The 71,795-nt window shown below is 42.0% G+C and overlaps 9 protein-coding genes across 9 annotated transcripts; 8 read left to right on the forward strand and 1 right to left on the reverse strand.

Annotated features, from left to right (window-relative positions):
- Positions 1 to 1,041: 1,041 nt before the first annotated feature.
- Positions 1,042 to 1,992, forward strand: LOC308592937 (olfactory receptor 5AR1-like; the record flags this gene model as incomplete). Its single annotated transcript, XM_081205013.1, has 1 exon — positions 1,042 to 1,992. The coding sequence occupies one exon, from the start codon at positions 1,042 to 1,044 to the stop codon at positions 1,990 to 1,992; it is 951 nt and encodes a 316-aa protein (XP_081061139.1).
- A 3,897-nt stretch (positions 1,993 to 5,889) lies between these two features.
- Positions 5,890 to 6,837, forward strand: LOC308572994 (olfactory receptor 5AR1-like; the record flags this gene model as incomplete). The annotated part of the gene is made up of 1 exon (XM_081169624.1): positions 5,890 to 6,837. One exon carries the CDS (start codon positions 5,890 to 5,892, stop codon positions 6,835 to 6,837), a length of 948 nt encoding a protein of 315 aa, XP_081025750.1.
- Positions 6,838 to 12,153: 5,316 nt separating this feature from the next.
- On the forward strand, positions 12,154 to 13,116 carry LOC308572907 (olfactory receptor 5AP2-like; the record flags this gene model as incomplete). The annotated part of the gene is made up of 1 exon (XM_081169430.1): positions 12,154 to 13,116. The coding sequence occupies one exon, from the start codon at positions 12,154 to 12,156 to the stop codon at positions 13,114 to 13,116; it is 963 nt and encodes a 320-aa protein (XP_081025556.1).
- A 6,377-nt stretch (positions 13,117 to 19,493) lies between these two features.
- On the reverse strand, positions 19,494 to 20,444 carry LOC308592941 (olfactory receptor 5M11-like; the record flags this gene model as incomplete). The annotated part of the gene is made up of 1 exon (XM_081205025.1): positions 19,494 to 20,444. The coding sequence occupies one exon, from the start codon at positions 20,442 to 20,444 to the stop codon at positions 19,494 to 19,496; it is 951 nt and encodes a 316-aa protein (XP_081061151.1).
- Positions 20,445 to 26,705: 6,261 nt separating this feature from the next.
- Positions 26,706 to 27,644, forward strand: LOC308573038 (olfactory receptor 5M5-like; the record flags this gene model as incomplete). Its single annotated transcript, XM_081169713.1, has 1 exon — positions 26,706 to 27,644. The coding sequence occupies one exon, from the start codon at positions 26,706 to 26,708 to the stop codon at positions 27,642 to 27,644; it is 939 nt and encodes a 312-aa protein (XP_081025839.1).
- Positions 27,645 to 32,458: 4,814 nt separating this feature from the next.
- On the forward strand, positions 32,459 to 44,830 carry LOC308592948 (olfactory receptor 5M5-like; the record flags this gene model as incomplete). Its single annotated transcript, XM_081205041.1, has 2 exons — positions 32,459 to 33,382; positions 43,892 to 44,830. The coding sequence occupies 2 exons, from the start codon at positions 32,459 to 32,461 to the stop codon at positions 44,828 to 44,830; spliced, it is 1,863 nt and encodes a 620-aa protein (XP_081061167.1).
- Positions 44,831 to 50,691: 5,861 nt separating this feature from the next.
- Positions 50,692 to 56,677, forward strand: LOC308592956 (uncharacterized protein; the record flags this gene model as incomplete). Its single annotated transcript, XM_081205051.1, has 2 exons — positions 50,692 to 51,600; positions 55,691 to 56,677. The coding sequence occupies 2 exons, from the start codon at positions 50,692 to 50,694 to the stop codon at positions 56,675 to 56,677; spliced, it is 1,896 nt and encodes a 631-aa protein (XP_081061177.1).
- Positions 56,678 to 61,967: 5,290 nt separating this feature from the next.
- Positions 61,968 to 62,927, forward strand: LOC308572914 (olfactory receptor 5T17-like; the record flags this gene model as incomplete). Its single annotated transcript, XM_081169455.1, has 1 exon — positions 61,968 to 62,927. One exon carries the CDS (start codon positions 61,968 to 61,970, stop codon positions 62,925 to 62,927), a length of 960 nt encoding a protein of 319 aa, XP_081025581.1.
- Positions 62,928 to 66,766: 3,839 nt separating this feature from the next.
- On the forward strand, positions 66,767 to 67,861 carry LOC308573046 (olfactory receptor 5AR1-like). Its single transcript, XM_081169727.1, has one exon. The coding sequence runs from the start codon at positions 66,795 to 66,797 to the stop codon at positions 67,731 to 67,733; it is 939 nt and encodes a 312-aa protein (XP_081025853.1). The 5' UTR covers positions 66,767 to 66,794; the 3' UTR covers positions 67,734 to 67,861.
- The last annotated feature ends 3,934 nt before the right edge of the window (positions 67,862 to 71,795 follow it).

Genomic DNA, 71,795 nt, shown 5'->3' on the forward strand with positions numbered 1-71,795 from the left:
CTTTACTTAAACCTCTGCTATTGTTTAAATTCTTCCAGTATGATTACTGGAGAATTGATGCTTTTGAATTATGGTGCTGGATGAGACTCTTGAGAGTCCCATGGACTGCAAGAAGATCAAACCTCTCCATTCTTAAGGAAATCAGCCCTGAGTGCTCACTGGAAGGACAGATCGTGAAGCTGAGACTCCAATACTTTGGCCACTTCATGAGAAGAGAAGACACCTCATGGAAAAGCCCCTGATGTTGGGAAAGATGGAGGGCACAAGGAGAAGGGGACGACAGAGGACGAGATGGTTGGATAGTGTTCTCAAAGCTACCAGCATGAGTTTGACCAAACTGCCGGAGGCAGTGGAAGACAGGAGTGCCTGGCGTGCTCTGGTCCATGGGGTCACGAAGAGTCGGACACGACTAAAGGATTAAACAACAACAGCAACAATTGTTTAAATCCACCTCTTCATTCTCTGTTTCCTCTATCCATGCTTTACTCAAATGTCTGCCTTTCTTTAAAACCACCACCTTACCCTTCTCAGTGCCTTTGCCTTCTCATTCCCAGGTCATGGCCATGGCTGGTGTGCAACCTCCATTCTCTTTTGCTCCCATACACCATGATAATTTCATGCAAACCCAGGCTTGTGATGAGGCAGTACAAATCCTCCAGTGGGGGCTGTGTGATGAAAGGAAGGCATGGCCAGTTGGTCCCTGAAGAGTTGAGAGTGGTAAAGAAAATCTGAAATGATGGCACACACTCATTAAAGCCCCTCCTGTCTTTTTTATTTTGATGAATGTACACAAATATAAAATTAACTCTGGAGTGGCCATGCATTTGCCTAATGTAAGTGGAATTTGGTTCATAGTGCAACATGAAAAATATTTTTCCAAATTATAGAAATGAAAATCACATTCTTTTTTAAAAAAAAATAAAATGTTTCCAATGCACACTCTTATATTATCTCAGGTTTTCACTATGATTTTCAATGTTTTCTCTTATCTGTCCTAATTTTAGCCCTCATTACTGATTGATGGTTAACCATACTGGAAGAATGGAAGAGGGGAACAGGACCCAGGTGTCTGAGTTCATTCTCTCAGGATTCACAGATCGTTCTGAAGTGGAGATACCCTTGTTTTTGCTCTTCCTATTAATTTACCTACTGACAGTGATGGGAAATCTGGGTATGATTGTGTTGATCCAGACAGACTCCCTTTTGCAGTCTCCAATGTATTTTTTCCTCAGCAACCTGTCCTTCATTGACATTTGCTACTCCTCTATCATAATTCCCAGGCTGTTGTATGATCTCCTTACAGAGAGGAAGGTGATTTCATACAATGAATGTGCAACCCAGATGTGGTGCTTCACCCTCTATGCTACAACAGAGTGCTACGTTCTGGCTGCTATGGCTTATGACCGTTTTGTTGCCATCTGCAAACCACTGGTTTATCCTATTGCCATGGCCAGAAACATCTGTCTTCAGCTTGTGGCTGGGTGCTACTTGGTGGGGCTTGTGAATGCTATTGTTCACACCTGTGGGACCTTTAGTTTGTCTTTCTGTGGTCCCAATGTAATTAGCTCCTTCTATTGTGACATCCCTCCTTTGTTGCGACTCTCCTGCTCAGACAACTATGTTTCCAAGGTTGTACTCTTCGTCCTTTCCACTTTTGTTGTGGTAGGGAATGCAATTATTGTTCTTGTGTCCTATGCTTATGTCATCTCTGCCATCTTGAGGATGCGGTCATCCACAGGCAGACAGAAGACCTTCTCAACCTGTGCCTCACACCTGACTGCCGTTGTATTGTATTACGGGTCCTTGACCTTCATGTATGTGCAGCCTGGAGGCATTGAGGCAGTGGAGCAAGACAAGATTGTGTCCGTCTTCTACACCATTGTGATCCCCTTGGTGAACCCCATGATCTACAGTCTGAGGAATGAAGAGGTGAAAAGAGCCCTGAAGAAAAGACTAAGCAATAATATCTTACTCCCACAGCAAAAGCAGTGAATATTCATGTGGTTCTTGTTAAAATGTTGTCCTATCTTGCACCTTTGTCTCACACAATATTGGATTTGAGCCAAAATATATCAGAAGTCGTTTTTCTGGAGAGAGAGAAAATATCACTATTTCCCCATTTCAGGCTAGGTACATTCCCAGCTCTGCTGCGACATGCCAGGAATTGAACTATGGCTTCCTACTCCTTTTTGATTTGTCTCCAGAAATACATGAGAAAACTCCTTAAAAGTAGCCCATTGATGGGTCTTGACCCCAGCCCATCTTGCACATATATCTAAATTTGGGTCCCCTATGTGTTGGAAGGTATGTATTGAAAGAGCACATGCAGTGGTCTTGCAAACATGTATATGAATTTTGAGAAGAGTTAATGAAAGAAATTTCTGAAATAATAGGGTAACTGTTGCCTTTAAACCCGTAACTATGACTTTTATCCATTTTTGATTTGTTTAATACAGACTTAATATGTAATTCTGTGAACTGCCCTAAGACCCCTGGGTATAGGGTGGTATATAAATTCAATAAATAAATAATAAATAAATAAACAAGCCACTTACATTTTTTTCCCTAATAGCAGCTGCTCATTTGACAATATCACAGGGCTGGAAGGTGTCCTCAGGTTTTTCTTTAAATATTTGGTTCTATAAAATAATGCTTGTTCCCATTTTTGAGAAATTGACTTATACATTAAGGGTATATCCAGATCTAGGTAAACCTATGGATCTTGCTTCCATTTTGTGGCCATTTGTTACTTACCGTATATAATATGCCAATCATGGGGGTGGCAAGTCTCAATGAAATATGACTCTACAGTGGTACCTCTGGTTACATACGCTTCAGGTTACATACGCTTCAGGTTACAGACTCTGCTAACCCAGAAGTAGTGCTTCAGGTTAACAACTTTGCTTCAGGATGAGAACAGAAATCGTGCTCTGGCGGCGCGACAGCAGCAGGAGGCCCCATTAGCTAAAGTGGTGCTTCAGGTTAAGAACAGTTTCAGGTTAAGTACGGACCTCAGGAATGAATTAAGTACCACTGTATTTGGTATTCCTAACATTTGTTTTGTACCAGTTCTGTATCAGTTTGGTTTTTGTTGTAACATCTAATTCAGTGTGTGGTCTGCATGATTAATCCCTTGACTTGTCAAAGAACAAATGGTAAGGTTCTGGTCATAGACCTTTCTAGAGCTCTATTGGTTTTCTGAAAGATTTAAAGAAGTAGCAGCCCTTGTTTCCATTGGTAGAAACCTGCTGGGAAATAGCCAAATGATTAAGTTAGTTAGGGTATTTAAAAACACAAAGACCCCAGGAAAAATTCTTGTCTTGCCCTCAGATAAAACACCTGTTTATTTGGCCAAAAGCCTACTGAAAGAAATTTACTACAGTTTCAATGTGCTCTTGTACCCATTGAGGAAATTGATTGATTGTAAAGAGTTCTCTTTTGTTTTCTAGTTGGAATGTCAAAACATAGGCAATATACTTGGCGAAGGAATCAAACTTTATTTAGGACATTGGTTTCTGGTAGTCATTGTTTTGGAATCCATTAACTCCATTCTCCAGTCCAATATATACCAGCAGAGAACCCATTTCTCAACTGTCAATCCTTATGTTGCAAATATGTATCAGCAGGCTTTGGGTGGGAAAACCCAAAGGATTGTAGAAGTATCCAAAAGACAACAAACCTGGGTGGCTTGGAGAAGACACAAAAACAGACCAATGAAGAACATGGTCAGTGGCTGGAATACACTGTTCATTATCCTCTCTGCTCTTCTCCTTTGCATCTTGGCACAACTCCACTCCCCCAGCCCTTGCACCTCCCAATTCTTTAAATTAGTGGTGACCAACCTTTTATGCCAGACTGAGCCCAATGGTAAATTTGGGATTTTGAGTGAGTGAGTGAGTGAGTGAGTGAGGTGGGCTCCTGGTGGTAGGGATGGTTCTTGACACAAAATAACTGCCATGAGCGGGTGTAGCTTGAAAAAAATGGGGGAATACTACTGTTCCTATATACGTATGTGGATTTATCCATATTTAATGTTTTCTTTTTCTAGATGTTAACATCCATTTCACTGAACAGGTAGGTGAGGCTGGTGAAGTCAAAGACTTGCAGACAGCCTTCTAATACTACCTTTCCAAGTGTTTGCCTTACACCCCCTTTTCCTTTTTTGCTGTTGCTTTAGTCTGCAAGCCTGGGGTTAAAGACTGTCTTACCACTGATATTTGTAAGCTGCTCACAGAGACTTTTGTCAGTTGAAGAATGGGGTTAAAAAGATCTAAATAAATAAACTTGGATGGTGATAGAGGGTTGTTCTCAGTGTCTAATTTGACTTTTCTCAAGATGTGGCAACAAGATATTTTAATTAGGTCCACAGAGCATTTATATTGTTATGATATCCAAAAGGACGTCCAAAACCAACAATAAAATCCTTGTTTCTCCATTGGAAGTCACACTTCCCCTTGACTCCTTTTAATATTAAGCCTTGACCTGCTAAAACTGAAAGATTAAGCCAGAAACATGGACCATATCAGAGGAGAATCACTGAATGATCTACAAAACTTTTTTATTTCATGCACGTCACTGCTAAAGCCACAAGGTAAGGTGCTAATCATAGACCTTTGTAGAGCACTCTTGGTTTTCTGAGAGCTATAAATTAGTAGCAGCCCCTGATTCCATTGGGAAATAGCCAAAGGATTGAGTTAAGGCTTTTGTTTTAAGCACACCAAGAGGGGCACCAAGAGACAAATTCATATCTTACCATCAGACAAGCACCTGTTTAATTTGGCCAGATATCTATTGAAAGAGACTTATTGCAATTTCAATGCAGTTTGTGTGTCCTTGTTCCCGCTGCAGAAATTTACTGAGTGTAAAGAGTGCTCTTTTGTCTTCTTGCTCAAATAACAAAACAGGCTATCAAACTAGGTAAACTATTTAGTGAATGGACCAGATATTACATATGAAATTGGTCGGTGACATTCATCTTTTGGGGACACTTTCCCTCCATTTCCCACCCCAATCTATACCAGCCCAGAACTCATTCTTCAAGCGTCAATCCTTATGGAGCCAAAACTGTAACACCAGCCATGAGAGAGGTGTCAGCAGACTTTGGGGGAACCGAAAGATTTGTAGATATAGCAAAAAACAAGCAAACCTGGTTAACTTGGGGGAAAATACAAAAACAGACCAATGAAAACTGAGCATGATCAGTGGCCAGAGAACACTGTTTATTCAGGGAAGAGTGGGAAAGAGACAGTGGGAATGGAATGGAGTATCCTGCTCCATACAGTTTCAAAGGGATATAGTCATCCATTAAGAGAGCTATGGCTGAAAGTGGGGCGTACATTGATAAAATACTCTGGGCTGTGAACTTGCTCTCTTCACTGGCTAACCCTGTCTACTCTAACCCATCTTAACTTCCCACTTGCTCACCAGGTGCCTACAGGGCTGCACTGTTTTCAGAGGTGGGAAGGAGAGCAGCAGGAGAACAAAGCCCTTTGTGATCCTCCCCCCTTCTCCTTTGCGCCATGCTTTGTTGGAGCCGCAATCATGTACATGCACACACACACACACACACACACACCACCCTACCTCTCTCCATTTCTTTGTCGCTCACAGAACACACACATGACTTTCTCCCTTATAAAAGCCTAGCCAGGCTTGCAGACAGTTGGAGAAACAATTAGGGCAACCATCTCAACTGCTTCTCCAACACTTTGGTCATTATGTAACAGGAACAAATGTTTTTGAAAAGTATATTTCCAATAATGGAAATCACAATTTAAAATATGGTTTGCAATGTATTACCTCAGCTTTTCACTTTGCTTTCCAATCCTTCCCCTTATCTATCCTAATTTTAGCTGTCATTCCTGACTGAAAGTTAATCATATTGGAGAAATGCAAGAGGTGAACAGAACCCAGGTGTCTGAGTTCATTCTTTTAGGATTCACGGATCATTCTGAAGTGGAGATACCCTTGTTTTTGCTCTTTCTACTAATCTACCTCCTAACAGTGATGGGAAATCTGGGTATGATTGTGTTGATCCAGACAGACTCCCTTTTGCAATCTCCAATGTACTTTTTCCTCAGCAACCTGTCCTTCATTGACATTTGCTACTCCTCCACTATCATTCCCAGGCTGTTGTGGGACCTCCTTACAAATAGGAAGGTGATTTCGTACAATGCATGTGCGACCCAGATGTGGTTCTTCACCCTCTATGCTACAACAGAGTGCTACCTTCTGGCTGCTATGGCTTATGACCGTTTTGTTGCCATCTGCAAACCACTGGTTTATCCTATTGCCATGGCCAGAAATATGTGCCTTCAGCTTGTGGCTGGGAGCTACCTGGTGGGACTTTTTATTGCCATTGTCCACACAAGTGGTGTCTTTAGGCTCTCCTTCTGTGGTGCCAATGAAATCAGTTCCTTCTACTGTGACATCCCTCCTTTGTTGCGGCTTTCCTGCTCAGACAACTATGTTTCCAAGGTTGTACTCTTCGTCCTTTCCACTTTTGTTGTGGTAGGGAATGCAATTATTGTTCTTATCTCCTATGGTTACATCATTTCCACCATCTTGAGGATGCGGTCATCCACAGGCAGACAGAAGACCTTCTCAACCTGTGCCTCACACCTGACTGCCGTTGTACTGTATTACGGGCCCTTGACCTTCATGTATGTGCAGCCTGGAGGCATTGAGGCAGTGGAGCAAGACAAGATTGTGTCCGTCTTCTACACCATTGTGATCCCCATGGTGAACCCCGTCATCTACAGTCTGAGGAACGAGGAGGTGAAAAGAGCCCTGAAGAAAAGACTGAGTAAGAAAATCTTTCACCAGAGGCCACAGTAGCAAACATTCATATGGTGCGGATTATTATGATTTTCCTCGGTCCTGCGCATTTGTCTTTTTTTATTAAATATTTATTAAAAAATTTCCATTTTAAAAAGCCAAAAAGAAAAAAGAAAAAGAAAAATTAAAAACATGTACAGTTTGCAATCCTTATTTTCTATAACATATTTCCCTGACTTCCCCACACCTCCCCTTCTTATATTCCAATTCAAATTATAAATTCAACAAGTTCTTATCCCCAGTTTTTAACCTTTTTATACTTAAGTCATTTTAAAAAACCAATTTCACCTTATAAAAATCCTGCGCATTTGTCTGCCCTCTCACAACCTATCTATGGGTGATACTGGAGCTGAGCCTAAATTTCTGAGATGTGATTTTTCTAGGGCAATTTCTGATATTCTTTTTCTGTTTTGAGTGGTATAAAAGCTTGGTGAAATAAATAAATAAATGACAAATCCAGGTAGGTTTGAGGAACTGGGTGGGTAGGTGTTGTGGTGGTGGTGAGGATGTTGGTCAGGCTGCCATCACAATTAAAAAGGTAAAGGGTACCCCTGCCCATACGGGCCAGTCTTGCCAGACTCTAGGGTTGTGCGCTCATCTCACTCTATAGGCCGGGAGCTAGCGCTGTCCACAGACACTTCCGGGTCACATGGCCAGCGTGACAAGCTGCATCTGCCGAGCCAGCGCAGCACACGGAACGCCGTTTACCTTCCTGCTGGTAAGCGGTCCCTATTTATCTACTTGCACCCGGGGGTGCTTGCGAACTGCTAGGTTGGCAGGCGCTGGGACCGAACGACGGGAGCGCACCCCGCCGCGGGGATTCGAACCGCCGACCATACGATCAGCAAGTCCTAGGTGCTGAGGTTTTACCCACAGCGCCACCTGCGTCCCTATAATTGTCCCCAGCACAATTACTGCTTTCCAAATACTGGGCATTAATGGAGTATTGCTTCTGCTGTTGAGGGTGAAGGGGTGATGCAGCCACAGTAGCAAAAGCATTGAATTGTCTCTGTGCTGAGGCATCAAAGCACTGACTTTCCCATGCCTGAGTCATCTTCTCCCTCTCCCTCTCTGGAACTGGCAGTGACACTTGGCATTGGGAAGGCATGTGAGCAGTGACACCATGCCTGTGCTGCCTCACTGCCTGCTGCAATTGCTATTGCCATTTCCAGTGGCAGCAATTTTAAAATTCATTAAAAAAAGAAAAGAAGCTGTGCTGCTCCCACTGCTAAAGTTGAGCCCCACTTCTGAGATACTGTGATCCCTGCCCCTGACAGTCCCTGCAGAAATTTAGTAAAATAGCCCACCAATGGTGAAATATGGCAGAGAAATTTGAGAGGCTATTTGTGCACAGCCCTATCCTATATATTGCATGCATTTTACTGTCTATACAACACTATCATTCTTCAACATCTGGCAGAATTTCAGAATGCAATTCTGATTTATTTATTCTGATTTATTTATTTTTTTGAATAGCAAATCTTTCCATTTATTGCTCTTTTAGAATTTTGAGTTTGAGGACTGTTTTTGAGGAATTGATGTAAAGCAGGGATGGAAAATGACCAGATATTATTGGACTACAACTCCTATTACCACTGGTCATTGGCCATTCCAACTGTGGCTGTGGCTTGCTACCACCACCACAATGAGAAGGATTGGTTAGCTTTGACTGGAGGCATACCAATCTGGTCAGTGGTGCTGCTATTGCCAGCACCTCCCTCTGCCCCCTTTGACTGTGCACCATAGCTACACACAGGAGTGCTGCCCTGAGCCCCTAGGTTATGAGTGCCCAATGACGCCTGTGATGTAACGTGACGTCATGATGTCACGACTTCATGACTTCATGTTGTGTTGGTGGCACAGTAGTGCTTCTGAGGCCTTTCGGGGTCTCGGAGGTTACATCCGAGGCCTCATGAGACCTCCGATGAGATCTCCAGTTTCTACTGGAGGTCGTGTTCAGATGGTGGCAGGGTCTCAGACATTGGTTCTGAGACCTCGCAGGGTCTCCGAGGTCACATCTGAGGCCTTGCGATACTTACATGGAACAAACACAAGAAACAAACAACTAAGACTGCGGCCAAAATGGAGGGTGGAGGGTGCACTAGCCAACTAAGATAAAACACGGGCAACAAACAATGTTTACTTATTTATTTACCAATTTACTGACTTTAAGGAAGGGAATGATTAATTGGCAAAGGACAGAGAAACGAACAGATAATAGGCTGGATACCAGTAGGTACTGGATGGGAAAACAAGACAAAATAATTAATATAAATAACTACTAATGAATTAACCACTAATGTTAACGAAAGCTAAGTAGGGTACTACTGCAAAGATTCACACATACACACATGCACAAACATCACAATCTGAAGTGGAACACAGAACTGTAAAAAAAAAAACTATCTAAAAAACTTTAGATAAAAAACAAACTTTAGCTCCTTGGATAGAGGACAGAAGGTGGTTCTCAGTGTCATGCTCTATTTACGAACTGTATTCTATTTACTGTTTTGAATTTTCTCAGTATTTGACAACTCAGATTTTAATTAGGTCCACCGAGCTTGTATATTGTTTCGGCATCTCAAAGGACTTCCAAAACTAACTATAAAATCCTTGTTTCTCCATTGGAAGTCAGAGTTCCCCTTGTTTCCTCTTTACATTTAGCCTCAACCATCTCAAACTGAAAGACTAAGCCAGGGACATGGATCATATCAGAGGAGAACCACTGCAGGACCTGCAGATTTATTTATTCTTTTTAACATCATGCGCATAACTGCAAAAGCCAGATTTCTGTGAGGCTGCTTTGCATGATTAACCCCTTGGCTTGGCAGATAACAAGAGGTAAGGTGCTGAGCCTAGACCTTTGTAGATCTCTCTTGATTTTTTTCTGAGAGCTTTACTTGAGTAGCACCCCCTGATTCAGTGGATAGAAACCTGTTGGGAAATAGCCAAATGATTGTTAGGGTGTGTGTGTGCTTTTTAACCATTTCTGCTTGTCCCATAACTAGAAAGCACATGTCAGAGTGGTTTTCCATTTGACCAATGCTTTCTAGGCATGGATCCAAGTGATTTCCCCCTTGCCTCACTCCTTTCCCAGGGAAAACCTGCTCTTTAGCTCTAAATCAGAACAAACAGTAATCAGCAGAAAACCTGATTGCCGTTTCCTCCAGCTGAGCACTAAAGTGGTTTTCCCCAGGGGAAATGCAGTGGGAGAAGAGGAAGTGTATATGGATAAACTCCAAGAGGCGAACCAGGGGACAAATTCCTGTCTTGCTGTCAGACAACACCTGTTTAAATGGCCAAAAGCCCATTGAAGAAAACTGCCATTCCAATGCAACAACCCCAAGGTTTGTAGAAATACAAATAAATTTAAAAACCTAGGTGACTTGGGGAAAACCCAGAAACAGTTCACTGAAGCATGTGGTCCATGGCCAGAGAACATTGTGTGCTCTGAGTGGAGCAGGGAAGAGAGATCCTGGGAATGGAATGGACTATCTTCTACAAACCCCCTACAGCATTGCACTGCTCTCAGAGGTGCAAAGGAGAGTGACAGACCCTCCAATGTCCCTATTTTCCAAATACGTCCTGGATTAGAGAAGTCATCCCAGTTTCTGATTTGATCCTGCAGTGTCCCACTTTTCCTTAGGATGTCCCTATTTTCATTGTAGAAATATTGGATGGTATGGAGTTATCCAACCCCTGAGCTGTCTGAAGGCAATACTGTATAGGGAAGGGGTTGTTTTTTAAAAAAATGTTTAATGTTTTATTATGTTTTTATATATGTTGGAAGAAGCCCAGAGAGGCTAGAGCAACCCAGTAAGATGTGTGGGATATAAATAGTAAAATTATCATTATGGAATGGGACGTCCCTATTTTCATTGGACACATGCTGGAGCGTGGGGAGGAGTCTCTTCTCTCCTTTGCACCTTTGATGTCAGAACTGCAAAGAAGAGGAGGATTACAACATGCTGTGTTATTTGGATCTTGCTAACTGAACCTACTGCAGTAAAAGGAGAGAGCAGTGATAGTACACACAGGCATTTTCCATGGGAGAGGCAGAGAATTTGCTTTTCTTCCCTAGCCCATGTGCGTGTGACTTCCTGATACATATCATGTTGCAGCCAGCAAAAAAGCCTTGAGGAAGGAACCTGATCTACCGAAAGACCTAGCTGAGGAACAAAGCTCACAGGATCATGCACTGGGCTCAGGCTAGCAGATGCATTGCATTCTGATTGCTGTTAACAAGATTGAATGTGCGAGGGGAATCTCACTGAAGGAGGACAGGGAGAGAACAAAGTAGCAAACCACCTTTGGCTAAACAAATGGCAGGAAGGGATGGAGAGGGAATTCAATGTCTCACAAGCAAGGCTGACAATGCCTATCCATGACTCACCTTCTGTTGCTCACACATGCGGCTCAGCTAGATAGGTAAAGAAAAAGTGTTTTACATGCGTTGTATATGTGATATAGCACTGTGACTCCAGATGGTGCTGTGGAGTCCCGTCTTTCCCTACCAGATTTCCCTGTATGAGTTTACAACGCGTTTAACTGAATTGCTTCTTTGATGTGTCTAGATCCAGCCATGCACATACAGACACACATGCCTATGCATACCCCCTTACACCTCTCAGTTGGCCCAAGGGTATTTCTCTGTCTCTCATAGAACTGAACACACCTCTCTCCTCCTTACAAAAGCCTTCCCTGGGTAGCAGACAGGCAGAGAAGCAATCAGGGAAACCATCGCAATCGCTTCTCTAAAACTAGAAGAAGAATCTCTTTAGGGCATTGCAAGCCCACCACTGCCTTCAACAGTACACAGCAGGGCAGCAAAGTGATCCTTGTTTCTCCACTGGAAATTAGACTTCTTGTTTCCTTTTAATTTTTAGTCTCAACCATCTAAAACTGAAAGATTAAGAAGGATCATATCAGAAGAGAATCGCCACAGGAACTGCGGGAGTTTTTTACATCATGGACATACTGTACCTAAAAAGCCAGAAGCCTTTTGGGCTGCTTTGCATGATTAATCCCTTGGATTGGCAAGTAAGAAAAGGTAAGGTGCTGATCATAGACCTTTGCTGAGCTCTATTGGTTTTCAGATAGCTTTTCAAGAGCAGCAGGCACCGTTTCCATTGGTAGAAGCCTATTGGGAAGTAGCCAGAGAGTCCCAAGAACACTAGAGGATCATGTGTTCCCCAGGCCTGTTCTATAGACTTGATATCATGACTGGAAAGGAAAGAAATGGAGGAATTGAAAATCTATTTGGTATTCACTTTTATAAACAAGTTCAGGTCCACAATTTCCCCCGAATATTCTAGGATGAGAAAAATTACACATGGAGAGGAAATGGTCATGGAGAATTACACCACAACGACTGAGTTCATCCTTCGTGGACTGACAGATCAGCCAGAACTGAAGATTCCCCTCTTTGTGATCTTTCTAGGGATCTATGCTGTCAGCATCGTGGGTAATCTAGGAATGATTGTTTTAATAGGAATTGAATCTCGGCTTCACACGCCCATGTATTTTTTCCTTTGCTACCTGTCCTTTGTTGACTTCTGTTACTCCACTGTCATCACTCCCAAGATGCTAGTGAACTTTGTAGCTGATGCTAACATCATTTCATTCCATGGATGTGCAGCGCAGTTCTACTTCTTTGGCTCATTTGCGGGCATCGAAGGTTTCCTTTTGGCAGTAATGGCATATGACAGGTACAATGCCATTTGCAACCCACTCCTCTACAAGGTGATTATGTCATGGAAAGTCTGCAGCTACTTAGTAATTGCCTCGTTTCTAGCTGGATTTATAAATGCAGCAATTCACACTTATTTCACGTTCCACCTGCACTTCTGTGATTCTAACATCATCAACCACTTCTTCTGTGACACACCCCCTCTTCTTGCACTCTCTTGCACTGACATACACATCAACCTGATCATCATTTTTGTCTTTGCCAGTTTTAATGAATTAAGCTGCCTCATCACAATTCTTATTTCCTACATCTATATCCTCTCTGCCATCTTACGGATCAGCTCCTCAGAAGGGAGGCGCAGAGCTTTCTCTACGTGTGCTTCCCACTTACTGGCCGTCACCATATTCTTTGGAACGATCCTGTTCATGTATTTGAGACCCAGCTCCAGCCACTCTATGGACCAGGACAAAATAGTCTCTGTCTTCTACACTGTGGTGATTCCCATGCTGAATCCACTGATCTACAGCCTGAGGAACAGGGAGGTAAAAGATGCTCTGAGAAAAGCTGTGCGTAGGAAAGCCGTGTTTTAACATGTTGCCTACTGGAAGACTATCAATGTGTGTTTTGGGCATGTTGGTAGTCGACTGGCTTTAGCACAATTTTATAAATGTATTGTTAAATGTAAATGTTATCAGTTGATTTTTACCCAGTACTGTTTAGCTCATATTTTCATTATGTTGGGAAGAACAGACTGTTTGGGGTAGAGCTGCAGCTCAGTGGAAGAACATTTGCATTGCCTGCAGAAAGGTCCTCTGGTTCAATCACGAGCATCTCTAGGCTGGGAGAGACCCCAGTCTGAAACCCAGGAGAGTCCCTGCCAGTCAATGTAAACAATATTGATCTAGATTGATCAATGATCTGATTCAGTATAAGGCAGCTCCTTATATCCCTAACTTCATTATAATGGAACCTAATGACTTGTAATTCAGCCAGGTATCCAGATTGCGCAGAAATAACTTATGGAGACCTAGAGTCAACTAAGTTCTACTCAGTGTAGACTCATTGAAATTTATGAACCTAAGTTAGTAATGTGTATTAACTCAGGACTACTCTGAGTAGGACTAGCATTGAATGCCATCCATAGGCTTGGATCCTAATTTCCTTTCTTTCAACAGGAGCTTTCTCTGAGTGAATTTCCATCAGCAGCAACAGAGAAGGTGATTTTCCCCCATGCAGTCACTTCCACCCCTGGAAACCTGCTCAGGAGGGTTCTGGATCCTTCCAGAACAGTATGAGAGGCTTCAATGGGAGGGGGTAATTGGCCAAAAAAAAACCCCAACCCTGCACCTCTTTCTTTTGATCCTTCAGCCAGTCAAAAGCCCTACATGAATGAAAGGAGCCCTTCTGTCTGAATTTAATTCATTTGCTGAATTAAAATATTCTGTATAATTTAGTACAGGAGTAGCCAATGTAGTATCCTCTGGGTGTTGTTGAACAATATTTCCAATTTGCCACAGCCAGCATGATCAATAATCAGGAATAATAGGAGCTGCAGTCTAACAACATTTAGAGGGCACCACGTTGATTAGCCCTGAAGTATATTGGCAAAAGTCTTGTCATCCCCAAAGAAATATCAAATTGAGCTACAAACTATTTAAAGGTTTCATAAATATGATCTATTTTCTCAATTCTAGAAATATAATTAAAATATTTTTGGATAAAGCACCATTGTATTAATTTTTTTCCCACATTATCGATTTCCAGATCTAACATGACCTTCAGTGGAAACTAAATAGTAGCAGAATTCATTTTATAATTATAATTATTTCATAAAATTTATATGCTGCTTGATTGTAGAAAAAGCCTCAAAGTGGTTTACAAAAAGATAAATTTAGCAGAGCAAGATGAATTAAAGATGCAACACAGACTGTATTCACATGTGATGCCACGTTAGGGATGCTCACTGGAAGTTTTCTGGTGTAAAATGGTATTCCACACTGTAGGGCCTTGTGAGGTTTTGGTGAGTTAGTCTTGAGAATGTGGGGACAAGAGGGGAAAATGTAATTCATTTGCATAAAATACCAGGTTTATTCAATAAAATACCTTACACTGAATGTATGACAAATATACATACTGCACAGAAAAAAGTATCATTTTGTACAATGCTACACCATTTTATCATTCTGCTGGTAGGCCTGGAATACATAATGTATTATGAAAACACACAGGGGGTCCTTCCCATTTAGGTTGCTGTTGCAGACATCAGACGGAAGATGGAGCTCCGAGAAAAGGAAGGAAAAGAAGATGTTGTTTTCCATTGTGAATGTAAGCCTGTTCAGGGTGATTCAGAGCTCCTTCTGAGCAATAAATGTCCTTTAAGGAAACCATGATGCTCAACATTTGAATACTTGGCAACTCAAATCCAATTCAGAAATATCCCTCATGTGAGGAGTGGGGCCATGCTGACTAGCCCACCTGGAGATTGCATGAACCAACTACCTCCTCCCCAACTGAGCATTTGCAGGAGAAAGCAGTCACACATACCACTGTATGGAATCAGACATATATAAAGGTTCTCCCCTTGCAGACGTTTGCACTGCACAGGCCAATGTTAGAGTGTAGGCACATGGCAGGTGCAAGGCCTGTCAAAGCAGGCCCACTCTCTTCTTATGCACTGGCCCAATGTGTGAGGGATACTTTTGAACAGAACTTCAGTATGGAGAAAACTGAGCTAACAGGACCTTCTTCCCCTCTTTAAGATATAGACTTACAAAGCCACTGGGGCGTGGGTGATGCTGTGGTCTAAACCACCAAGCCTCTTGGACTTGTCGATCGGAAGGTCGGTGGTTCGAATCCCCGTGACAGGGTGAGCTCCCTTTGTTCCCAGCTCCTGCCAACCTAGCAGTTTGAAAGCTCGCCAGTGCAAGTAGATAAATAGGTACCACTGCAGTGGAAAGGTAAACGGCTTCCTAGCAGTGGTTTAATCATGCTGGCCACATGACCCGGAAAGCTGCCTGTGGACAAACACCAGCTCCCTCGGTCTGAAAGCAAGATGAGTGCCGCAACCCCATAGCCACCTTTGACTGGACTTAACTGTCCAGGGGTCCTTTACCTTTACTTTACAAAGCCACTGTAACATATGTAATAAAAGGTGAACAAAAGGTGAATCACTGTAGGATTAAAAACTTTACTGGACAGTATCAATGTCATTCTTGGGTATTGGCTCAGTTCTATTTCTACTGTACAGTGGTACCTTGGGATGCAAACAGGATCTGTTCTGGAGCCCCGTTCGCATCCTGAACAGAATGTAAGATGCAACAGCACGTCTGTGCATGTGTGGGTCACGTTTTGCCACTTCTGCACATGCGTGTGATGTCATTTTGAGCATCTGCGCATGTGTGAGCGGCAAAACCCAGAAGTAACATGCTCCGTTACTTCTGGGTTGCCGCGGAGCGCAACCCGAAAGCGCTCAACCTGAAGCACATTCAACCTGAGGTATGACTGTAATCACTTTTAGTTTAACAACCAATCAATTGCTGTTGTGAAACTCCTGCACATATTCTAGTAAATTAAGACAGATATTGGGGTCTTGGGGGGGGGAGTAGTACCTCTGGTGGGGGACACATCATGCTCCTTCTGAGGTAGTTTATCCACCTTTGTCCCCACCCTGTGCTCGGCTCTCACCTGTAGCTTCCAGAAGCTGTCAGCATGCAACAGCATGCAACACACTCTGGGAACTAGCTTCAATTGGCTGGCTAAACCAGGTGAGGGTAGCCAATGGGTCTTAAACCTTCAGTGTGTTAGGGACTAGTCTGTCTCCTGTAGGTGAAGAGTGAAGCCCTGTAGGCTCCAGTGGATTGAGTGGACGAGACCAATAGTGGGTCCAACAGTCAAGAAGGTGGTTTCTGCACATGGTATAGAAGCATATGGGGCTCATCAACCTGGGAAGGTTGCCTATCTAGGGGAAGGAATCCTAAACCTCTGCTGCCTTGTGGAATATTTTCCGGCTAAAGTAAACCCTACATAAATCTGGAGTGGAGTTCCTAAGGTGGTTGGAAAGTGCCTTGTATGCCTCCTTTCAGCAACTCCTGAAGCAAAGCTGGTGCCAAAAGTATTGCTCTGCCTTCCTTTGGAGCACATCAATGAGGCCAAGTGCTGCTGCTGGTGGTGGTGTCTTCTCGCTGCTTGGGAATGGCTTACAAAGGTGCATCGGCCTGCCTTGCCAAACGCCCTGCCCCTTGACAGCCCAGGTCACTCTGCATAGTCCAAGGCAAACTGGGGTGATCCAGAACTGTCTAACTCTCACCCCAACTTCGTTGAAGCCAATTTCCCCCCTATCATCCCATTTTGGCCTGGGAGTTGGCTGAATTCAGTGCACAGTCCTTGTGCCCAAGCTTTGCTGTTCTAAGATAAAAATACCGTATTTTTCGCACCATAGGACGCACTTTTCCCGTCTTAAAAACTAAGGGGAAAAGTCTGTGCGTCCTATGGAGCGAATGCAGGGGGGGGGAGGCAGGCAGGAAAAGCCCTCAAGAGCCCCACACAAGCGTTGCGCGGCTCTTGCGGGCTTTTCCCCGAGAGGGAGAAGGGACTGACATCGCCAGTCAGTCCCTTCTCCCTCCTCTAGAAAAGCCTTGCACAAACTCTCCAGCGGGGGGGGGGGGGGAGGCTTCGCAAGGCTAAAGAGGAAGCCAGCGCAGCGAACGGGATCCATCCCGTTCGCTGCCCCGGCTTCCTCTTTAGACTTGCGCGCCTCGGGGGGGGGGAGGCTTCGCAAGGCTAAAGAGAAAGCCAGCGCAGCGAACGGGATCCATCCCGTTCGCTGCCCCGGCTTCCTCTTTAGACTTGCGCGCCTCTGGGGGGGGGAGGCTTCGCAAGGCTAAAGAGGAAGCCAGCGCAGCGAACGGGATCCATCCCGTTCGCTGCCCTGGCTTCCTCTTTAGACTTGCGTGCCTCTCCAGGGGGGGAGGAGGCTTCGCAAAGCCTCCTTCGCAAATCCATCCCACTGCCCTGGCTTCCTCTTTAGCCTTGCGTGCCTCTCCAGCCGCAAGAGATCTACCAGAGGTAGATCTTAACCTTTGCGTCACCTGGGAGCTTCTCTGGGCAGGAATTCCCTCAGCTTAAGTGAGGTGGGGGAAGTGTGGCAGGTAGGGGGGTACCTGCCTAGACACTGAAGCCACATGTCTCTCAGATGAAAATTGGGAGTGGGCATTGTGTGAAGTGGTCTGATGGTGGGCATTGTGTAAAGTGCTCTGATGGTGTGGGCATTGTGTGAAGTGCTCTGATGGTGTTTCCTACTTGGCAGGGGGTTGGACTCGATGGCCCTTGTGGTCTATTCCAACTCTATGATTCTATGATTCTAAGTGGCTGTGGATCTCCTGCTGCAGAACTGTAGGACTGTATAGAGTTGGGAGGGCCACCCGAGGGTCATCTAGCCCAGCCCCCTCACAATGTAGGAATCACAGCTAAAAAACGCCAGGCAGATGGTCCCCCAACCGCTGCTTAAAAGCCTCCAGTGGTGGAGACCCCAAACACCTTCCGAGGTCATAGAATTGCAGGGTTGGAAGGGAACCCCAGGAGTCATCTAGTCCAGCCCCGGTGGACAGCGGGCGCAATCCATCCCATTGCGCAAGACTAAAGATGCTGCTCAAGGCTAAAGAGGAAGCCAGGGCAGTGAGTGCCTGCCCTGGACTGCCTTGTCTTCTTCTTTAAACCTGGAGAGGTTTAGCTCCTGGCTGGAGAGGTTGCGCGGCTATGGATCCCGTGCGCTGTCTTGGCTTCTTTGCTCTTTGGGGCTGGTAGGGGAACCCGGGCTTCCCCTGCAGCCCCGAGAAGCTCTGGGAGAAGCAGACAGGCTGTGCGCAGCCTGTCCATTGCTCTTTGGGGCTGGGGGGAGGGATAATATTTTTTTCCTTGATTTCCCCCTGTAAAAACTAGGTGCGTCCTGTGGTCCGGTGCGTCCAATAGAGCGAAAAATACGGTAATCAGGCCTAACACTGCACAAATAGAGCTGTGTGGGTGAAACCAACGGGTTTCTCTGGGTCTACTATAAAGGCAATGTTTTACTTCTTTATCTTTGGAAGGCTTACAAGTTTCAGCCCCAAATTAGTGACTTATCTAAGGGCATTGAGGTTTCACTAATCTCTGTTTTCTCCCTTGTCAGCCTCCCCAGTGTTTCTTAGGGTTAGAAACAACCACTAACAATGTGGTAGCCGCTTTAAAGCCTTACTGCATCACCACTCTTAACAGAGGCAATTGCGTTTATTTTTTGGTTTGATAAAAGCTCTGAGAGCCACTCAGAAATTGATGAAAGTGAGGAGGAGTGGAAGAAATGGCAATGCTGGGCCTACCATGTTATTAGAGTTTGCTATGGTCTCAATCCTACATAGATGTGTGAAAAGTCTATGAGCAGTGAAGGCTCTGGATGGCACCTTCCTTTGCCCATGGCTTCCCATCCCCAAGTCTGCCAGACATGCATACATTGGATGTCATGTTTGAATAGCTACACACAGCTCCAAAATCATAATGACCAGTCTATACAACACATGTCCTTAAAATCAGAGATAATAATGGGATGGGCAGCTCTAATTTGAACAACAGTGCACTAGGCTGCTATTTTTCAGTAGCAGTCCCATTTCATTTGCAATGTCCACTTCTGTCTTTAGACTATATAAATGTACAATGTAAGAGCAAGCCAGCTTCCCATTTTAGAAGTATCAGCAAGTGCAGGTGCTGTAAACTGCAATATTAATTTAATCTGAAACTAGCTCTGATCAAAAATGATCAAGAGCCATTCTGCTGCAGTAGTTGAGCAACATGGTTACTTGTTGCCTAATGCCTTTGGCATTATAAGCAGAACAGAAACACACAACACTCACAACAGTTCTTGATATAAGCACAGACTTCACACTATTTATGGAAATAAATAATAGTGGATATTAAGCTTTAAATAAGGAATTAATGGACATTATCGTTTACGGTGTATATTAGTAAAATACTTCCCTACCAGTCTCTTCATGGCACCCTTGACCTCCTTGTTCCTTAGGCTATAGATCAGTGGATTCAGCATGGGAATCACCACAGCATAAAACAAAGACACTATTTTGCCCCGTTCTGGGGACAGGCTAGAAGGACGCCTGATATACATGACGAAAACTGTCCCATAAAAGAGGGTGACCGCCATCAGGTGGAAGCCGCATGTGGAGAAAGCTTTGTACCTACCCTCAACAGAGGGTATCCTCAGGATCGTAGAGAGAATGAAAATGTAGGAGATTAGAATAACAACGAGGGAGCTGATGAGGTTGAAACTGGCAGAAAGTAGCATAAGGGTCTGTTTGATATGGGTGTCAGAGCAGGACAGTTTCATGAGAGGTGGGTCAGCACAGTAAAAGTGGTTGATGACATGGGAGCCACAGAAGGTCAGGCGGAAGGTGAATATGGTCTGTATCATGGCATCTAGGAAAGCATATGCAGAGGGAACAGCCACCAGCCACATGCAAACCTTTGGTGTCATCTTTGTGGTATATGTCAGTGGATTGCAGATAGCTGCATACCGATCATATGCCATGACGGCCAGGATGAAGGATTCTGTGAGACCCAGAGCAATGAAGAGATAACACTGTATCAAGCATCCAGTAAAAGAAATGTATTTGTGGCCTGTAACTAAATTTGCCAACATCCGAGGTGTGACATTGGAGGAATAGCAAAAGTCTATAAAGGACAAGCTGCTGAGGAAGAAGTACATGGGAGTGTGGAGTTGAGAATCCATCTTGATTACTGTGATTGTCCCCAGATTTCCCACAACAGTAATAATATAGACCAGCAGGAACAAAACCGAGAGTGGAAGCTGCAGTTTAGGATACTCTGCAAATCCCAATAGAATAAATTCAGATCCTGATGTATTATTTCCCTTCACCATTCTGCTATGCATTTTGCCTTTTGAGATACAAGAATTGAAATGCAGGCAGTCTAAGTGCTTTTCCTGAAAGACAAAACAACCCAGTTTATGTTTCTTCCTTCCTTCAGCCAGACGCTGGCACAATATACTTCCCTTGCAGGAGATAAGAACATCATCATCATCAATAAGTTTATTGTTCTAGCTGAAGGCCATGACAATTGAGTAGAATATCTATGGAAGAATAAACATGAAAACATGCTGCTGAAGGCTGGCCTAGAACATACTGTGCAATTGGATTCTGCAGGAAAGATCCCAAGCAGGATCTTTCCCAGTCTTTTCCCCGTCTACCCTTCAAGCCCATCTAGGCACAGACAAGCCCCAGATAATTCCCATTGAAAGAATAGAGGAAAGTAGGAATTCCGCGTGTAAGTTTATGCCATAATCACTGGGTCAGGTGCCATGTGCCTGACTTTTCACAGGATGGTTCACTCTTTGAAGTGCTGCCGGATGACAGTCCTCAATCTGAAGACATCTTCTGTTTGAAGGGCTGTCTGGTCCAAGTCCAGTTTTAAGATAAAGAGCCATAAGAAGTGATAGCAGAAGCCTTGAAGTTGCTCATCAGCATTTAGCCCCTGGACTGTAGAATGAGCATAAACAAAGGTCACCCAGTCACATACTTCCTCATTAGGGTGAGATATATTGCATTTCTCCTTAAATTATCATATGGTAATTCTTTCAACATTTGCACCTATACATATAAATTAGGATGTGCTAATTACATGCCAACCCATGCCCTCTTTCTTGATGACAAATGAGTAGCTACCCTAATCACAGGATTATTTTGCAAGCACGGTCTTGCCATTCTGTAGATTGGAACAACCCCACCCCCATAGGTTCAGTGCTGTATAGAATTACAAATATTCACTGTTTCTGGGACAAATAATGAATACTTTTTACAGCTATGTTCAGCCTACCAGTTCAGGAAATGTTGGAGACATTTCCACCCAGAGTCCAGAGCAGGGGCAGATTTTGGTAATCTTTCGTAGTATGGCACCCTGAGTGAAGCCGGAATTTGGGGCCCCCAAATGAATCTTCTCAATGACGGATCTTCTCAATTTTGTGCCCCCTGGGCTCAGCACCCTGTGCAAGGAAACTGTCCTAAATCTGGCGCTGTCCAGAGCACTGACACTGGAGCTAGGCAGAAGAACAGTTTTATACTGTCATCCTTAGCTCTACAACATGTGACCACTAACATTTTCCTGAACTTCCCAACTAGCATGGATCCCCAAAGATATGACACAATCATTACTTTAGCACAGCCTTGGAAGTCAATTAAGGATACTCTGAGAATTTCTTTCCCCCAGAGTTGCTGAGAATAGAAAAGCATATTTATGTTTGTGATTCCTGTGGGGTTTTGAGCGAGTGAAATCCATACTCTTTCTACAACTGTCATACAGTTGTAGAGGCATTTAATTATTTGTTTTCTTTATTTATTTACATTTATCTATAGGGTGCTCTTTGTTGAATGCTTTCAATCCCACAGGGGGGAAACAAAGTAATAAAAATAAGCAGAGAAAAGCAAAAAATACAAGGATCATATAAACAGGACCAATACACAACTATACAATTCTATTGTAAGTTAAGCAAGCAAAAATACAATGGAAATTAATATTTCCAATTTAACAAAACACAAGCCTCCAGGTTGGCAGGGCTGCCAGATAGTGATGTGGAGATGGATTTGCTGCCCCGCCATCTCTCTGCTCCTTACTTGCTGACACAGACAGCATTCAGGTTCTTCCAGGGTCTTGGGAGGAGGGTCTGTGGCGTCTCTCCTTAAATAGGGAGCAAACACAGTTTCTTCATGGTATGGAGATAGAAGCATAATTGTTAGGAATCCAGGCATGGCCATACCTTCATTAAACAGCATTTGAGCTAATGGCTTGGCATGGCTGGGAAATAGTTCCTCATTACCTAGGGATGTTTTGAATGGAGAGAATTATCACTTGGGGGCAGGTGTTTGTGTTTGATGGAACAATCATACACCCGCTCTAGGGTGGGGGCAAGTTTGCCATACCCTAGCTCCCACACAAAAGAAGACTCAGGTTGGGTTTTCTTCTTCCCCAGCTGTGGTGAACTGTGGGGATGGCCCAGCTTATAAACCAGCTCCTCCCCAAACTGAATGAATGAATGACTCAATCAATCAATCAATCAATCAATCAATCAATTAATCATCAATTTATTACGGTCACATACCAGAAATTCCTCCCTAAACTGTCCCAAACTGTGTGGTACACACCCTTCCTGCCTTTGTAAAGTGTGAACTTTGCCAAATGCTTGTTGAAGGGACTGAGTAGGAGTTCTTGGTAGAGCACCTAATTGGCCTGGGATTTGGCCTCTTTTTCACCTACTTTACTCTCCTGGGAATTCCTTGTTTGGAGTGGAGTTCCTCATTTGGTTGAATCTCGCCTGTAGTCTAGGCAGCAAAGTGGAATTAAGATCTGTTGAGTAAATTCCTGAGGTATTATGCAAGGCATTATGGTTAAATGCACTCCTTGGTCAACCTCCATTGCAATTGGTTTGTGGGTTATTGTGGGTGTCATGTAGCATGTGTACTAGGGAGAACGTCAAACCAGTGGGCTGTGATACATTGTTTGGCTCAAAAACCCAAGGCCCTGGGAGCAAGGAGGAAGTGTTACTTCACTATTTGCTGTGGGGTCATAGCTTGTACCTGATGATATGCCCAGGAGCAAGAAGGGATATGATCTCTCCATCAATGAGGAACTTTCCTGCTTGGATTATTTGATTTGGTTGATCAGTTCAATTTTCTATTTGGTTATTGCAGATCCTCTTATTGTTATTTTCATATTTTAATAAATATAACATTCCCCCACTTTAGTATTGTACCCTGAGTCTTCTTTTGGGGTATGATGGCAATAGGAGCATTTTTGGAACAGAAGATGGGGAATGGGAAACACAGGACAGAGAAGCAGAAACTCACCTTTGAGCTCTAGAAGTTCATTTGCGTTGCAACTGTCTCTGGTGATCTGAAATGAAATGCTGCCCTGCTAGAAGGACGAAAGCTGTCTGCCTCCAGCTATGTTCTATTTGCTTATTTCCACACATACATTTTTAAAAAGTTTTTAATTTTTTACAAAAAGCCGTAAGTTTTCAGTGGTCTCATCTCCCAAACTCAGGTAAATGCTTCCACTTGGAATCTCTAACCATGTGAGGAAGTAGGGAGCATATAACAATATAAACCATCTCTATTTTATTTGTTTTTTTATTAGCAAGCTTGGGAAGAATGTAGGCTCATGTTCACCTTAGCTTTCTATCTCCTAGTTGTGCAGTACTGCGGTTATGGTTAACATTGTGGTCCATAGCCACTCAGATATCATTTGTACCATCTGGTTATTTGATGTAGGTCCTAGGGATATGGCACAAGACTCCACTTCTGGCTCCTCATCCCCAATTCAAAACAAATCTACACATTATGTGGTACAGGGGTTGCCAGCCTTTTTGAACCAATGGGTACATTTCAAATGTTGAGAGTGCTAGAGGCACTGGTCAATAAACAAATGTTATGGCATAAGACAAAATGGCTGCCATGGGGAGCGTAGCCAGAAACAGCAAAAGAGATATGGCTACCCCCAACAAAGTTATGCTTATTATGGAAAATCAGCTACTGCATGTTGTGTTGCTTTTGATTCTGGAAATCACACAATATTGGTTTTACACACACACACACACACACACACACACACACACACACACACTGATCCCATTGCTGTCTAATGGCAACAGGGGACATTCTTCAGTAGGAAAAAATATATATACAATGTAGCCACACCACACTCACTGTACATTTTGTCATATAACTTTCATTTTTGGAGGGCTACAGAGTTGCTTTTTCAAGAAATAAGGTATGAAAGCTCAGAGACAGCAGTGAAACCCTTCAAAAGCATCATGGCTCCTGCACGTTCCAGGATGGAATCTCTGATCTTCTGATTAATATTAGTTCAAAAGGTCATACCACTATAGTATAATTAAACAGGAAAGGGGGCACATTTTCATTGTCAACAACAGCTCCCAGGAATCCGATGGAGAGCAGTAATTTTACTCTCAGGGCTCTAGAGGACAACAAGTGGAGCAGAAGAACCATTTCAGAGACAATCTCCCTGGGCTCATAGATGAATATAAAGCCTTCTGCTTCATTCAGCTGCCGGTGCTCTTGGGAGTCTGTGGGATTGCCTCTTTCCTCATTGAGGTAGGTTTTACCAGCATCCATTGCCCATATTTGGGTGTGGGACATCTTATATCAATTGAGGCATTCAACCTATCTTCCACTGGGCTCTATTTATAGAATGGTGTGTTGAGAAAGACTGCCACTGTGCAGTGGTCCTATCTGTTTCTGAAGTAGCTGCAGCTAGATGTCCACGAACAGCAAGATTTAGTTTGGATCCCAGTTCAGAACTGTGGGAAAACAACAGACCTCAGTCTGAAGTAGTTTGTAGAGTTGGTGAATCAGTCAGAAAAAATATACCTTTTAATTATTATTTTAGGGTAGGAATGGATGAGATTTGCAGGAAAAGTCATCTGCTAAAGAGGGCACAGAACCTGTCAAATTTTAGAACAGCTGCTGTGGTTTTCCCTGCAGCTTTACAGTTTGGAGGTGGGTAAAAAATAATCAACCTCATCTGGGGTTTTATGAGTAGTTGGTCTGAAAATTACAAACATGTCTAATCTTCTTTTTTTGTGAACCGTCCTGAGACCTCTGTGTATAGGGCAGTATATAAATTCAATGAACGAACGAACAAATGAATGAATCTCCCACTGAAACTGCCTTTGAATTCCTCAAAGGCAGTCACTGTCCTGAATCGCTTGCCAATCACATTCATTGGATGACCCTGGGTACTAGCATTATTATTTAAACAACAACATTAGGAACTTGTCTCTGTTCACCATCTCCACAGTATGCATATTTTTATTAACTTTAACCACCACCACTCTTCTCTGTTTTCTATGATGTCCGAACACCTTACTTTTTAAAGGAAAGGTTTGCCAATCCCGTGATCATTTTACTGGCATTTTCTGCACCTTTTCCAGATCAACAATACTGTGCGGCCAGAGCAGTAGATAGTATTCCAAATGCAGCTACCCTTCTAAATTCTTTCTACCATGATCACAAGACACTATGCCATCGTCACAATCAGCAGATCCCTTTCCTGTATATGTCAGTTGTTGATATTTTGCCCCATTATGTGAATCACTTTACATTTGCTTTCATTCGATCTTGTTTTCATTTCTCCCCCTTCATCTATTTTGGAGCTATTGACAAGCTGACTCTGGAATATTGAGTGGAGTGCTATGGTTGTGTATGTTTTCAGGTTCTTTTTTGACATTTACTTTAGCTATACCCCCCCAAAAATATGGTGAGTCAATGTAACCACCTCTTTCTTCTGTACGGTGGAACCTTGGGTTATGTACCTCTCTGGATATGTAACTTTCAGGTTATGAATGTGGCAAACTTGGAAGTATTCTTCTGGGTTTCGCTGTGCACACATGCACAGAAGCGCTCTATCATGCTGCGCGCATGTGCAGAAGCAGCACCTCTGGTTACGGATTTTTTGGGGGTGCACACGGACCCCCAGAACAAATTAAATTCATATCCAGGGGGTCCACTGTATATAGAAAAGAGACCTATAGCTCTATCTTTTCCATACATATAAGGTCTGATAATATCTGGATCACCAGTACACCAAAAAGCACTTCAAGGTCCCTACTTTACCCATGAGAATATGGATACCTCTGATGATCAGATGTTGAAGCTAAAAAAGGCAGAATAGCATTCACACACTTTTTTTTGTCACATTCTAAATGCATCTGTTTGGCAGGTGTGAGAAAGAAAATACTGAACTAGATGGTGCTTTTTGTGTTCTTATTCTCTGTCTCCCCCCTCATATAATACTAACCTTTTCCAAATTTATAAGTTTGTGCATGTGTGCATTTTAACTATGTTTCTATTATTCATTCCCCTTTCATTCAGGTAGCACAAAGTCTATTATGCAACAATTGTATGTTGTCTTCAAGCTAGTTGTGTGTTAAAACAATGGAGATAAAAAGGACCCACCCCCTTGAATCACACACAAAAACAGTAGAGGTTTGAGACCACAGAATAAAACTAGGGAAGAATATTGCTTCACCAGCACATCAAATAATAAGTCTGATTTCACATTCTTTGCATGTATGTTCCTTTCGTTTTCAGAAGACATTATAAATGTGTAGATGGCTGAACAAAATAACACAATTGTATTTGACTTCATTCTTTTGGGTGTCACAAATCGTAGAGAGCTGCAGCTTCCTCTCTTCATGCTGTTTTCAGTCGTTTACATTATCACCCTTCTGGGGAATGTGGGGATGATCACATTAATCAGGATGGACTCCCAACTCCACACTCCCATGTACTTCTTCCTCAGCAGCCTGTCCTTTGTAGACCTCTGCTATTCCTCCAATGTCACACCTCGGATGCTGGCCAATTTTGTAGCAGACTATAAAGTCATTTCTTTTACTGGATGTCTGATACAGTGTTATCTCTTCATTGCACTGGTGCTTACGGAGTCCTTCATCCTGGCCATCATGGCATATGATAGGTATGTAGCCATCTGCAACCCACTACTCTATACCACAAAGATGACACCAAAGGTCTGCATGTGGCTGGTCGCAGTTCCCTCTGCATATGCTTTCCTAGATGCCATGATACAGACCATATTCACCTTCCGCTTGACCTTCTGTGGCTCCCATGTCATCAACCACTTTTACTGTGCTGACCCACCTCTCATGAAACTGTCCTGCTCTGACACCCATATCAAATTGACCCTGATGTTACTTTCTGCCAGTTTCAACCTCATCAGTTCCCTAGCTGTTATTCTGACTTCCTACACCTTCATCCTCTTCACTATTCTGAAAATTCGCAATACCGGAGCGAGGTACAAAGCTTTCTCCACATGTGGCTCCCACCTGACGGCTGTCACCCTTTTCTATGGGACGCTCTTTGTCATGTACATCAGACGTCCTTCCAGCATGTCCCTAGAACAGGGCAAAATAGTCTCTGTGTTTTATGCCGTGGTGATCCCTATGCTGAATCCGTTGATCTACAGCCTAAGGAACAAGGAGGTGAAGGGTGCCCTGAAGAGATTATTGCAGAGGAAAGTGTTATTGCATTAAATGTCTATTCATTCACTAGTTATAAAATGAAATGATCCATGAGGAAGATGTGTCCACCATATGGTGAAGAAGAGGGAATATGAATTTTTACAGCTTATGAATGTATGGTATTTAATATGTGGTAGATGAGTTCTTGCACCTTGCTGTCTGGTTTCTTCCTTCCCTCCCCACTTTTCCAATTCAATTTTGGTTGTTGGTTTCGATCTCCATAAAATATTGACAGTACGGCCCAAATACAAAATAGTATCTCTCACTCATCACCAGCATCTAATTTTCAGATCCACCAGTTCTTCAAAATTGAAACAGGGTGTTTGGGTGGATGTATTGCTTACACACTGCAACGGTACCTAATGGGTAGGGGAAATGCTCCTTGCAGCCTCTTCTGAAACTTCTGACTTACATTTTCATCCTCAAATTGTGAATTTCCTGGGAAAAAGGAGAAACTTGGAGTCAGCATCAGGTATGGTATCCTTCTTACATCTGCAAAGAAACACGGAAGCCCAAAGCCTAGCCTCGTGTCTTTTTCTCCATGAGCCCCCAACTTCATGAGACCATCAACTACAATGAAGAAATGAGTATCTTTATCCTATCGGTGTTACCTCTCATTTTGGTTGTATATATACTATTCTTTATTTGGCTCTCCAAGAAATTAATCTTGTGGTGTTAATGTGAGGTGGTATTAATGTTACTATTGGTTGATTGGATTCTACAATGAAAAGAATGCTCCTTATATTCATGTGGATGTAGTGTTTCCCTCCGCCCCATCCACAAACCATTTGAAAGCCAGAAAACCATTTGTTTGCACCACAAGTTCCTTAGTCTTTCTGAGGATGCTTGTTTAGGCATGACAGGGGCTGGAGCGGGAGGGAATAGTTGGGGTGGGGAATTTGGGGGATGTGGAATTTGTTATAGAATACACACATTAGATTTTAGTGATTGCCCTGGGCCTGTATATCATTATGAGATTCCTCTTTTGTCATGGCTGATGTCTATAGTGTTTCACTGAAGGTACAAGGCTTAGATGATGTAATCAAGCAATGGAGGAACTCTGAGTACATTAGAAGGCAGAAGTCCTTTATTGTTTCTTTATCCAGGAGACACATGATGCAGCTACAAGCAGTAGCCTCTTATCCTACTCATACCTTAGCAAACATTATATAGCTCCAGGTAATAAGCAGTCCAGAGGTGTTGCTAAAACCAGGTCCTAATCTCATGTTTCCCAGTTAGCTAAGTACTATGGACCCCGTATTTTTCAAAAGCCAAGCCACAGATCCCTACTTTTGAAAATCGTGATATCTTTATGGTAGTTTTTGTTATGTGAATGGTGCCACGGACCCCCTGGGTGGGTTACATGGACCCCCTGGGCCTGCGGACTGCCAATTGGGAACCACTGTCCAACTCTTTTAATTTTCAGGACCTACGGGGAAGGGTTCTGTGTCTGGCTGGAATACTAGGTACCCTCACTCTTATTTGCATCGGTTTAAACACTGGTCCTGTTTTATGAACACAATGGAAATCATTTGTTAGGCAATTGTTTGCATAACAAGTCAATGATTTTCACTGATTCCTACTGGGAAAATTCTAATGCACTCTTGAGTATGCAATCTGTAGTGCATATAGTGAGGAATGGATACTAATTCATTTTGTTCAGAAAAGTGAATTTTCGCATAGCAAGCATTTGTAAATGGGACCTGAGTGTTACCTTCAAAACTATTTTTGCAGGCAATTTGAATGCTATCTGTAGTAAGCATTTGGATAGACTTCCCAATGTGTCGCTTGGCAGCTATTCTGGAAATAAATGTATATTCCCACTCTAAAACAGCTACAATCTTAAAAAAGGATGGTGTCATATAAATCAGGGAGCGAGCTATCACACATATTTATCTCTGAAATTTCATTCTTATTCAGGAATGATTTTTCTTTTTAATCTCTGTCTCCCTAATTTTGATTTTATTGAACATAGAACCCATGACTCTATCTGATCACTTTAAGGCCTCTTTACAAATACAGGACCCCATTATCTCTGACTCGATATGGTGGTTGCATACATTCCTGATGAACCACAAGATATTCCAGAGGCAATCCAAATGGCTATAAGAAATTACTTTGCTGACAATGCCTCTCCCAATGTCGAACCTCATATTCTCTGGGGTGCAATGAAGGCTGCAGTACTTGGCATATGCATTGAAGAAATGACTGGAACAACATCAACAAAAGGAATTCCTCTAACAAAAATGCCAATCCAGTCAGATATACAAGACCATGAATTAAAACATTAAAGGACAGGCTCCAACTGAATTTATGTCAACCTAATCACTAAAAGGATTCTGCATCCTGTGTCCATTGAACATATTCTTTCCTGGGCTACATTTGTGTCCCTTCTTCCCCTGATTTTTGTTTTTGTTTTCATTTTTTGTACTTCTGCAAATCATGGAGTTACCCCAAGGCTGCCAATAATTCTCTCTTGGGCATGGATGATTCCTTTTAGCTACATAAGGGTTGATAATCTCAGAATGAGTTCACAATTAATATAAATGATTACACTAGCCCTTATTTTAAATACTGGATATCTCTTCTGCAATTATTCCTGGTATTATTACCAAACTTTCACATTTTATTTTATTTCACATTTCATTCATTTTCCATGAGTGATGAACTGAAATAATGACATAGTCAATGGTAAAAGAGAACAGGAAGTCTAATATCTTCAGCCAACAAATTAACTACTAAATTATACTAGTTCAATAGATGCAATAGTCAATTAAACAGGAACACATGTTCATTGTCAACAGCAGCCACTAAGTATCCTATGGAGTGCAGTAATTTTTACTCTCAAGGCTCTAGAAAACAACAAGAGAAACAGAAGAGATTCTGTCCCTTGACTCACAGGTGACTATAAAGTTTTCTGTTTCACGCAGCTGCTACTGCTATCAGGAATCTGTGGGACTGCCTCTTCTCTCATTGAGGTAGGTTTTACCAGCATCCATTAACTATATTCAGGTGTGAAACATCTAATATCTATCCAGGAATTTAGCCAAATGTCCCTTTGGCTCTGAGAGTTTTATTTCTATAGCATAGTATGTTGACTAAGACTCCAGTTGTGCATTGGTCACATTCATTTCCAAATCAGTTGCAACTAGATGTGTATTCACCAATGATAAGATTCATTCCTCCCCCATTCAACACTTTGAGGAAACAGATTGCCTCGGTGTGAAGTGCTTTGCAGGCTTGCCAATTCATTCAGAAGCATTTATGCCTTTTTAATTATAATTTTGGGCTAGATGCAATCTGCTGGCAAAGTTACTCCTTATGAGGACATGGAAACTGGCAAATTTCAAAATGGCTGCCATGGTTTTCCTGCAGCTTTATCTGCTGACAAGGTTGCACTCCTGTCAGCACTTGTGCTACAGCATTCTGCACCAACTGCAACTTCTGGATCAGGCACAAGAGAAGCCCCACACAGAGTCCAGTAACCCAATGCATGAACTACTGTGGCAAGGCTTTCCTGGTCCAGGGATGGTCATAGCAATTGAAACAGTTGCAGTTGGTAAAAGGAACTGAGCACCCCAAATGACAAACCTGCTCCTTCAGGGGGAGTGCAAACCCATCCAGGGTAGGCAACTGAACAATTTGTCAGACAGAAGAAGCAGAAGCAGAAGCAGAAGCAGAAGCAGAAGCAGAAGCAGAAGCAGAAGAAGAAGAAGAAGAAGAAGAAGAAGAAGAAGAAGAAGAAGAGTTTGGATTTGATATCCCGCTTTATCACTGCCCAAAGGAGTCTCAAAGCGGCTAACATTCTCCTGTCCCTTCCTCCCCCACAACAAACACTCTATGAGGTGAGTGAGGCTGAGAGACTTCAGAGAAGTGTGACTAGCCCAAGGTCACCCAGCAGCTGCAAGTGGAGGAGCGGGGACGTGAACCCGGTTCACCAGATTACGAGCCCACCACTCTTAACCACTACACCACACTGGCTCATTCACAGTGCCTCTGTCTTGCCAGGATTCAAGATCAGTTTGTTTTTCCTTATCCATTTCACCACTGCATCCCAGGCAATGGCCAAGAGACTGCACAGCTTCTCCTGATTCCAATGTTATGGAGAAACAGAGGTGAGTGTCAGCAGCATACTGATGGCCCTCATCCTGAAACATTGAATGACTGCTCCCAATGGCTATGTGTAGATATTGATAGTACTGGGGATAACAGAGCAGAACCCCATGACATAGCTGCAAGGGGACTGAAAAGCACTCTCCTAATGCTACTCTCTGGACTCAGTCCTGAAAGTAGGATTGGAACCAGTGTACAGTAATAGAGTGTCCCCAATTCCCATTCCCCAGAGTTGGTCCAGGAGGATGCCATGGTCGATAGTATCAAAAGTCAACAAGAGATTGAGAAGTAGGAGCAAGGTCGTAGTCTCCCTGTCCTCCTCTCCGCACAGGTCATCCATCAAGGTGACCAACAAAGTACTTCTTATGTTCTTATTCTCTCCTTTCCAAAGTGTATCAGCTTGTTTATGTGCATGTGTGAAAATACATTCTGTCTTTCTATCTTGCATTCCCTGAGATTTTGATAGCACCAGTTCTATTAGAAAACAAAATGTGTTGTCTTCAAGCTAGTTTTATTGTGTGTTAAAAGGTGGGGGCATTAAAAAATAGGACCCCAAGTTCCTTCCCCAATTTACACGCAATCATAAAAGAGGTTTGAGACAACAGAATAAAACCAGAGATGAGTATTGTTTCACCAGTACATCCAATAATGAGTCTGCATTCACTTTGTGTGTATGTTCTTTTTTCTTCTCAGAAGACATCATACATGTGTAGATGGCTGATAGTAATCAGACAATGATGTATGACTTCATTCTTTTGGGGTTCACCGATCGTAGAGAACTGAAGTTTCCATTCTTCATGCTGTTTTTATTTGTTTATATTATGACCCTGCTGTTGAATCTGGGAATGATCACATTAATCAGGATGGATTCGCAACTCCACACTCCCATGTACTTCTTTCTCAGCAGCTTATCCTTTGTGGACATTTGTTATTCCTCCAATGTCACACCTCGGATGTTGGCAAATTTAGTAGCAGACTACCAAGTCATTTCCCTCACTGGATGTGTGATACAGTGTGACCTCTTCATTGCACTGAGTCTCACTGAATCCTTCATCCTGGCCGTCATGGCATATGATAGGTATGTTGCCATCTGCAACCCACTGCTCTATACCACAAAAATGTCCCGGAAGGTTTGCATGTGGCTGGTGGCAGTTCCCTCTGCATATGCTTTCCTAGATGCCACGATACAGACCATATTCACCTTCCGCCTGACCTTCTGTGGCTCCCATGTCATCAACCACTTTTACTGTGCTGACCCACCTCTCATGAAACTGTCCTGCTCTGACACCCACGTCAAACTGACCTTGATGTTACTCTCTGCCAGTTTTAACCTCATCAGCTCCCTCATTGTTATTCTAATCTCCTACGTTTTCATTCTCTTCACTATCCTGAAAATTAAAAATGCTGGGGCGAGATACAAAGCTTTCTCCACATGTGGCTTCCACCTGACAGCTGTCACTATCTATTATGGGACACTCTTTGTCATGTACATCAGGCGTCCTTCTAGTGTGTCCCTAGAACAGGGGAAAATAGTTTCTGTGTTCTATGTGGTGGTGATTCCCATGCTGAATCCATTGATCTACAGCCTAAGGAACAAGGAGGTCAAAGGTGCCCTGAAGAGATTAATGCAGAGGAAAGTATTATTGCATTAGATGTCTATTCATTCACTTGCTATGAACCAAAAAATGAAGAAATAAGGAGGTTGTCTCCACAGTATGTCCAAGTAGAAGGGAAATTAAATTTTAAAGCTTATGAATGTGTGAAGTTTATTATATGCTAGATGTATTATTGCATATTGCTGTTTGGTTTCTTCGGTCCTTTACAAAATTTCTAATTCCCATTTAGTTATTGGTTTTTATCTCCAGAAGATACTGACAATATGACCAAAGTTTAGCTTAGTACCTCAAAATCCTAAGGAATCACCAGCATTTAATTCTCAAATTCACCCGTTCTTTGATTTATCCTTCTTGGGAATTTTCAGTTTTCTTCTCAGGTTTTCTTCTTTATCAGTTGTGGAGCCATCAGGATGCAGCACTGTACTCAACATTTATTACAACTTTGAGGTAAATGTATTGTTATTGTTTTGGGGGTCAGTTTTGGTGATATTAGTTGGTCCTTCTCAGACCTGCCATTCTTTGTGAGGTTAGAATCTACAAGAGGAAACCTGGTGAACCAGTCAAACTAGTTACTTTTTTAAGGTAATGGCCTTGGCTGGCCTTATAAGCATTGCAAAATTTTTGCTAAGAAAAGATATGTTGCCATAGTGACAAATGAAGATGTGTCCAGGAGCAGATAGACTTTCCCCTTCTCACCTGGCTGGATGCCATCCAATCCAAGGAAGGAGCACAATAGGCTAGGGGAATTAATGTTGGTTGGTGAAGCTGGAGACACTGAGGCTTGCCTTGCTCTGTGCTGGACCCAAAGTTATGGCTTCCTGGGAACCTAATGGGGAGGCAAAATCTTTCTACCAGCTCCATCTGGTACGTAGGCTGAGATCCTACCTGCCCACAGATTGTCTCGCCAGAGTGGTGCATGCTCTAGTTATCTCTCGCTTGGACTACTGCAATGCGCTCCATGTGGGGCTACCTTTGAAGGTGACCCGGAAACTATAACTAATCCAGAATGCGGCAGCTAGACTGGTGACTGGGAGTGGCCACCGAGACCATATAACACTGGTCCTGAAAGACCTACATTGGCTCCCAGTACGTTTCCGAGCACAATTCAAAGTGTTGGTGGTGACCTTTAAAGCCCTAAATGGCTTCGGCCCAGTATACCTGAAGGAGCTTCTCCACCTCTATCGTTCAGCCCGGACACTGAGGTCCAGCATCGAGGGCCTTCTGGTGGTTCCCTCACTGCAAGAAGCCAAGTTACAGGGAACCAGATAGAGGGCCTTCTTGGTAGTAGCACCCACCCTTTGGAATGCCCTACCATCAGATGTCAGGGAAATAAACAACTATCTGACTTTTAGAAGACATCTGAAGGCAGCCCTGTTTAGGGAAGTTTTTAATGTTTGATGTTTTATTCTGTTTTTAATATTCTGTTGGGAGCCACCCAGAGTGGCTGGGGAAACCCAGCCAGATGGGCAGGGTATAAATAAATTTATTATTCTTATTCTTATTCTTATTCTTATTCTTAGCTTTGAACCTTTCCATCCTATGCACAGGTTATATACTTGTGTAAATAAAACCATATATCCTAAATATGCTACAGTCTCTACTAACTTTCTTTCCAGGGAAATTGAGCTCTCTACTGCAACTGTATTTAATATCTCCTCTAGTCTCTTAAAGTTATTATTTTACATTTTCATGACTCCCCTTTTTATTTTCCAAATTTTAATCCATTTGACATAACTGAAAAGCAGCTGGTTACTTTAGATGTCAAATTCCTGATGGAGAGAAATGCCTCATTACAATAAGGATGATCTGTACATGAAAACAGAATCTTCACACAGATTGCCTTTTAGAATTGGATCCTGCGTATGCAAAGGGCACTACGTGGCTAATAAAATCCCACATCCTACATTCAAAGATAAAAGCATCACTTGAAGATGGAAATCTCCAGAAAAATCTCCAGGAAATGGGAAATGCATTTTCATAGTGTACACTTCCTTGGATTATCTCTTGCTGGCAGTGGACTAACCAGAAAGAGATTACAGAAACCCTTAAGGTGGACTTTTGCAAAGATAAAACAAGTCAGGCACAAAGCTTTCCCAAACACAATACTAAGGACAACCTCTCCAAGCTTTCTGAAGATTTCCATCTTGATATACAGTGGTACCTCGGCTTAAGAACTTAATTTGTTCTGGCGGTCTGTTCTTAACCTGAAACTGTTCTTAACCTGAAGCACCACTTTAGCTAATGGGGCCTCCTGCTGCCACTGTGCCGCCTCTGGACGATTTCTGTTCTCATTCTGAAGCAAAGTTCTTAACCCAAGGTACTATTTCTGGGTTAGCGGAGTCTGTAACCTGAAGCGTATGTAACATGAAGCGTATGCAACCCGAGGTACCACTGTAGTCCATGATAGGATGGTATAGAAATAATTCTATAAACAAATAAATGGATTTTTAAATGGAAATGCTACATATGTTATGTCTGGTCACATGATTTATTTTTGCAACCAGTAAACCTATTGTTGTTTCCGATTTTACTGGGCTCAGCTGATCATCGTGAACTCCTATAAGTTATTAAGGAAGAGCTTCCAGAATGAAAGAAGGATATCAAGGAATGCCTAAGAAAAGGGAGGGAAATTCTGGAAACTGAATTACGTTTCTGAATGAATACTATTATTGGAGACGTGTGGCTTTTGCCTTTATGTTACTGAGACCTTCAGCTCCAGATGATAGTTTACCAGCCTAAGACTGGGCTCAAGTTGGCAATAACTGAATGATTTATATGGCTTGAGTCCTTGGTCTAAGGCATTTAATCGAGCAGGAGGAGATTCAACCAAAAATGTGGTGATTTAGAATTGATTAATCTTTTTAAAATAATATACTTTTCAAAAATAAATACATTGCCAAAAGAGACCCACCAACTAAATAACTGTAGGATTTGACAGAGTACCAGCTATGCCATTGCCATGAGATATACACTGATGGTACACTGATGAATTCACCAGTGGAGTCAATATAGCTCCACTGTATATATTTATATATTTCGTGGTTTTATATTCTGATTTTGTTATGTGAACTGCCCTGAGACCTTTGGGTATAGGGTGGTATATAAATTCAATAAAATAAATAAATAAATCTGTACACTGCCCTTTATCCAAAGATCACAGTGGTTCAAAACATAAAAATACAAAGTGGGAACACAAAATACATAATAATAATAATAATAATAATAATAATAATAATAATAATAATCCCAAACCAATAACCCCACTTCTAAAAGCACATTTAAAAGGTCACAGGATGTTAATCAGTCAAAGGTCTGGTTGTAGAGGAATGTTTTCGCTTGTCGCCTAAAGATATGTAATGAAGATGCCAGGCGGGCCTCCCTGGGGAGAGCATGCCACAAAAGGGAGCCACTGAAGAAAAGGCCTGTTCTTGTGTTGCCATCCTCTGGACCTCTCTGGAAACGACCATCCAAGTAGTACCAGAACCACTGCAAAATGGTGCTACTCACCCCTAACTCGGACAGCTGCTCCAGAAGTATACCATGGTCAAAGGTATTGAAAGCCACTGAGAGGTGAAGGACAACTGACAGGGACACAATTCCCCTGTCTCTCTCCTGACAGAAGTCATAATCCAGGGTAACCAAAGCAGTTTCTGTGTCAGAACTGGGCCTAAACCCTTATTGAAATGGATTTCATTTCAAAAGAAATGATCGAAATGTATTAAAATGTACACTTTAAGATAAAATATATTTAGAGGCACACATTTGACTGAACATTTTCTCGCAGATTTTCAAGAAGAAATATATTAGCAAATTAATGGGGAAAGGGAATTAAATGACATTTTGAGTGAGCACATGTGGAAGTGACATGGACCAGAAAGAGATTGATTTATCTATCCATCCCTACATTGAGGCTCTTCCGTCTTATCTCCTGTGTTGCTTTCTAGCATCACCTCCTTTTGGCCACTCCAAGCATACACACAACACATTCCATTCTTGGCTTGAATAAAATACATTAGGAAGAATGTCCTAAATATCCATCAGCGGACAACAACAATTCTCTCTGTTGTTCTCTTCAGAGCATCTTTCACCTCCTTGTTTCTCAGGCTATAGATCAGAGGATTGAGCATAGGAATCACCAGTGTGTAGAAAACGGAAGCTATTTTATCCGTTGCTAGAGAGTGGTTTGTACTAGGTTGCAAATACATAAAGATCAGAGTGCCATAGAAGATGGTGACAGCAGTCAAGTGAGAAGCACACGTGGAGAAGGCTTTGAGTCGTCCCTGAGCAGAGCTGATTCTCAGAATGGCTGAGAGGATAAACGTATAAGAGATGAGAACAATGAGAAGGGAGCACAGCATATCAAAACCAGCAAAAGCGTAGATCAGTATCTGCTTGGTGCTGGTGTCAGAGCAAGAAAGGGCTAACAGTGGAAGGTCATCACAGTAGAAATGGTTGATCACATTAGCAGAGCAGAAAGACAAACGAAATGTAACTATGGTGTGGAACAAGGCAACACAGAAGCTGTATGCATAAGGGCCAGCTGCCAGCTGGATGCAGACTCTCTGGGACATGATGATCCGATAAAGCAGTGGATTGCAGATGGCCACGTAACGGTCATATGCCATCACCGCCAGGAGAAAGCACTCTGTGATCATGAAAGTAAGGAAGCAGACCAACTGTGCTGCGCATGAATAGTACGAGATGGTTTTCTTAGCTGCTAAGAAGTTTGCCAGCATCTTAGGGGCAATGACAGAGGAATAGCAGAGGTCAACAAAAGCCAAGTGGCTGAGGAAGAAGTACATGGGGTTATGGAGGTGGCTATCAGTCCGGATTAGAAGGATAATCCCAAGATTCCCCATCACAGTGATAACGTAGATCAGGAGGAAGATGACAAAGAGGGGGACTTGTAGGTCCGAGCGGTCGGTGAGTCCAAACAGAATGAACTCCTTCACTGTGGTCACGGTGTGATTGGCATCTGCCATTTATTCCGCATCAGATCATCTGGTTAAACAGGGCATGATTAAATCAGGGGAGAATTTCACTTATCTCTGGCAGGCAGAAAACATACAGTAGTGTTATCTCAGCATATGTGGATGATAATTTTTTCTGGTATAAAAAAATACTGCCTTGTTCCTGTAGGTGTTCCGTTTTCAGTTCTGATGTGATAAACATTGTCATGCAATCACAATGTCACCGCCACCTGAAATTATTGTTTGAGATACGTTATGTGTTTCTGATCTGCATAACCACCACCACACCAATCCTAAGAGTTTGCCTGGGTTCAGAAAGCATTTCTTGACTTTCTTACCAGATAAACCCTATGACGGGTAGCTTAAACTCTGTCTCCTTATAGGTTTTTTTGTCATTTGGGGTCAGGAAGGCAATAGAAATGCGGCCCATTTTGATACATTTCTGTATTTTCTCCTTAGAATAAGGTGTGTAATATATCCATTGTACACAGCAGGGAAATATTCAAATGTAAATACACCATACAGCAAAAGTGATCAGGGTGGAGGAGTGGTAGCACTTGCCTAACCTTCTGTGACTGGTGTTGCTGTGGGTTACTGGGAGAGGTGAGGTGGTGGGGAGGTTGGTGTGGTACAAACACAGCTATGAAGCCAATCTGATACTCCTGTTGGAGGATTTATATCTTGGTAACCTCTCCTTCCCAGTAAGCTGCACTGATGTCAGTGTTGAGAGGTCATGTAAGCGCCACCCCTCCTCCCCACCAACCATCATGGTCATACAGGTACACTGAAGAGACTAAATTGGTTGCAGCAACCTTTTGAGTGCACAGGTGACAAAACTGGACGTGCTGCTACATAAAGTGTGAAATGGTCCGTAGCAGCACCTTATTCTTGCCCGCAGGGCAGCTTTTTCAAACTGCCTTTCTAACAAAGCTGATAACACATGAACGCCACCTCCCAATCAGGTTTTTGCTTGAATCATAACACACCTGACACTTTTATGAAGAATCTCTAGGCAAGTAGATCCTCGGCCATATTGTTAGGGGATGCTTGGGGAATTTCGTCTTTTGTGACTTGCTCTGAATTTCTTAGACTGGATAATTTTTGCACTTCTCTGAATTTTGCAACACTGCTCTCTGCAATGTATCGAATGTATCAAAGTACATTTAGAAACACGCACGCACGCACGCGCGCGCGCACACACACACACACACAGAGAGAGAGAGAGAGAGAGAGAGAGAGAGAGAGAATACATATAAAAATACACACCAACACATATATAAATGCATTTTTGTGTGGAGTTTTTTTTAAAAAGAAATGGCTGATTAATGAGGACCTATGGAACAGATTTATGGATGACACAAATGAAAAACAGACTGGTTCTTCCATCTCCATATATATCATACTTCTATTCTTATTTCCTGGACAAATCCCATTTCTCACCATAAGGGTTGCTATTCCACCGTCCGCTGCTCAATGTCTGAAGGATGTATCTCTCTGTATCTATACATTAAAAATGTATCTATCTACATATACGAAGATGTTAAATACTAAGATCTCATATAAAGAAATGCACATTCACTCCCAAAGTGCCAGAAGAAATATAGTTATGAACTAAGCGATACTTTGCACTTGTCACTCTTCCTGCAGAGAGGTAAAATTCACCCTTCCTGGAAGAAAGGTGAGCAAAGTTGTGGCTGAAGAATGTGACAGTGTCCATTTTTTGCCACCACTAACCATGCTGAGGCACTTCTGCATTGATTGCTTCCCCATCTCATGGATAAAAATATGCTCTCCTCCAGTGTTCTTCATTCACAACAGGATACACATTTTTTTAAACATGGAAATTATCCCCTTGTAGAACAATGCTGATTTAGTTCTTGGTTAAAGTAGCCAGCTGCCCAACCTACCAGAGTGTTCATTTCCTTGTTCTTTTATGCACTCTGAATGGGTCCCCCTGACTGCTTCCAAGCTCTTTATGTGTGTATCTGTCCCTCTAGCATTCTGCCTCATATTCCGCCTGTAGGAGTTTTGATCCTTAGGGATATCTCCAAATGAGCTGCTGAGATAAACATGTGCCATGTAATCATGCTTCTTTGCATGATGGAATCCTCTTCTTACCAACTGGTAAGTGCAGAATTCAACCCTGCATGGTATTGCTCCTTCCCAAGGAGTTTCTCTTAAGGGCAGGTGCTTGTGAACGAGCAACACTGAGCTCAATGGAATGTTTTGCTTATCAGATGGTAAGTGCAGGATTCAACCCTGCATTTTGCACTCACAAACATGCAGGACCTTTCATTCAGTCAGGAGAGGGGGGAAAGAGATGCAGCTTATCCCCCCCCCCCCGCCCAACCATATGTTTACTTAGGTTTTTAAAAACCCTAAGTACAGGGCCATCTTTAGCATATGCGCCACCAGGGTGCAAAGATCCACCCAGCGCCCCCAAATCTAGTTTAGTCTCCCCCAAAGTAACCTTTATTGAGCTTTTTTTGGGAGGGGGGAGCCAAAGTTGTTGACCTTGTGGGGGAGGGTGAGCTCAAAGTTATTGAACTTTTTTTGGGAGGGGGGAAATGCTCACCTATAACAACCTTTTCACTGCTGCCAATCAAGAGAGACCAGTATACAGTAGGCATACATTTGGTGCCCCCCAGAATTAGATGCCTGGGTGCCCCATACCCCTTGCACCCCCTTAAAGACAGCCCTCCCTAAGTAGCCCTGCCCCTGAATCAGAGGCACCAGCTTGCAAGGCCAGTGTTGCATGGGTGACATACGTGTGATGTCAAGAGGTCAGGGTGGAACCAAACATGGTGACCATGCTGCTTCAGTGGCTGGTGCCTTCTTATCCACTTCCTCTTGGTACCACCACTGATGGGAGGCTGCTTCAACCCTTCTTCCCCTCTGCAACAGCAGCAGGAGGAGAATGAGTCAACCGCTGGAGTTGTGCAACACTCATCTACATGCTCTACCTCTGCACTTTTTGGACATTGGAGGAAGCCCCCTCTCCCAAAATATAGGGAGGGCAAAAGGGCTCAGCCCCCAGGAGCTGGCACCGCTGCCTTTAATTGATCAGGGACCAGATTTTGGGTGGATGACCCTTTGGCAGGTCTGCCAAATCCAGGGAATCTAGATTAAGGCCCTGGTACAGTTTCAGAGTTTGTGTGAGTCTGTGCACAGTCCTAATAAATGGCTGCAATAAATATATTATAAAATGTGACTTGTCGTTCTATTTTGAAACAAGACAAGGCTAGGTAGGAATGTTTGGTCCTAAGTGCTATCTGTGATTTTTTTGTACATACAATGAATGGTTTGAACATATTTTTTTTATATTGCTGAGTATTATAACATTTAAATTAAAAAGAGATGCTGCTTTATAATGATTCAGAGCAGCAATCCAGCAGCCCCCTTTTAAGATTCCGAGAAAACTTTGGAGATTCTGTGGTTTAAACAATGAGACAGAACCAGGAAAGCAAAGTGCACCAATGGGGAGTAGAAAACAGCAGCCATTTTGGACTACCAGAATTCCTATAGAGCAGTGTTTCCCAAACTTGGGTCTCCAGCTGTTGTTGGGCTACATCTCCCATCATCCCTAGCTAGCAGGACCAGTGGTCAGGGATGATGGGAATTGTAGTCAAAAAACAGCTGGAGAGCCAAGTTTGGGAAACACTGCTGTAGAGCTTGGTGTCCAAATAACTCATTCATCAATCACAGCTCTGACTGCACACATGGATTAAAAACATTGAAAGGCAGGAGCAGCCTGGTGACTTATTTCATAGAAATTGCTTAGAAAGTTGCATGTACATTCTAGAAGGTCTTGGTATTTACAGTGGTACCTCGGTTTTTGAACATAATCCGTTCTGGAAGACCGTTCGAGTTCTGAAATGTTCAAAAACCGAGGACTCAACAGCCGACAGCTAGGCCTCTGGATCTTGTAGTCAGCGGAGGCTGCGTGGCATGTTCAACTTCTGAGGTGTGTTCGAAAACTGAAGCATTTACTTCTGGGTTTATGGCATTCGTAAACTGAAATGTTTGTCAACAGAGACATTAAAAAACCGAGGTACCACTGTACTTTTTATTTTTTTTTAAAAAAAGCTTAGACTCTAGGCCCCTTGCAAGTCTGGACCCTGATGTGATGGCACCATTATAATCTCTCTCTCTCTCTCGATGTCATGGGGAATTTTCCCAAGGCTCAGGTGAAATTGATGAGTTTAGTCAGCTGCAGACACCCAAGTTCGGAGGCAGATAGACTAATCCTGAGCCATCCACACCTAGTGTGACTTTCTCTGCTCTGCAGCAAGAGACATAAAGGTGATTGAGAGCCTATAGGGAATCCTCACAAGAGAATGAATAAATACTCTGTGCGCTCCTCATCCAAGCTCAACCCTCTGAATGCTGCTGAGGCTCCATTCCATAGGTGAGCTACTAAAGTATGAAAATGGTGTTCAGGAGACAAGTCCTAGGAATCTCTGGTTGTTGTTGTTGTTGTCATCTGCAATTCATTGAGTACTTTAAAATAGATATTAGTGGTAGACAGAATGGTGCTGAGAGTTTAGGATTTTGCTCATTTGCTACAATTAAAAATGCTGCAATCCATAGCTGATTGTGCTTTTGGATGCTCAAATACATATCTTGCATAGATTGGAATTCCTATTAACTTCCGTGTGGGTGGAAGGGAGCCAATTTGTGTGTTCTGAGGAATATGTGAGTGGATCAGGTTTTTTTCACTGAAAACAAAGAGAGAAGTAATTTGGTAGGGAAGATAGCATTATACAGGCACCAGAGTTTCCACATTTGGAAAAGATTACAGGAGGGCACTAAGTTAAAATCTACCTTCAAAAGGTGTTTTCATGCAAAATGTGTAGGATTTTAAAAATTAGTAGCACTTTAAAAAGGTAAAGGGACCCCTGACCATTAGGTCCAGTCATGACTGACTCTGGGGTTGCGGCGCTCATCTCGCTTTATTGGCCGAGGGAGCCGGCGTACAGTTTCTGGGTCATGTGGCCAGCATGACTAAGCTGCTTCTGGCGAACCAGAGCAGCCCACGGAAACACCGTTTACCTTCCCGCCGGAGCGGTACCTATTTATCTACTTGCACTTTGACATGCTTTCGAACTGCTATGTGGGCAGGAGCAGGGACCAAGCAACGGGAGCTCACCCCATCGCGGGGATTCGAACCGACAACCTTCTGATTGGCAAGTCCTAGGCTCTGTGATAGTAGCACTTTATCTCCAAGTAAAATAAAACATGAAATATTTACAGGCCTCAGAAGTAAATAACATTGAGTCTAGTGTGGCTTACCCCTGAATAAATGGGCGTCTCCTGAAAATAGAACATTCTGTAATTTGAAGGGAATTCTGAAATATCTCCTCCTGAATTTAAAAAGGGTGTAGTTCCACAAATCTCCCTCTTGCACATCATTTGCTCCTAATGACCATATGCAACTGGCAGGATTAAGGAGATGGAAATTGTCTGACCCCTCCTCCCATCTTCTTCGCGCTCTCAAAATAGATAGTAGATACTCAGCCTTTTTCTTTCTTTCTGTCCCAGCAGCTAATCTATAATAAAAAACATGTCTGTGTGGAATCATTCAAGCACCACTGAGTTTATTCTCCTGGGAATCACAAGCCGAATGGAGCTGAAACTGCCCCTCTTCTTTCTGTTCCTTCTGATCTACATTGTCACCCTGGTGGGGAACATAGGGATGATCTTGCTCATCGGGAAAGACCCTCGCCTCCACACCCCCATGTACTTCTTTCTCAGTAACTTGGCTTTTGTGGATGTCAACTATTCCTCAGCCATCACACCCAACATGTTAGTCACTCTCTTGGCAGAGAACAAACGCATTGGGGTCATTGGATGTGCAACTCAGATGTTTATGTTTGTTATATGTGGGAGTTCTGAATGCCTCTTGTTGGCAGTGATGGCATACGACCGATATGTGGCTATCTGCAAGCCACTGCGTTACCCCATCATAATGTCAGGGAAAAGGTGCATGTGGCTAGTAGCTGGTTCCTATTTCCTTGGCAATTCTTATGCAGTTCTACATACAGTGTTTACCTTCACTCTGTCCTTTTGTGGGCCAAATGTGATCAACCATTATTACTGCGACATTCCCCCACTGCTACAGCTTTCTTGTTCAGATACGCACACCAATGAAACAGTGATATTTGCACAGGTTAGCATAAATTGCGTCGGCACGACAGCAATCATCTTGCTCTCCTATGCCTGTATCTTGGCCACCATTTTGAAGATCCATTCTTCTGAGAGCAGGCGCAAGGCCTTTTCCACCTGCACATCCCATCTGACGGTTGTCAGCTTATTCTACGGGGCAATTTTCTTCATGTATCTGAGACCCAGCTCCACGTACGCACTAGAGCAAGACAAAGTGGCCTCGCTATTCTACACGGTGGTGATGCCCATGCTGAATCCCCTCATCTACAGCCTGAGAAACAAGGAGGTTAAGGATGCATTTTGGAGACTGCTTGGGAAGACACTGCCATTGTAAAGGACAATTATGGAATAACAAACCAATATAATAATGAACAGGATATTCAACTTTCATTCTGTTTACTAATATTCATTATGCCTTTCAGTTTATTATTGTTGCTGTATTTCTATTTTAAGGGCTTGTTCTAATGGTGGTGCAAGTAGAAGAAACCTTCCCAAACCAATGTTTATCATTTATTTATTTATTAGATTTATATACTGCTCTTCATTAAAAGATCTCAGGGCAGTTCACAAAATGTTCACCTCCCTGTTGCAGCCCCCTCTACCAAGGACAGATGCATCAGTCATATCTACATGTTGGTTCAGAAGTCCATCCCATCCCATTTCCAGATTAATTTGCAATATTTACTTTTAAAAGTGCAAAAGAATTTTTGCATATAATACATACACATACTTTTATTACAAAATACATACAGTATATAAATATCATTTGATCCCAAAATGAGCATTTTAAATACCTTTTTCATCTCACGTTGTGCATTTTAAAGCATATTTTATCCTAAAACACACATTTCTTTCCTGTTTTTGTTTCTATGAAGAAATGTATTGTGAAACTCAGAGAAGCAGAAAGAAAATTACACTCTGATCTATGTATTATTCTGGGAGACGTGGATTAGGTTTGTTCACTTACAAATTCAGACAAAATTCATCTCCGAGGCATCTTAATTTTTTTACATTTTTTAAAATGCCAAAGCAGTCAGTAGGATAGCCATTCTCTACTTTGCAGAGAACAGTTCTCCATTTGAAGAGTTATCCCAGGACAGCCCTCAAATATGAAGGGCTACCAATTACATGCTTAGTATATAATGAACAATCAAGAAGAAAAAGCAGCAGAGGCCTTGAGGTTGCCTATCAATGGTTAGCTCTTGCACTGCAGTCTAAGTAGACACAGATGCCACCTGGTCACAGTCTTTGCTACTATGGGGAGATGTATTGTATTTCAATTGTAGTAATTATTTCCAGATTTGCATCTATACACATTAGTACCTGCAAATGTTATGTGAACCTGTGTCCTACTTCATCCTCTTTATTTTTATCAGATTAACAATGGGTAAGTCACCACCCTGGCTTTAAGTCATGGAATCTGGAGTTGTACAGCCTAAGAATAGGTTTACCTCCTCAAGGAGAGACAGCTAGCAGCAAATACAGCTGAATGTGCATTTGTTTATATAAAGAGATATAGCAGAAATGCATCTGCGCATAAGGGTTTATATGCTAATGCTAGAAGTCTCTGAACCTAGATGGGAAAACTGAATGCAGGAGAGGAAAGTTAGGGCTGCCATACATCCTGACTTTCCAGGACATGCCTTGGAATAAAAAAAAGCACAACTTTTGTTCCCCTAAAAAAGAAACACCCAAAAAACTCTGTTCTGATTTTCACTTGGAGATATGGCAACTCTAGGGAAGTGCCTGCTTGTATGCTGCCACAGGCATGTAGCTGGCCACTGTGAGAATAGGATGCTAGACTAGATGGGTCATTTGGCTGATCCAGCAGATTCCTCTTATGTTCTTATGCCAGGCATATACAAACTCAGCCCTCCAGATGTTTTGGGACTACAACTCCCATCATCCCTAGCTAACAGGACTAGTTGTCAGGGATGATGGGAGTTATAGTCCCAAAACATCTGGAGGGCCGAGTTTGCCTATGCCTCTCTTATCCAACATTTACTCCTATCTGAAAGAGCTGTGGTGGATACCACTATAAACACTATAAACCACTATAAACAATATTGCTTGTTCAAGTAGCTACACACCCAACTAGAAACATGCAATTTGATGCGGTTTTCACACGTGAAACATGGATCTCCAGATTTAGAAAGGATAAAGACTGCAATGTACTTGAACATTCTGGCCCATGTAATTTTAACATATGCATTACAAACCCAACTGAAGCAAAAGCTCCATTAAGCCTTGTGTGTGGGAACTATATTTATCATGATTTTCCACTGGTGAATTCCCTGTGATCCACCTATTATGGATACAGGCTCCAGATGGATATGTAAGTTAGTGATGATGATCATCTATTAATACACTAGTGGTTATTATAGGTAGAATGTTTACAAAGATATAATTCCTCTTAGAGACTCATTAAGTTTATGGAAGCAATAATTACTCAAGGCAAATCTTTATTTAGCATTAGGAACAATGCTTCCAAATGTTAACAATGATTATGGTCTTAACAAATGATGAGATTGGAGGTCCACAATGGCCTGCGCTTGCCCAGGCAGGTACATTATGTGACCTGTGAGAACAGCAAAATAACCAGACTGTACAATGGTGATGGGATAAAATCAGGCCAAATCTTTATTGAAAGCAGCAGGCAGTGCAAGGGTTGCCATGGCATTGGGTCCCAAGATCAGTTCATCATTCCACAAGCTCCGTATTGATGGAATGGATCTGCTGGATTTGGATGGCTCCAAACCTGTTCGATGGGAGTCAGCTGATGTTGAAACTGCCATGGTGCAGGCAGGGTCTCACTGGGAGACCAGGGTGCAGATTCCAACCAGGCAGATACTGAACCTGCACTTGGAATTGCCATGGCCAACCCTCCTCTCAGGCCCCTTATGGCCTCCCCTATACTATGTTGATCCTGACTAATGCCATTTCCGCCCTCATACAAACAACATTCTTCCGGCTAACAAAGGAAAGCCATAATTTCACTGAGGGAAAGGTGAGAAAAGCCCCAACCAAATGCCAATCAAAAGGAAAGAAATTCCATTCTGGTCCTTTCAACCAATGACCCAGAATTGCTATGTGAAGGCTCTAGCCCAAGAGCAGGCAGGTAGGAAGCTCTCAAAGCAAAATGGCTGTGAGCTTCAGGGGAAGCAGCCTTATATAGGCTTTCCCCTCCCCTCTTCAGCAAGGACCCATGAGGAAGCTTTTTCATACAAGCCCATCACACAGAGAAGATACTGGGCAAAACCTGGCCACAGCCCCACCGGCCAAAGGGTCCCATGCTTATTGGGCATGGAACGGGGCTTATGTCTGCTTGACAAAGGAAAGGGTGTTTTGGAAACCTGGGAGATGAAGGTTGTGGCCCTACAATTAGACAGAGTGAGACAACCACCTCAGAGGGAAGATGATGAGAGAAGGCAGCACTCATTCTTCCTGAGACTCACCTGGGATGTTCCCAACTCCCTAAGTCAGTGCCCTAGTGATGGTGCTTGCTCAATGCTGGTCTGAGTTGACCGGCTTTTCCAGTCAGTTAATCTCTCTGATTGTGTCAAAGATAGGACCTTCAGGAAAAGGCAGCCAACGTAGTCCACATAGTTCAGCAGGAAAGCACTGCTCTTAATATGTGATGCGTGCTGATGCCATTACTGCTGCATTTGTTTGAGTGGACAGTGAGCATGCACCAGGTATAGAAGTAAGAGAGTGGCAGCAAAGTGTTGAAAGGCAGAGGCGTGTGTTCCATGTATCTTGTCCTGCACTTCCTAAGCTAACCAGCAGACAATGCTGACCCAGTGCTGGTTTTGAAGTAAGATTCAGTTGCTAGTCTGATTGGCTTCTGTACATGGGGGTGTCTAGGCAGCAAAATATATTGGGCTGGCCCCGCAAGCGTTATGTAGATTTCTCTAAAGCCCATAGAAGAACAAGGAAGGAAGAAGATGAGGAAGTGCTATAGGAATGAATAACTCATTCTAGAACAAATGACTATTCACAACAGCCCAGACTAATTGGGCAACTTATCTTCAGCATCACACTAAAAAGTATATGTGAAACTTAGGGGAGTTAAGTCCCAGAGGTAACAGCAAATAATAAATACTATGAGAGGCTCCTCGAGATAGCAGACAATCATGTTCAACAAGCAGGTGCTTCATCTCACAGGGTAAGCTGGCAATTAATCACTTCTGAGTATGGTATTTAGGGGCCAATGCTTAGCAATCACAAGCATTTTTATTACTAGTGTTAATCACCAGTATAGAGACAAACAACATGGTAGCTGCTGTTGGGAAAATAGATGTAATATATTCTTGGAGGGCTGGATATTCTACATTGGATAGATAAGGGAGGGTTGATGGGAGACATCAGGAATTGACAATGCACGGCAGGGAGCAGCAGCAGAAAGTAAATTGATGGTAGAGGAGACAACTAAAGATGATTTATGGAAAAGGAGCATCTTGAGGGGCAACCTGGGAGGAGGATCCATCTCTAAATGCACCCATTTCAGTTATGGAAATAGAGCTGGCTATTAATCAAGCAAAAACAGGTAAATCATTGGGTTCTGATGGGCTCACCGTCTCTTGCTATAGAACATTTCGAGATCTTCTAACAATAACACTGAAAGATACAATGAATGGAGTACGAGAAAGACACAGCACTTGAAAATTGCACCCTAGCCTAAGTCATTAATTACCTTCCTACTGAACAGCCCACACCACGGCCCATAAGCGTCTTATGGAAAACGTTTAATAGCTTGACCATGATTCCATAAGAAATTGACATTTTACCATTGAAGTTTTTTCCCCCTCCTGAGGTTAACTATAATTTTATTACTATCTACTTTTAGTAGAATTTTCAGATTTTCAGGTAACATCTTTGCCTCCTTTGCCAGGAATGAAGAAATGAGGTATGAATTGGGGTGAATAAAACATGCAGTTAAAAGAAACACCCTAACACCCCCTCAGTGTGGGTTCGTGAGAGCTGGGAGAATAAGCCTACCAAAATTCTATCCCTGCTCTGAGCACTAGAACAGTCTCCCCTTGCCTGTTCACCTTAAAGGTAATCAACCACAGATGTAATGAGACAGACAGAATCCTAGAGTAGCTTCATTTCTGTAGCACTTATGCAAGACAGTTGTGAGAAGTCGATTGGATAAGCATCTCTTCACCATAAGGATGCCTCAGTTTAACTCCCTCCTGACCCATCTTACACCTGCATCTGTGTCAAACTGGTGTTTCACCAAGTTGGCCCAATTACCATATCCCTCCCTCAACATATACCTCTACTACTACAGCATGAAATAGATGTGGGGGGCCAGTGCTCTCAGTTTGCCAATTCTGAGGGTACCCACCCCAATACAAATTCTACTTAACCCCTTAAATAGGGACTGGCTACTCCCATGCTCTAAATACATAAATATATATACAGTAAAGGTAAAGGTAAAGGTAAAGGGACCCCTGACCATTAGGTCCAGTCGCGGACGACTCTGGGGTTGCGGCACTCATCTCGCTTTACTGGCATAGGGAGCCGGCGTACAGCTTCCAGGTCATGTGGCCAGCATGACTAAGCTGCTTTCTGGCGAACCAGAGCAGTGCACGAAAACACCATTTATCTTCCCGCTGGAGTGGTACCTATTTATCTACTTGCACTTTGTGCTTTTGAATTGCTAGATTGGCAGGAGCAGGGACCGAGGAATGGCAGCTCACCTCGTCATGGGGATTCAAACCGCCGACCTTCTGATCGGCAAGCCCTAGGCTCTGTGGTTTAGACCACAGCACCACCCGCATCCCATATATACAGTATATAATTATAAATATAAAAAGTGGTGCATTAGGAGAGCTGCCCACTCTGGAAATGCACTGAGGAGGGTTAGGCTTTTAAGCCTGTCCACATTCCTCCTTTGACTGGCAGATGCATCCCACCAGCTATGGGTCACCAAAACGGAGTTGGGTGAGGGAATCACCCTTCACCTGAAACAAGGGCAGAAGAGCAGCATTCCATTCACTCTTCCATGCTTTGTATTTTGAAACCCTTTGCTTTAGAACTCTGGAAGCACATGGAATCTTTGTCCAAAGTCACCTGTTGAAATGGTATTTTGTTTTGTTTGCCACACAAAGGGAACTGATCTGAGAAAATAAAAGATTACTTTGCTAACCATTGTTTCTCATCCCACACAGGTAACTTGTATATGAGGAAATGTCTCTGGAGAATCACACCACAATCACTGAATTCATTTTTCTAGGAGTCACAAACCGAACAGACCTGCAATTGCCCCTCTTTATCCTGTTCCTTATTGTCTATATTGCCACCGTAGTAGAAAATCTGGGCATGATCTTTCTGATAAGGAGTGACTCACAGCTTCACACTCCCATGTATTTCTTCCTCAGCCACTTGGCTTTTGTGGATCTCTGTTATTCTTCCACCATCACCCCCAAAATGTTGGTGGATCTCTTGTCAGAGAGAAAGAGCATTGGGGTTTCAGGCTGTGCAACCCAGATGTTTCTGTTTGTTGTATTTGGGATTACTGAGTGCCTCCTGCTAGCTGGAATGGCCTATGACCGTTATGCGGCAATCTGCAACCCCTTGCTCTATTCAGTTATTATGTCTGAGGAAAGGTGTGCCTGGCTCGTTGCTTGTTCATATGGAGTTGGACTGTTCCATTCAGTTACCCACACCACATTCACTTTTACTTTGTCCTTCTGCAGAGCAAATAAAATAAATCATTTCTTCTGTGATATTCCTCCACTTCTCCAGCTTTCTTGCTCTGATACCCACATATATGAGATGGTGATCTTTGCTTTGGTTAGTGTAAATTGTGTGACTACCACAATGACCATTGGCATTTCCTATATTTGCATACTGGTTACGGTTTTGAAGATACGCTCCCCAGAGGGCAGGCACAAAACCTTTTCCACCTGCACCTCCCACTTGATGGTTGTTACACTGTTCTATGGGACAATTTTCTTCATGTATCTCCGACCCAGCTCTGCATACAGCCTGGATCAAGACAAGGTCGCCTCCGTGTTCTACACAGTGATGATCCCTATGTTGAACCCCTTGATCTATGCCCTGAGGAACAAGGAGGTTAAATGTGCCCTCCAACGAGCGATTGAGAGGATGTTTTCACTGTGAAATGAAATAGCAGAACAGCTGGAACAAAGTACAAGAAAAGAACCTTGCAATACAACTTGATCACTGTTATCATTGATCTGTTCTCCATGGTTGTTTGTTGCGAGTCCTAGCAGGGAATGAATTTGTAGCGACAATAACCATGGCTTCATGCTTTTTGTACACGTGAAGGACAATTGAAAAGCCTATTGCCTTTATATAAAAAGAATTCTCATTCCTCAGGGGTTACTGGAATGAAAACTTTATGATGAAATTGAGAGAAGGCTATTGCAGTGCTAGGAAATTTAGAAACATACAGTGACATTCATAGTGATAAGAGCTCTATATAGATCAAAGGTGCAACCCAATCAGTTTCTGTGCTAAGAATGCCTTTCTCGGGATGAAGCAAATAATAATAATAATAATAATAATAATAATAATAATAATAATAATAATAATAATAATAATAATAATAATAATAATAATAATTTATTTGTACCCCTCCCATCTGGCTGGGTTTCCCCAGCCACTCTGGGCGGCTTCCTACAAAGATTAAAAATAAATTAAAATGTCACACATTAAAAACTTCACTGAACAGGGAACAATAACTGCTATTCTAGCACAATGTTAGAAAGTTCAGTATTGTGTAGGTGTCATGGGCCAGAATGTTGCACAATGTGAGGATATTACTGAATTGGCACCTGCCACAATTTATTTATATATTTTTATCCCTTCCTCCCTGCAATGTAGCTAATATGGCTTTCTCAGCTTTATCTCAGTTTTTCCAACAAGGTGCGTTAGGCAGAGAGAGGGTGAGAAACCCAAATTCAAGCCTGAATATGAATTTGAACGTATGACACCTAGTGACATATATGGTCCTATGTACAATAAGGGACATGGGTAGTGCTGTGGTCTAAACCACTGAGCCTCTGGGGTTTGCAGATCAGAAGGTCGGCACTTTGAATCCCCGCGATGGGTTGAGCTCCCATTGCTCTGTCCCAGCTTCGGCCAACCTAGCAGTTCGAAAGCACACCAGTCCAGCATTTTGTTCTCACAGTGCCCAACTAGATGTCCAAGCAAAGCCCAAAAGCAGAGCACAGGCCCTCTACCCATAAGTGAATCCCAGCAACCAGAATTCAAATCCATATAAACAATGGCAATTGAGATAGAATACAGACAAAATGAGCTGCAGTCATTGATAGACCTGCCCTCCATTAATTTTCCCTTTTAAAGCCATCCAAGTTAGTAGCCATCACTACTTATTGTGGGAACAAATTCCAGATTATAACTATGGGCTGTGTGAAGAAGTATGATCTTTTATCTGTCATGAATTTTCCAATATTCAGTTTCATGGGATGGCCACCTGCTCTAATGTTATTTGAGTGGGAGAAAAACTTTTCTTTGTCCACTTTCTCCATGCTTCATCCTATGGCTTCTGACAAAATTAACTGGAATCTTACTAAAAACATATTTCTTTAAATTGTAGTAAAAACATCCGGAAACTGCACTAGCCACAGTACTTGTTATATTGACACCTCAATTTCAAAGCTCCTTGCTTTGTCTGAATCTATACAAACCTCTGCCCCACCAGAACACCCTACTAGTGCTTTGCCCCAGTGGGAGGTATCTGCTAATGGAGGAGAAGGGGGCCATTTTGACAATTCCCCTACCCACTGCTGCCCCAAATGTCCCTTGAAAATCTAAGATGGAGGGTGGGGGAACAACCTACCCAGCCCGTGAGATCACTTTCTGAGGCCCTCCTAAGTGTGCCTCCTCCACCAGAGGTCTGGAGGGTGGTAACACAAGAAGAGGCCTTCTCTGTGGTGGCTCCCTGTTTGTGAAATGCTCTCCCCAGGGAGATTCAGCTGGCGCCTTCATTATACATCTTTAAGTGCCAGGCAAAAACGTTTCTCTTCAACCAGACTTTTGGCTGATTAATTTCTATGGACCTTTAAGCTTGTCTTGTGGTAGGGTGGGTGTTGGTGGTTATTGTTTTGTTATTGTTATTATTTTTATTATATACTTTGTTGTTTTATTCTGTGGTTGTTATGCTATGAACTGCCCTGAGATGATGGTGGTGGTGGTGATGATGGTGATATTTCACTCTTTCTCTCTCTGGAATTCTGCTCGACAGCGCCATTTCATCTCATTTTCCATTAAGAGGCAAAAATAATAATTAGCTGCCTGTTGGTCGTTTTAGTTTCTATGAGACTTCAGGAGGGATTAAAGTCTGAAAAAGTCATGTGTGAGGAAGCTCAATATCCTGTCAGCTGTTTATCTTACAGCAGCCAAACAAAAGTGCTCCATAATAAATTGCAAGGTAGTCTCTTGCAAATTCAGATCAGAATAGACATTCTATTTATGCTAAGAATTCTGAAAGAACAGGACTGCTGAGAGAATAACATCTGGAGGAAAAGTAATGTTAGGAACCAATTGTCACTGGAAAGATTGGTGAAGAAAGAAAATGGAACAGAGCTCCTTATGGTACCCATATGGTACCAACAATCAGGGGCTTGGCAATCAGATTAAGGGAACATTTGTAGCTTATTTTAGAGTTGAGGAGAGAAAATGTTATTGCAAATTATCAGATCCCTGTGATTCAACACATCTAGTTCATTTTAATATTATTTTACATCTTACATGAACTTGCTGATCTATCTGCCTCAAGCTCTCTCTCTCTCTCTCTCTCTCTCTCTCTCTCTCTCTCTCTCTGACTGCAACAGAGTACCACAGCTGTTTATGCAGAAGCTGCGCAGAGCTTATTTCCAAAGGTATGTAAAAGTATGCAAAAGTGCACTTTATGCTGTGCTTTCTTGTGTTGGTGTAGATAGAAGTATGTGAAATGAAAGAAATGACTTGCATAAATTCTTTGACAGTTCATAGCACAGGAGTAAATATCTCCTGAGTAGATGCAGTGATAATCCAATTTAACAGTCTTAGATACCATCCATACTCAGAAATAAGTCCTACTGTGTTCAGTGGGGTTTACTCCTACGTGATCATAGAGCTGTAGTTGGAAGGAACCCTGAGTGTCATCTAGTCCAACTCCCTGCAATACAGGAATCTCAACTAAGCTCTTTTAGTACGAATTGGTTTGCAAAGATTCTAACTGGATTTGTTTTTCCAACATTCACAATTTTAGATGGTGTTGGATTTGCTGGCTTTTTAAAGTAGAAGTATGCCTACAGCAGGATCAATGTAAGAGGCACACCCTGTACTAGAAGCAATTCATGATTCTGAGCTCTCACACTGTATCTAATATAGACAGTTCCCTGCACAAATTGACAATGCTTCCCCAAAACATCTATGCCTCCGAAATTTCGTTGGACTACAGCTTTCATCATCCTTGTTCATTGACCCCCGCCCACATCTCTAGTTGTGCATATAGGTAAATTTAAACATGGACTTGGTGGTCTTACAGATACCTCCTCTTTAGAAGGTGATTTCATTTCTTTAAATTATGACAAGCCCAACCTGGTGCATTTGGGATTCCTCTTGCTCATTCTACTGTGTGGTGCCTTGGACCTTTGCCCCAGACTCCTGCCCTATCACAGGACAGGACTGCTCCCTATCACACCAGAGTTGAGCACAAAACCTCCATCCAATTCAGCAACTCACCTAAAACTTTGGCCCACTAGTTTGGGCTGGGGAGCCCAGAAAGAAGGCATGGGGCGGGTGGCCATTCCCTGGTCTTTTTCACAAGCATCTGATAACCAGATATATAAAGCTGCTTCTGTAATTGACGTTTCAGATTAGCCACAGACAGTACAATCCTCTGAATGTTTACTAATCCGGAAGAAGGTCTCAGTGCATTCAGTGAGATTTACTCCCTTGTAAGTGTACATAAGATTGCAGACTAAAAGCATAGCAAATCTGTTAGTCTCTAAGATGCTACATTAAACTGTTTGTTGGTTTGAATGCAAGCCGGCAGCAAACTATGCCTGAAGGTCTTGTCCTTCAAGCATGCATAAGTTTTTCTGTTAAAGTAATGCAAGATCATAGCCATCCCTGCCACTGCTGGCAAAGAATTCCATACATTGGTTGTAAAGTGTTGTTTTACCTGTGCTATGCTTTGGTGTTTTTTCAGATCTGGACATTTCACCTGGGTGCAATGTCTGAAGAAAACTCCACAACAGTGGTCAGTGAGTTTGCCTTTGTGGGATTAACAAACAACCCTACACTACGAACTAGTCTCTTTTTGGTGTTCCTGGTTATTTATATGATTACCTTGGTTGAAAATCTAGGAATGATTGCCTTAATAAGGGCCAGTCCCCGGCTCCACACTCCAATGTACTTCTTTCTCAGCAGCCTGTCTTTCCTGGATGTATGCTTCTCTTCTGTGTTTGCTCCAGAGGCATTAGTGAACTTCCTAGCAGAGAAAAGGTCCATTTCCTTTATTGGGTGTGCAATGCAAATGTACTTTTTTATAGGTCTGGGGAGCACAGAGTGCTTTCTCTTGGCTGCAATGGCATATGATCGCTATGTGGCTATCTGCAAACCCTTGCTGTACCCAGTCCTCATGTCTCCTAGAGTCTGCATTCTTCTGGTGTTGGGGTCTTATGCTCTTGGCTTTTTGCACTCTCTCCTTCATACAGTCTTCACCTTCAGGCTGTCGTTCTGCAGGTGTAACGTGATCAATAACTTTTTCTGTGACATCACAGCACTTTTGGCCATTTCCTGTTCAGATATCCACCTCAATGAACTCCTGATTTTCTATGAAGCTGGTCTTGTAGAAATAACCACCATCCTGTGTGTTGTAGTTTCTTATACATATATTCTCACCAACATTGTGGTGAGGATCAGTTCGGTCACAGGCAGGCTGAAAGCCTTCTCCACCTGCACCTCGCACCTCATCGTGGTTACCATTTTCCACGGGGCAATTCTCATTCTGCATTTCCGACCAACCTCTAGCGATGAATCTTTGGTTCAAGGCGTCTTTGACAAAACACTGACTGTGTTCTATACAGTTGTCATCCCTTTGCTCAACCCTTTGATTTATAGCCTCAGAAACAAGGAGGTAAAGGATGCTCTGGGAGGCTTTCAGCGGAAGGTGTGTGACAAAATATTTTGTTAATGAACCTTATAAAATCAAATGGGCATGGCATTATTAAATCTGTAAAGTCTGGAAAGAAAGAAGGATGCACCAAATTCCCTCTGGCCTCTATGTGCTGATTTGGTGAGGAATGTAATGTTTCCCTTAAACTATGTCCATATTAATCCAAGCTGAATGAAGGGAACATTCTATGCTATGAATGATATATGCTGTATCCCCTAATATGGAGTTTGACCACTGTTTTAACTATTCTCTTTTGTATGATTAACATAGTGCTTAATAGTGCATTGTATCCCCACCTCCTTAAGTCAGAGATGGGGAGTTGCTGTAGCCCTCTTGGTGTCATTGGGTTCCAATTCCCATCAGACTCATGATCAGGCAAGATGGGAGTTATAGTCCAGCAATGTCTGAAGAATCACAGCTTCATCACTCCTGCCCTAAGCCATAGGGAGTATGAGAAGTGCTCCTGTTCAGTCAACTTGGAACAGGAACCTTTCAGTGCTGTTCAGAACTCTTGAAGAGATTAGTTTCAGGACATGAAAATTAGCAAACTCTACAAGTGCTCCTATTTTCCAGGGACAGTTCTCAATTTACAAAAGCCGATCCAGTTTCTGATTTGATCCTGGAACACCCCTCTTTTCCTTAGGATGTCCCTATTTTCATCAGAGAAATGTTAGAGGGCATCCAACCCCTGAGCCAAGGAGATCAGTGACTCTACAACCATTAGAAGACATCTGAAGACAGCCCTGTATAGGGAAGTATTCTTAAAATGTTTAATATTTTCTTATGTTTTTATATATGTTGGAAGGCACCCAGAATGGCTGGGGCAACCCAGTCAGATGGACAGGGTACAAATAATAAAATCATCATTGTCATTCTGGAATAGGACCTCCTTATTTTAATTAGAGTAATGTTGGTGGAGGGTATGAATTAGCTGTCAGAAAAACTAGTGTGGGCCTCTTTAAGCATTTTACATCTAGATAATTGGGGGAGGAGAGTGGTACAGGCGTTGGAAAGGTTAAATTACATCCTATAAGGGATTTTATTTTTACTTCACATTCCATATTCATTTCTATAATTTGTTGAGGATTGAACAACCTATTTTCTTCTTTTCTCCCACCTCCATTTTCTCCCCCGCCTCCTTCACATTCTGGAACTCTTGACAGATTATTTGACAGTGTGTGATTTTAATTTACAAAATTTCTTCTGTGTATCTAGAGAAACTCCCGTTTGTGTTGAAACCACTACCTTAGTTTTGGGTGGCTGCATTTTACATCCTTGCTAACCTATCCACACCCTGAGAGGTTTGCTTCTGCCCAGGGCTCCAGACAGTAGTGCTCTTTAGACTTTGTTGGAAGTGGGGAGTTTCAGAAGAGAGGAACGGGTGCTTTTATCTCCTCTACCAACCTTTCCCCTGTTGTGTTACATTATATGGCAGTAGGTACCTGTCAGTCCTAAACTGAGCATGTTATATATTTATAGTGAGGGACATGGAAGCTGACAGGGGGGGGGGCGGAATCGGGGGTGTAGGGGAGAAATATGCAAGAAGCTTTTGGGATGCTGCTTATCATGCTCTTTTTGAAATTGCAATTTATAAAGCAGTCAAAGCCCCCTTTCTGCAAGGGGGGGGCTTGGATTTGACAGAGTTGTCCATCTATCCATCTTGCCCACCTGCTGCCTGCCAAGTGATGCCAACATCATTCCATTGGCACAGAGCACCCTTTTCTATCCACCAAATGTATGGCCAGATAGAAGTATCACCAATGGGATTGCTGCGAGTGGTGGCCAGTGGAAAGTCTTGAAAGGGATCCCTTCCCAATGGTACTACCATCGTATGAAAACATTGTGCCTGGTTCAGTTCCAAGCGGGTGCAACAGTCTTCTTGCTCTCAACTCCTGTCCTACCTGTGATGTACAGCAGGGCTGTGGATGTGACAAAGAACTTTCACACAGAGAGAAGCAGAGAGAGAAGGAGCTGCTGTCTGCCAGCCACCTCAAAAAGTATCTGAGATGCCATTGCACTGCCTGCAGAAAGTTTAAGAAGGCTTTCCCTGATGTGAGCCTCAGTCATTCTCTACAGTGTCTATAACTGTAGATATGATTTTATTGCTTTTAGTTCATTGAGTTTGTTTCTTTTATATTTTATCCTATTTTCTCTTACTGTACAATGCTTGCATGACTTTAGGCTATGAAGTGTTTTTTAGAATAGAAAAATTTAAAAAAGGGCAGTCAACCTATCTCCTCCTCTATCTCCTCTACAGTCAACCTATCTCCTCTATTGTGAGACTCAATTAGGCCCTCTTCAAGTGTTTGGCTTGACATTATGTCAGAAGCTAGCCAGCAATAAATCACACAGAGTAAGTGACATTAACTTTATTAGAAGAAATAAGGTCTGCTCAGGGGTGTCAGCATAGCAACACTTTTCAGAGGCCTAGCCCCTTTGAGGCAGTTGTGGAGACTGCAAGTCCTCACTTTCCCACAGCTGCTTAAATCTCCTCCTCCCCCAGGTCCTTCCTTGAACAAAAGAGATAAAATTCAAAATGGATATCAATATCTTTATTAGAATATTCAGTCCCACGTATTTCCATTCTTCAGCACTTGTACCTACCAGTACTTTGTATTTCTGCTAGGGTTGCCCTATTTCAAAAAGTGACAATCCGAACTAAAAAGCTGTTGAGCTATTTTTTGGCAAAAATGCTTTTTAAAAAATGCACTATTTTTGAAGGAAATCGGCAAAAACACTGCCAACACGGTTGCCATACATCCAGATTTTCCCAGACATTTAGCTGATTTCTGACTGCAGTATTCTGGATACGTCCGGTAAATTCTGGACATATGGCAACCCTGATTCCTGCCATCTCACTGTTTTGTATTGTTGTCTGGGGTGTGTGTGTGTGTGTGTGAAACCTGGGACCTTCTGCAGGCAGATGCACTACCACGGAGTTACAACCCTTTCCCAGAAAAACAAATTGTGACAAAGTGTCAATGCGAATTTGATGGAAGATCACATGCTTCCCCTGCAAAATATCCTAGGTTCAATGTGCAGCATCTCTGGATAGTGCTGGATAGTGCCCTGAAACCCTGGAGAGCCACTTCCAGTCAGTGCTAAGTCCTGCACATGGCTGCTGCCCTCCAATGCAAATATTCATTCAGATAAACCAATGATCTGGCTTTGGCTCCCTATGTTATTGGGATTCCTTCATGAAACAATATTATCCATTTCCAGACTATGATGCCCCCAACATTCTTCCAGTTGTAGCCATAGCTGTCAACATTTCCCTTTCTTAAGGAAAATTCCCTTATTCCGAATAGGATTCCTCCAAGAAAAGGGAAAAGTTGACAGCTATGGTTGTAGCTTCATATAAGTTTGTTTTTCAAGGCTAACAATACTCCTCCCCTTCTCTATTATTGCCTCTTCACAAGGGCGGCCCACCCATGAAGCAACTGCCTCAGGTGGCAAGATCCACAGGGGTAGCAGATCCCAGTGTAGATCTTTATTTCCCCTTTGTTAATCTTTATTCACAACATCTTCCCTAGCAAGGAGGAGGCACTTTCTGTGGTTCACTTGAGGTGCCAAAATGTATTTGGTCGGCCCTGCCTCTTCATATGGAATTATTATTATTTTTTATCAGAAACAAACAGTGAACAATTTCTGTGCCTCAATGCACTTGAGTCTTGGGGAGAGTATGGCACATTTTCCCAATAGATGAATTCCTAAAATGATGAATTATGTGCAGTTCTCCAAGGACATGGAGCACTGAGGGTGGTAGGGATAAAATAAAAGCTCTACAGTTATATATACATGCCATTCCGTGCAGCTGACAAAGTGGACTCTGTCTAAGAATGCTTCTGGGTACAATAACTGTGCTCATTATCACATTTCTCTATTTGGGTTTTACTCCAAGCGACCAACATCGTTATCTCTCTGGAATTAAGTTCCATTCATGCAATTTCATTCTCCATTTATTTCTTCAGATCTTCTACCACCCCAGTTTCCTTTAAGAGTAAGTAGAGACATATTAAGAAAGCAGGAGTCAGTATGTTGTTTTCCCGCAACCACACACCTTGTTTTTCTGCATAACTTCCCCCCATCTTTGCTCTTAATTTGGTACATATATGCACTTCTTCTGCTACTGATGATTTTGAAGCATTTTTGATTGTTCCTTGTGGCAGGCTTTTTGCCTATTTGTTTGTTATTTTGTTTGCTGTTTGCATTATTTATATGAGCTCTGTTATGTAGGCTTATATACATTTAAAGAATTATGGTTTTTTTATGCTCTCCAGAGAAAGGAGAGAGTGCTTCATGATTCCACTGCAAGCCAACTGATCAGCATTCTGTGCTGATTATAATCAGTAAATAATTATTATTCTTCAATATTGAAGTGCATGTGCCTTCCAAGTATTGTCAAGAGAAGAGTATGCTCAGCAGTCCAAGAATCAGAGTTGTTACTTAGCTGTAACAGATACCAGATCCTGCAGTGTCATTTTAGTTTAGAAGGGGAAGGAAAATGTGCAGAATTTTACTAAGGGACCCTCTTAACAGTCAAAAGAGCTTCTGGAAAAATTGCAAGTATGCATAATGATTATCATAAATGTACTCTGAGTGTCTCGATTATACACTTAAAACAGAAGTGAGAGGAAGTTTTCAGTCGAACTCTTGAATTTACTTGCATAACTTTGACTACATATTCTTTCTCAACATCCCCAGTAATAGAGACTCTTAACAGCAGCATTCTTGTAGTAGCAGAACCAAAGGCACACTTTCATACCCCTCAACTGTCCCAATTTAAGTGGAACATCCCGTTTTGGGGTGCTGTGTTTGTGCACAAGTCCCCTGGCTCCTTTGAGATTGCAGCCCCGAAAGATGCATGTCCTGGTTTTTCTCTGGGCTGGGCTGGAGGGTATTCACTTTCAATGCCAAAAAGTACCGTAGTTTTTGAAAGAGGTTCTACATTGCTTCCTGGTATAGCCACTTTCCTACATTAACAAAGGATGTGCTAGCTGTGCAGGGTACATTCTTAGTTTGTGTGGGTGTCTTCATCACATCCTTTCCCACCTATAACTAGGCCCCCATGTTGTATAAGCAGATACCTTTGTAGAGCTGAAGAAGAAGGTAAGACGCTCCCTTTATCCCCAAGCGCCTGGTACCTTTGATAGAAATCCTTCCAATATTTGTCTAAATAAAACAAGGGAGTCACTGGTGGCAAATGAGTTGCATAGATTTCTCATGTGCATGATGAATAAATGATCGTTTCTTCTCAGTTGTCGTGTTTCTTTATTTTACAGCTCTGGAATAAAACAATCTGAATGCAATGAAAGAGAAAAACTTCACCGTAATAATCAATGAGTTTGTATTTGTAGGGTTAACAAACAATCTCATACTACAGATTGTCCTCTTTCTAGTCTTCCTTGCTATTTATATTGCTACTTTGGTGGGAAATCTAGGACTGTTTGTGTTAATAAGAGCCTGTCCCAAGCTCCACACTCCAATGTACTTCTTTCTCAGCAACCTCTCTCTCCTCGATGCATGCTTCTCCTCTGTGGTTGCCCCTAAGACTTTTGTGAATCTCTTAGCAGATAAAAAGACCATTTCCCTCACTGGATGTGCATTGCAAATGTACTTTGTGATAGGCCTGGGGAGCACAGAGTGCTTTCTCCTGGCTGCAATGGCATATGATCGCTATGTGGCTATCTGTAAACCACTGCTGTATCCAGTCCTCATGTCTCCTAAAATTTGTACACTTCTGGTGGTGGGGTCCTATGCTCTTGGGCTTCTGCACTCTCTTCTCCATACAGTCTTCACCTTCAGGCTGTCATTCTGTCACTCGAACGAAATCAATCATGTATATTGTGACATCACTGCACTTTTATCACTTTCCTGTTCGGATACTTACATCAATGAACGCCTGATTTTTTTTGAGGCTGGGCTTGTAGAAGGAACCACCATCCTGAGTGTCATCATCTCTTATATGTACATTCTCATCAACATTGTGAGGATCAGCTCAAGGGCAGGTAGACTTAAGGCGTTCTCCACTTGCACCTCACACCTCACTGCAGTTACCATCTTCCATGGGGCAATTCTTATCTTGCATTTCCGACCAAACACTGGCAGTGGATCGTTTCTTCAAGATGTCACGGACAAAACGCTTGCTGTATTCTACACAATTGTCATCCCCTTACTGAATCCCTTGATATACAGCCTGAGAAACAAGGAGGTTAAGGATGCCTTAGGAGGCATTCAGAGGAAGGTATGTAACAAAATGAGTAGCTAGCAACAATTTCTAAACATTTCCACAACAGCTATATATTGCTAGTCCATTATTAGCATCTATGTATGGTGTTGCATGTCCAATATTAAAATTATAAAAAATGTAGCCTCTCTTGTCATTTACCTATATGATGATCTTAAGGATCAATATAAGTTCAGCAAATAATATAAGCTGGAAGTGCTCATTGTAGCTTAGGGTTGCCATATTTCAAAAAGCAAAAACCAGGACATCCCAAAAGTTGTTGAGATTTTTTTAGGAAACCCCCAAAATTGTTGAGTTGTTGTTGTTTAAATAAAAGAGAGTAAGTCAACTCTAGGAAAGTAATGCCCTATTCTTAAATTGCTTATCTATGATTACCTCATACAATAAATATGTAGAAGATACCACAAATCATGTGTGGTTGCAATGAGAGAGGGCTGTGGAGATGAACATGAGATCTTAAGATTGTGAGGAAACCACAAAAGCCAGAGTGGTCTCATGGGGAGATCTTGGGCCGATCACTACTATTTAGTATATAGAATATTCTACTTAGAATAGAGAATATAGTAGAATATAGAATATTCTATAGTAGAATATAAAATATTCTACTATATTCTACTACTTAGAATATAGAATATATACTACTATATACCTCATAGAATCACTGTGAGGTAAAAGGTAACAAGGAGGCCATGTTTACTCTACACACCCAGAGAACCTTAATTATTGGGCAGTACATAAACACTGCAAATAAATTAATAATTTACCTTCTGCTTGGAGAAAGGGTCAGGGTTTGTTTTTTTTAAAGCAACAACAACTAAACATATAATAAAGCAGTGTGCAAAAGTTCCATGATAGATGTTCAGAGATTCCTCATAATAAGCGCAAGGTGTGAAAAATAGGAAATATACCGTCAACAGCACACCCACATGAAGGGAAGAATCTACTTGGACTTCTGGTCCAGCATTCACTCTGCTCTCTCAGCTTCTTCATTTCTTTTCACCTGCCTTGTTTCCCTCTAGAGCATCCTTTCTCAACCTGTGGGTCCCCAGATGCTGTTGAACTACAACTCCCATCACCCCTAGCTAGCAAGGCCAGAGCTCAGGGATGATGGGAGTTGTAGTCCAACAACATCTGGGGACCCACAGGTTGAGAACCGCTGCTCTAGAGTCTAGAGTCTGCCATCCCAGTCTGCACTTGACAATGAGTCCTTCATACACAAACCAAACTACATGCCCTTGGGGTACACTTGACTTTTTCAAATGTGAATATTCCCATAAAGCTGATTGCTCGGAGGAAATGTGTTGCTCTGTAATACCATTTCATAAAAGGTTCAGGTCCATCTCAGCAATAATTCATAGTTTCATCATGAATAAAGGATTAAACTAGAGGTGGAGAACCTGTGTCCCTTCAGATGCTGCTGGGCTCCCAGCTCCCATCAGTTCCAGCCAATATGGCCAATGATCAGGGGTGATGTTAGTCCAGGAGCATCTGGAGGGCTGTAGGTTAGCCATTCCTGAGTTAAACTAATCAGCTTCTGGGTATATATGTCAAATACCTACCCTGGACAAGAAGACTTTGAACAAGAAGACAGTCTGGTTAATGCAAACGATGCTAGCCTAAAAATCTAAACATACTTTCAATTTACGTTTTGATCCTGTGGAAGAACTTGAAGAAAAGAGAGTCCTCCTTGGAATGTAGCTGGCAAAATAAGTATTTCAAGACCATGAATACTGTTAGTACTGGAAGTACTGCTTGTTGATTTCCTTGTGAGTTTTATTTTCAATACAAATAGGGTAATATACAATTAAGACACTTTTCAAAATGAATTTTGGCATCCTCAATAGACCTCAATGCCAAACTGTTTAAGTTATGTGAGGTCTCATTGTTGTTATAGGTAAACCTCTCTAAGGCGCAGGTCCAAAATCATTCTCCAAATCATGGGGAAATGGCAATTGATCTTGTCATACTGGACAGCTGCCAGGAAGCAAAAGCGGAGAGAGTGAGAACAGGAAGCTGGACTAGAGGGCCCTTTGGTCTGATGCAGTGGGGCTCTTATGTTCATTTCTTTTCTCTAGTTTTTCTTTTAATATTAAAAAATGCCTTGCTAGTTTTTCAAACAGCTAGAAGCTTTCAGCTGCTGCCAAGCCATATCCCATGGGGCAGATTGCTTCCCACCAACTGTAGTCCTTTAGGATCCGATCATATTTTGCATATTTATTTTAATATATTCAAGATAACTTGCACCTGTTTTATTTTGGGTATTCTTGTAACTCATCCTGGGACAATTGGGTGAAGAAGAGGGTCTATGTAATAAATAAGTAAATATTAGAATTCACAAAAATCTGTTTCCTTTATGGTTACAGATGGCACTAACATAGAATCCAGCAACTGTTTCATTAGCCAGTGCCCCATGGGAGATTGTACTAACAAATCTCTGTATGCTAGAACCGCCACAGGAGTTTTGTTGTTAAAGTACAGTATGGAGAAAATTACTTTTTTGTCTTGTAAAATCCTGGCACTTCACCAACAAAGAAAGGCCAGTATAATAAAGCTACTTTTTGTAACAGTTTGTGGAAGTTTATATTCCCTTGCAATGAGGTCTGTCAGTGTGAAGCACCCAAAATCGTATCATCTTTCCACTGTGTATTATTTAGGGATTCCTCCATATCAAACCAAAAACATCTTGGCAAAGTCACAAGGTAAACAAAGGATTATTAACAGAGCAGCTTGACTTATTACTGCAGAGGTCCATCAGGTGGAAGGATCCCAATGGGTTTACCCAAACCCAGATCTTCAAGATAAAATAACTACATCTTCATTTGGGAATCTGATGACTAAAAGAAGGCATGCACTTCAGACCTAGAATAATAACCTAGAATAATAATTAAGAAACCAACTTCAATATACCCCCTTCCCTGGCTGCTATAATTGTTGCCTCAAACTGTGGTGAGTACATATCTCTCCTTTTCTCCACTGTGGTATACAAGCTGATGTTGTCCTCAGATTCTCAGAGAATTCAAAATGAATTTAAAGCATTTATGGCTAAAAATGAGATAACTATTCTACCTAAATTTATCAGTGAGAGACATCCATGCTGACGTAAAGAAAATGATTTGCTTCTTTCCCATATGATCTGTCATCTTATATTTCTTAACCTGGTGCCCATGTCCATATATAGAGAACATTCCATCTGTGGAATTTTGCTTCCATATGTGGAACTCCTTTATTGGCTTGGCGTGTAACATCAGTATGTTACATTAACGACAACATTAGAAGAGCTCTGACCAAAGACCTGTCTTATTCAGCATCCTGACCTAAGCAACCAGATCCTTATGGGAAGCTCATAAACAGGATATGAACAAAACAGTGCTACCATCAATTGTTATTCCCAGCACTTAAGGAAATGATACTGAGTTTAAATGAAGTCAACTGGGTGTAGCTTAAGTCCAAATAACTCATCATTGCTGGAGTTGTTAAAAGTGGCCTACAATTTCCTTTCCCCTTTCTCCCATTTTATTCTTCTTCTTGTTTTTATATATTGTTTATAGGAAATTCTATCCTGCTGTTCTAGTGCCTCTGCACTGCTTAGTATTCTTAATTTTCTCTCAATATAAAAATATATTTAGAGGGGGGTCTTTTTTTAAAAAAAGGAGAAAGAACAGTAACTGAAACAACACCTGTGTATTTTCAGTTAAAGGACCAAACTGGAGATTGCTCAGACAAATTCCTCCTTTCCCCCCCTAAAAAAATGATATTTCCGAAGAGATTTTGAATGTCAAATAATCTTGTTTTTTTTTCATAGCAGCTTTTCAAAATCTGATTTGCTACCTATAACACTGAAATTTATTATTTTCCTCCTTTCCAATAACAGTATGTTTGCAAGTGCACATGGATGGGGACAACTGCACTATAGTGAACGAGTTCATTCTTGTGGGACTCACAGATCAATCTGAACTGCAAATCATCCTCTTCATAGTCTTCTTGATGATCTACATTATCACAGTATTGGGGAATGCTGGGATAATTGTAATCGTGAGGACTTGCTCTCAGCTTCAGACGCCAATGTATTTCTTCCTTAGCAACTTATCCTTCCTTGACCTGTGCTATTCCTCTGTCGTAACACCCAAGATGCTAGTGAGCTTCATATCACATAGAAAAACCATCTCCTACTCTAGCTGTTTCACTCAGTTGTATTTTTATATTGCTTTGGCAACAGCAGAATGTTACCTCTTGGCAGCCATGGCATATGATCGCTATGTGGCCATCTGTAACCCACTGATGTACACAGTCATCATGTCTGAAAGACTATGTGTTTTGTTGGTGTTTGCTTCTTTTGTGGTGGGCTTCCTAAATGCAACAGTACAGATAGGTTTTTCCTTAACAGTGTCCTTTGGTGATTCTAAGGTCATTAACCATTTCTTTTGTGATGGGCCACCATTGATGAAGTTGGCCTGCTCTGATACCACTCTCAACCAAATCCTTGTTTTTACTATTGTTGGATTCAATGAAGTTACCACCACGTCCATAGTTCTCATTTCTTATACCTGCATCTTCTCTACCATCCTCAGAATACGCTCCAATGACAGCAAGCACAAAGCTTTCTCCACCTGTACTTCTCATCTAACCGCCATCAGTTTGTTCTATGGGACCCTCCTCTTTATGTACTTGAGACCCAGTTCCAGCTACTCTTTGGAGCAGGATAAAATAATCGCAGTGGTCTACACAGTGTTGATCCCGTTCGTGAATCCCCTGATCTATAGCCTCAGGAACAAAGATGTGAAGGATGCCTTGATTAAAGGAATGGAGAGACTCGGGATTTCGAGATAAATGTAGCAGTCGCATACTGGAAAGAATATGGCAAAGGGTTAGCTCTTTGATTTACCTGAAGGCTGGGGAGGGGAGAGAATTTTAAAACGAAAGAAAAAATAGGAATAAAAACTAATGCTCATTATCTATATATACAGGATGATATTCAATGTTAGTTATACCCGTTGTGCCAGGCTGGCACAATGAGACCGCTGAACTTTAGTAATGTACATTCATTGATTTAAATAGGTCTGAGCTCTGAATATGTTGGATATCATCCATACCTTATTATTTCAAATAAAGATTTTCACAAGCCTTCATAAAGTAACCAAAAGGAAGAAAAATAATATATTTGTACGTACAGTATCTACAAGAAATAAAAATGAGAACATAGTGGTAGTAGTAGCTGTAGTACTACGGGTAGATTTTTAGAAGGTTCTTAATGCTTAGAAGGGATAGATATGGAGATTGTATTGACTCCTATTACCGTGCAAAACCAGACAAATAAACAAGTAGAAGGCACAAATATAGACGTGTTGGAATTTAGATTTTCAAATCACATAGGTTGCACATCGGCTTGAAATTGATTGTTCCAGTGATTTATTGATATGGACCATCTCTCAGTGAGCTTGTCTTCTGTCTTTTGCTTAGCCCTGTGTTTCGCTTGGCTTAGAAGTATGTAAAGTTTATTAACATATGCAACTACCATTTCAAAAGTTGCTTTGTCAATATAAGAAAGAGTTTCTTGAAAATGAGAAAGGTGATTCATGATTTGCATATTAATTATTTATGAATAAATAAAAATACAAATTCTGCTTGTTATTATCCAAAAATTATTATGCAACTTTACAATCTGCCCCCCTGCCCCCGCAATCCAACTTGGTGCTGGTGCTTAGGTGGTTCAGAGATGATTTGGCGTTGGGGTGAACTGTGAGGTGGCCAAGCTTGCTAAACAAACCAGGTTATTTGGGACGATGAAAACAAAAAAAGGATAGCAAAGATCTTCAAAGATATATAACTGGCAAGTGTAATTCAATGTAAGAGATTCATATGGGGTAAAAAAATTCCTAATTTCATATATGTGCTAACAGAGACTCAGCTGGTGGTGATTGATGATAAAGACTGTTAAATATCTATATTTCTGCGTATATTGCTCTGTTACCTAGAGTGAAGAAAAAATGTTGGATTCTTTAAGTGAGAGAGTGATTTCTATAGGCACAATCCTATACTCAAGCAGTTCTTTCAAAAAGTTAAGGCATTACAAACATTTTAAATATTCCCATTATAGTGAATGGGGAAACTTGAAGCTTCGTTGTTCCAGAACAAGGTTCTGTTTTGGGTCTGAGCAAAGCAAGTAGCCTCTGAAGTGGTGCAGGCCAAAACACACCACTTTCTGAAACACTTTCTTTGCTATCCTTTTTTTGTTTTCATCATCCCAAATCTTGTGTTCAGTACACACCTCTAATATCTATGTTGTTGTTGTTGTTTAGTCATTTAGTCGTGTCCAACTGTTTGTGACCCCATGGACCAGAGCACGCCAGGCACTCCTGTCTTCATAACTTTTATATGCCTGTTATCTTTGTCCATGGAGTTTACTTGGCAGGGATACTGGAGTGGCTTGCCAGTTCCTGCTCCAGGTGGATCACGTTTGGTCAAAACTCTCCACTATGACCTGTCTATCTTGGGTGGCCCTGCACGGCATAGCTCACAGCTTCTCTGAGTTGTTCAAGCCCCTTCGCCACAACAAGGCAGTGATCCATGAAGTACCGGTAATATCTATGGTCAGTACTAAAAGCTGTGACATGTGTTACAAAAGACACTTCCATTTTCTCCTTAAGGGGAATAAGCCTTTCTGGTATTACTCTGTTTATTTATAAGTATTTAAGTATTTTTAGGAAGGTTGCAATAGCCTTTTCATAGTTAAGGTGGAATTTAATTATATCATATATGGTATAAAAAAGCAGTTTTTAAGTGGCTCCTTTTTTTTTCCCTTTTTTTTTTTTGAAGGGGCAACTTGTTAAAGGGGTTTAAGGTTTTTTTATTAGTTTTCAAATTGCTATAGAACCACAAGGACAGATAAACCAAATTAAATAATAACACCCAATCTAAGATCAAGACATCCATATTTTCCTTGAAGGTTCAGAGAGAGATAACTGTAAATCTATATGGGATTACACACATGAGACAGGAACTTTACAGACCTGATGGAGTCCACTTGTCAGACTTAGGGAATGACATTATACTCTCTGATGATGATGATGATGATAATAATAATAATAATAATAATAATAATAATAATAATAATAATAATATCTTATTTATACCCTGCCCATCTGGCTGGGTTTCCCCAGCCACTCTAGGCGGCTCCCAACAGAATATTAAAAAACAATAAAACTTCAAAAATTAAAAACTTCCCTAAACAGGGTTGCCTTCAGATGTCATCTAAAAGTCAGATAGTTGTTTATTTCCTTGACATCTGATGGGAGGGTGTTCCACAGGGTGGGCATCACTACCGAGAAGTGAAGAAAGCACCAGAAGGCCTTCGGAGCTGGACCTCAGTGTTCGGACTGAACGATGGGGGTGGAGACATTCCTTCTGACCTTCATAAGGGGTTAAGAGCAGTAATAGTTGAGCAGTGGGGGAAGAAGCACTAAGTTATCCTTTTCGTGTTGCAGGTGTGAACGGGAAAGGAGTAGATTGAAACGGATGATGAGTTCCTTGAGGGATGTTTGAGGTAAACTGTGATGCCAGAGTATTTCACGCTTTGTGATGTCATCATGGCGAAGGGTATGGCTCACTGTTGAGCTTAACCTGTGTCACCCATTTTGGGTTTTGCAGTCTTGATGGGCCATGAATCAGGAAGGAGTTCCTCCTCACCTTTAAGGGTGTGGTGTGACAGGTACATGTCCATCTGCAAACCCATTACACAGCTATCATGAGCAAAAGTGTATGCAGTTGTATGAGGAGGGAATTATGGCTGAGTGCAGTTCACATTCAATGGTACAGACTCTCCTCACTATACATCTCTCCTCCTGTGGGCGAAATGAAATTGACAATTATTTCTGTGGTGTCCACCCTTTATTGAAATTTGCAAAAATTAAGTTTCACCACCTAAAATGGCATGCCCTACTGTGGCAAGAGGAGTTGGAAATTAAGGCCAGCTTGACTCCCTTCAGTGTAGGCTTACCCAGTTAACAGGCAAGAGCCTGATAGAGTCTGAAGATGCTTCTGTACATATTGTCATTTATAAGTTGAGTATGTTCTTCTATATTTAATAAAGTGGTCCTCATTCTACGCCATACTTGGTGTTTTGCCTCATTATTTCTGGTTTCCTAAGATAAAAGCACACTTTCTTCTTTTGGGAGTAGGGAATCGCTTTGAACAGAAAACGATTCCCTAGCTCCAATATTGTTTTCTCTACCATCAAGGGAAAACAACTCAAGCCATTAACAACCAACTGATTTTGTGCTTAGGGGACTAAAGCTCTTGACATCAGGCAACCTAGTATAAATGTACCAACACTTTCAGACCCTTGTATCTTTCTGAAATGAGAAAATGGCATTATTTAGAGACATAAATTTAAGGTAAGTATTAACTAGCAGGATGAGAAAGTTGATTTTCACTCTCTTGGAAAGGTTGACAAAAGGGTTGTGACTGAGTAGAAGACTAGGAAACAAAGATGTTTCCCAATGCCATTACAGCATTTGCTAAAGTTGCAGTTGCAATAATCAAACTTTAATTGGTCTAGCTGTCACCTAAAGCTTTCAGCCATAATCTGGTGCCCACTGACCCCATTAAATTCAGTGAGATTTACTTTTGAGTATACATGTACAGGATTGCTTTCTCAGTGAGGCACGGAGCTAAAGAGCTCACTCAATTAATTTAACCTGTTTGTTTTAACCTGTTTGTGGTGCATTACTGTGAAAAAATCAGTATGAAAGAATCAGTATGAATGATGACTTCTCCTAACAATTGGCCACATATTTCATTTGAAGAAAGAAAAAAAAAACCCAGTTAGGTTACATTTGTTTCAATATAATCAAAAAAATGATGTCAAGATGGATATTATTATTATTATTATTA

The sequence above is a fragment of the Podarcis bocagei genome (genome assembly GCF_964188305.1).
Source record: "Podarcis bocagei genome assembly, chromosome: 1".
Classification (NCBI taxonomy): Eukaryota; Metazoa; Chordata; class Lepidosauria; order Squamata; family Lacertidae; genus Podarcis; species Podarcis bocagei.

Excerpts from the sequence above, each read along its gene's own strand:
- LOC308573046 (XM_081169727.1), top strand. The coding sequence starts at position 66,795 with ATGGATGGGGACAACTGCACTATAGTGAACGAGTTCATTCTTGTGGGA.